The sequence below is a fragment of the Momordica charantia genome (assembly GCF_013281855.1).
Source record: "Momordica charantia cultivar OHB3-1 chromosome 11 unlocalized genomic scaffold, Mcharantia_2.0 BLBB01000011.1, whole genome shotgun sequence".
In the NCBI taxonomy this organism is placed as follows: Eukaryota; Viridiplantae; Streptophyta; class Magnoliopsida; order Cucurbitales; family Cucurbitaceae; genus Momordica; species Momordica charantia.
This window is the reverse complement of record NW_028275159.1, coordinates 7,698,709-7,767,170: the sequence shown is the minus strand read 5'-3', so window position 1 is coordinate 7,767,170 and position 68,462 is coordinate 7,698,709. Positions and strand designations below refer to the sequence as shown.

The 68,462-nt window shown below is 31.8% G+C and overlaps 5 protein-coding genes and 2 non-coding genes across 9 annotated transcripts; 5 read left to right on the top strand and 2 right to left on the bottom strand.

The window, feature by feature from the left end:
- Window positions 1–11,405: 11,405 nt before the first annotated feature.
- Window positions 11,406–14,924, top strand: HL (HAL2-like protein). The gene is made up of 3 exons (XM_022284027.2): window positions 11,406–11,977; window positions 13,057–13,738; window positions 14,322–14,924. The coding sequence occupies exons 1-3, from the start codon at window positions 11,824–11,826 to the stop codon at window positions 14,623–14,625; spliced, it is 1,140 nt and encodes a 379-aa protein (XP_022139719.1). The 5' UTR covers window positions 11,406–11,823; the 3' UTR covers window positions 14,626–14,924.
- Window positions 14,925–22,544: 7,620 nt separating this feature from the next.
- LOC111010323 (S-adenosyl-L-methionine-dependent methyltransferases superfamily protein) lies at window positions 22,545–24,271 on the top strand. Of its 2 annotated transcripts, XM_022283680.2 has the most exons (3): window positions 22,545–22,848; window positions 22,945–23,360; window positions 23,617–24,271. In XM_022283680.2, the coding sequence occupies exons 2-3, from the start codon at window positions 22,962–22,964 to the stop codon at window positions 24,079–24,081; spliced, it is 864 nt and encodes a 287-aa protein (XP_022139372.1). In that variant the 5' UTR covers window positions 22,545–22,848; window positions 22,945–22,961; the 3' UTR covers window positions 24,082–24,271. The 2 variants fall into 2 exon arrangements, with proteins under 2 accessions (XP_022139372.1, XP_022139371.1); XM_022283679.2 differs by having other exon boundaries at window positions 22,545–23,360.
- Window positions 24,272–26,849: 2,578 nt separating this feature from the next.
- TRNAQ-CUG (transfer RNA glutamine (anticodon CUG)) lies at window positions 26,850–26,921 on the top strand. The gene has a single exon. It is a non-coding gene; the product is annotated as a tRNA-Gln (tRNA).
- Window positions 26,922–28,112: 1,191 nt separating this feature from the next.
- CLUB (TRAPP II complex TRAPPC10/CLUB) lies at window positions 28,113–43,203 on the bottom strand. Of its 2 annotated transcripts, XM_022283759.2 has the most exons (22): window positions 42,999–43,203; window positions 42,152–42,381; window positions 41,751–41,932; window positions 41,029–41,212; window positions 40,679–40,769; window positions 38,395–38,555; window positions 37,028–37,117; window positions 36,713–36,874; window positions 36,205–36,266; window positions 35,918–36,008; window positions 35,215–35,378; window positions 34,881–35,088; window positions 32,174–32,719; window positions 31,840–32,052; window positions 31,083–31,449; window positions 30,892–30,982; window positions 30,699–30,783; window positions 29,800–29,989; window positions 29,237–29,526; window positions 28,887–28,980; window positions 28,567–28,764; window positions 28,113–28,458 (listed from the first exon to the last, which is right to left on the bottom strand). In XM_022283759.2, the coding sequence occupies exons 1-21, from the start codon at window positions 43,060–43,062 to the stop codon at window positions 28,589–28,591; spliced, it is 3,741 nt and encodes a 1,246-aa protein (XP_022139451.1). In that variant the 5' UTR covers window positions 43,063–43,203; the 3' UTR covers window positions 28,113–28,458; window positions 28,567–28,588. The 2 variants fall into 2 exon arrangements, with proteins under 2 accessions (XP_022139451.1, XP_022139450.1); XM_022283758.2 differs by having other exon boundaries at window positions 28,113–28,764.
- Window positions 43,204–45,342: 2,139 nt separating this feature from the next.
- PDF1.4 (defensin-like protein) lies at window positions 45,343–45,989 on the top strand. Its single transcript, XM_022284017.2, has 2 exons — window positions 45,343–45,418; window positions 45,611–45,989. Exons 1-2 carry the CDS (start codon window positions 45,361–45,363, stop codon window positions 45,784–45,786), a joined length of 234 nt encoding a protein of 77 aa, XP_022139709.1. The 5' UTR covers window positions 45,343–45,360; the 3' UTR covers window positions 45,787–45,989.
- A 13,265-nt stretch (window positions 45,990–59,254) lies between these two features.
- Window positions 59,255–61,436, top strand: LOC111010520 (NAC transcription factor 56). The gene is made up of 3 exons (XM_088119921.1): window positions 59,255–59,576; window positions 60,122–60,441; window positions 60,519–61,436. The coding sequence occupies exons 1-3, from the start codon at window positions 59,390–59,392 to the stop codon at window positions 60,942–60,944; spliced, it is 933 nt and encodes a 310-aa protein (XP_087976047.1). The 5' UTR covers window positions 59,255–59,389; the 3' UTR covers window positions 60,945–61,436.
- A 5,739-nt stretch (window positions 61,437–67,175) lies between these two features.
- On the bottom strand, window positions 67,176–67,247 carry TRNAM-CAU (transfer RNA methionine (anticodon CAU)). The gene has a single exon. It is a non-coding gene; the product is annotated as a tRNA-Met (tRNA).
- Window positions 67,248–68,462: the final 1,215 nt, after the last annotated feature.

Below are 68,462 nucleotides of genomic sequence, written 5' to 3'. Positions count from 1 at the left end.
GCTTTTTTTATCAAAGAAATACTGCATTAGAAAAAATAATACCATTAAAGATTAGATCAGAAAAGCGGTAACTAACGCACCGGAATCAAAATCCACGAAAGAAAACAATCTCCCAAATGACAAAGAAACAATAAGAAATGATACACTTGATCAATAAAACAACTTATCTATTTATGAACATGAACAAAATTAACAAAATTTAGCCCACTAAACACCTTTTTCAAAGTTACAACATCTTCAACCACATTAAATGACGTTTGGGAGACTCATAATTATAAGTTTACGATGTTAATTGAAATGGACATAAAAAAAAAACTTATAATTTAATTATAAAAAAGTTAGTTTTTATTTATTTATTTATTATTATTATTTTTTTTTTTTTGCAAAGGAAGTTTATTTATTTTATTTCTTCAAGGATTGAAAGGGTATGGTTGCTGTGCAGGGACAAACGATCAACAGGGACCCGCTTTACGCGGCTTTAAGATACGGAGGAGCTGGTGATGGGCGTCAACTGACGGAGTTAGATCGCCGTTAACATTATTCTTCGGTGGGAGACGCCTGCTCTGCTAGCTGTTTGACGGCTGTATGACGGTGGTATAATTAATATTTTATATTTTTCTTTCACTTTTCTTTTTCTTTTTAATTTATTGTGATCTGTTATAAATAATTTGACAACACTCCAAAATGTGGCTGGAGGTAGAAGAATTTAAAAAATAAATCATAATTATAAACCAACCAATTGGCAGACTCCAATTAATTTCAAATAGACATTTTCGCCAAAATACTAATTTTGTTAAAAAAGAGAGAGAAAAATATATAAATAAATTTTTAATCTAATTCATTTTGATCTCTATACTTCCAAAACATCTAAATTTGTATTAAAGTATTTCTATCATGTATTAAATTTATGTAAAAATTGTATAAATTATTCACTTTTTAAAAATACAATGATAAAAATGAACGAAAAGTTGAAAGTACAGTATATAACTAAATCGAAATAGTATTTAAAAAAAAAACTAAAAACCAATAAGATTTTATGAAAGGAAGTTAAAAGTGGCTAGTGGACAATTGGACAGGGGAGCTGTCAAATAAACTTGGACAATTAATGGTGTAAGAAAAATCATTCCATAAATAACATAATTATTTTATAATATTTGGACGTAACAATGCATTACATTAGAATTGACTTCAGAAAAGACACCGAAAAAATATATATATATAATATTTAAGTTTTGTTTATTTCTTAAAATAGGCGTACCCAAGCACATGGCCACGTACGCCCAACATCGCCATCACTTATTCAAATATTATACAACTAACTTTTTTTTTTAAATCATATCATTATTCTTCTTTTCTTCTTTTTTTAATTATATTTTCTTGATTGAGATCGATCTTTCTTGTATTTTTATTTTAAATTTTTAAATCGTGTTTTGATGTTGTTTTTTTAAAAAATAGGTATTTATTGTTTGTCCAATGAGACATGGGGGTTGCTCAATAGGCAAGCACGTATTAGAAAAAATAATAGAGGTTTAAGTTGCTTATTGAATGGATAATTTTAATTAAATAACTATAATTGTTGAGGTAGATTTTGAATATGGGTTCAACGAACCCTCTGCAGCACATCGGTGTAATGCTAAGTTCAATACATTTTAATACTTAAATTAAGATTGAGTAGAGTTAAAAAACACATTTGGTCTGTACTTTCACTAAAGTAACAATTTAGTCCCTGAACTTCAGGTTGTAACGATTTAGTCCATGTATTTTTCCTAAAGTCTGTCAAAAGGAATTTGTCTCCACTAGCGTCATTCGAAGAACGAAAGCTCCAAGTTTGACCCCTCCCACACAGGGGCAACTGGCTGGGGAAAAAAACCCAAAAGCAATAATAGGAGTCTCGACCCAACTTGTAACAATTTTGCCCCTGTAGTTTAAAATTTGTAACAATTTAGTCCCATCGTAAAACTTTTTATTAAAATTGTGTCAAATTTTATCATATAACAATTTAATCTTTCTAATTTATAAACATATTTGGTCCTCTTTAGTTTATCAATCTATACTTACAAGAAACTTAACCAAAAAAAAAATTCAGATAAGGACTAAATCATTACCAACTTTAAAATACAATGACTAAATTGTTACCTATTAAAGTTCAAGGACTAAATTGTTAACAATTTGAAAGTACATGGACTAAATCGTTACAAACTAAAGTTCATGGACTAAATTGTTACTTTAACGAAAGTACATGGACTAAAAGTGTTTTTTAACTTTATAGTTTCCTACCTCTATGGTAGGAATAAGTAAAAAATAAATAAATAATTGAGAATTAAAAGAAAATTACAAAAGAAAACACAAAAATTTACATGTAAAACTCCAAATTAGAAAAACTCACGATCCACGAAATAAAATTCATGATGTGAAAATTATTACAATTGATGAATAAAATCCAAAGGCATGAATCCCTTTTGTAGCACTTGAGCACATCCACTGTATTTCCTTCCGACAATTTCTATTCTAATATTTTGCCAAAAACCCTATAGGCGCCTCAAGCTTTTGCTCTTATTTATAAATGGGGTCTTCTTTAGTTGACTCTGATAGATTGGCTTAATCTGGTTGTGTATGATGGCTATCTTTATCGGTTTGATTTAAATAGTTTGACCCATGTTGCTTCTCTGGTCACTTTTGGTAAATCTAGTATGGTAATTTCACCGACAAAAATAATTATTAAAAGTTAAGTTTTATGTTGAAGAGACAATTTCAATATTATTTACTTTTAAAAGTTTATTATTTACATGCCAACATGAACTTAGCTCAACATTTAAGACACGTTACTCATTTATCGAAAGAACTGGCAATAACAGAAAGGTAGGGGTCCATGTAGCTGATCTGCCCGCCGCTTCTTAGTCAATGGGGCACCAGGTTCGGCATCTACTAAAAAAGAGAGAATCCACTTCAAATAACCACGCCTCTGATCTGTGGATCCAGTGTTTGAAGTTATTCTAGTGTGTTTCGATTCCGACAATAATTTTAATGGTCACACAAAATCCCTTACCCTTTCATCCTTTTTAAGACATAGTTTTCTTATTGAGACTCAATTTGAAAGTTGGTTCAACGATATATGTCGTCGATGGGGTAGAGGGTCTGCAGCTGAGATGGTCCCCCTAGAGTGCCCGAATCCCATGAGTGAATAGAAAGTCGTTATTAAGCCTAGTACGTTCTAATCCACATAAATAATGATACAGGTCTTTTCCACGTCATCCACATAAAAATGGAACCTTTTGTTACAATAGAAACATAAGTGATATGGATTGTTCTTACCAAAAAAGTTCTGGTAATGACAGTGAGGTCTTCGAGAACACTCCAATAGCACTCCAAAGATTTTGTCAGCATGAAGTTATGATTTTGTTAAAAGCTTTCTAAGTCAAATTTCTCACGTACCTCCTCATACTTCCTTGCCGTTGCACGAGTGAGGGAGATAAAAGTAGGACATGCAGTTAAGTTGACACGTTGTGGCAGTTCATCATGTGTCGAACTGGTCCTCGAAATTCTGAATTGGTCCCTACACGCGCGGACTCCGTATGTGTGGGCCTTCCTCTCTGGACTATTTCGATAGCGTGGGTCGGGCCAATTGTTCGGCTTCATCATGGATTATTCAAGGATCAAAGTCGAGTTGTTTTATAAAAAGAATATATCAGTGAACTTGTATGAAATGGTTTATTGGGATTTAGCCAATCTCTCCTCCATAGTTCTTGTACTAAAGAACTTCATCTTTTCTTAAACTTTCAACATTTATCAATAAGATTATTATTTTTAAAATATTTTGCAAATACATGCTCGTACAATTTTTTTTCTCTCTCTCACTTTTCAAACCAATCACGTATCTGACAAGAAAATTACAGTCAAAGGGAAAGGTAGGTTTTCAACTTTGACCAGCTGTCATCCTTATTTTCAAGAAGAAAATAATTAGAGTTTTATAGATAACTCTTAAGAAAAAAAGGGATAACTGGTTCTTAATTTTAATTATCATTATTTTAACCGTTCACAAAATCACCCTTTAAAATTATTGTCTTCTTTATTAGGTAGAAGAAACTCTTTTATTACTATTATTATTTTTTTCTATTTATCTTAATAAATTTATACTATATTTAATAACCAAGTCATTTCATTAATATTTATCCTCTATTAATAGTAAAATAAATTTTATATGATCCTTAAATATGAGCGGGAGATTCAAATTTAGATAATCTTTTAATTGGTTAACGTCTCAAACCTCTCCTTTTATTTATAATAGGAATCTTTGATTTTGGTAGACTGTCCCAATGTGGATGGTCTGTCTCTATTAACTTCATCTGAATATTTTGATAGTGTGACTTTTCTAATCATTTTAAATGGATTTAGTATGTTAATTTTAACCATAAAAATAATTATTAGAAATGAAGTTTCAATATGTTTGTTTACTTAGAAATTTTCAACATGGATGAATAAAACGGTTCTTTTTAAGATATTTTGCAAATTACTGCATACGATTTTTTTGCCTTTTTCAGTTTTTAAAACCAATCACGTATTTGACACGAAATTTGGCTTACAATTAAGGGAAACTCTAGGTTTTCAACTTTGACTAATTGTCATCCTTACTTAGGTCTTGTGTTCAAGTCACAAGGGACACAACTCCATCAAATAATGATCCATTATGTATGTACGGGTACAACTCCATCAAATAATGATCCATTATGTATGTACGGGTATGAGGATAGTGTACATATCCCAGGTATAAGGATAAAAAAGCCAAAAAACTGCCGACTCATGGATAATAAAAACAAAGTATGTTATGATCTATTAAACGTGCATGAGAATACTTTTAAACAATTGTTCAAATAAAGAAAAGCAAAATTTGCAAAATTTTACGAGCTTGGTGTAAATATTGTAACATTTATCAAACTTTAAAGTACTACAATTTGATCAAATTAAAAGATTAGGATAAAAATTGATACACCTAGTCAAATTTTGGGCAAAAATTAATCTTTTTTCCTTCTTTCTAAATTTTTAATAAAATCACTTTCAACGCCAACATAAACATTAAGTGAGGTAGAGATTGAACTTCCAACTTCTTAACAGGAGATATATATTGTTATAGGAAACGAAACGATCCAGACAAAGATGGGAACCGGACCGGAAAGTACCCCAAAGCTACTACCGACCGGGGTCGGCACACCCAAAGGCCGACTCGGCCTCGGCGCTGAGGTGTTCTCGGCTATGGGTTGAGAACACCTCTCGACCTCTCTCTCGATCCCTGACCCGACCGACTGGTGTTAACCTCGACGAGACAGACCCAAAAAGTCCGACAATGTGATTGACCTAATGTTCGAATAATGAAACCCTATGAGGGGAAATCAACCATAAATAGGAGGGGGAATTACCCATCGAAAGTAAGCAAATAAACCCTAACTCCCTCGTTGGGAGGGAGGCAAAAAGTCTCGAGTGTAAAGGGAATAATGGAATCCACCGGTTTGGGTTGCAATCTTTCAACGGAAACGGCTACCCACCGCCGCCGTATTCCGCCGCAAGTTCCGCCGGGCGACGCGTCCACTATTCAAATCCGCCGCTTCTGTCCCTCCCATCCAAATTGACAAATCTCTATAATCACCAATCAAATTGCAATAATCCCCAATTACATCCAGTTTATTGAGGTAGTTCGATATAATAGTAATAACTAATAACAACTAGTACTATAATTTTATAATTATTCCATTCTTATTAGATTCTAATACTATTTTTATTTATGTACCTTTAACTGTAGTTCATTTTAATTTTTGCTCATTTTAATTACTGTAATTTCAAAATGTTTCTTTTTATTCAGGTACTTTTTAAAAATGATTAATTTCGTCCCTAGTCGTAAAATTGTAACACAAATCAATACACAATGAAAACTCTTTCAAACAAATTTATAGTTACATTTAAAAGAAATTTAGTACTTGAAGTGTCATGTTCAAATTGTTATAAAAATAAAAATGAAGGGATAAAAATGTCACATTTTTAACCACCATGGGTTGGCGTATTAGTCTAAAGTGGCAAAGAAAGTTTCTAAAGAATTTAGAGAGAATGAGTTCAAATCATGGCGGCCAACTATCTAGGAGTTAATATCCTAAGATCAATTTCCTTGACAACTAAATGTATTAGGATAAACGACTGTTCTGTGAGAATAATTGAGGTGCACGTAACCTATTCAAAGACTTACTGATCTTGACAAGAAAATACTTAAACCTCTTTATTGTCATTTACGAGTTTCTCATCCATTTAAAAGAATCTTATAACAAGAGGTAGTTGTCAAAAGATTGACTATCTATCATGTGATGTTTGAATTAGGTGCTAATTGATCGGATATGCAACTTTTATGTAAGCTTTGACATTTTATCTAATATTTTTTTCATTCGAAAATGACATTTTATGTAGTATTTGTTAGATGCTAACAACATATTTTACAAAACATAGCTGACAAACAAATTTCAAATCATGGCATGTCTGCCACTTCATACATGCCATTTTTTAAAAATGTCAATTCTACTTTTATAAAATTTCACAACTTTTCTACACCATATAAGAATACATATTTATTTCATGTTATTTGTGTAAATATTTCAAAACTCTAACTTATATTATGTGTTTTTGTTAGTTATATATATATATATATATCTTTATTTATTTAGTTCCAAGGAAGATAATATATGTTTTTATAGTTATAATTTTTTTTATAGTGTTAAGGAAGATAATTATGACGTATAATATTTGTTGATAGTTAACAGAACGTCGATTTTGTTAGTAGATGATCTACGTACTGGTAGAATATCCGTTGAATAACAAGTATGAATACTATAATTGTAATGATACACTTTCCAATACTCTCTTGTAAAAGACAGAATATCACTTTATGAAAAGTACGCACTTTATTAAGTTTGGCTTGACACCAATTCGAATTTAAGCTTAGAGTGTACATTACTGAGCGTCGATAAACTACCAACTCAACAGATCTAGAGTTCAACTTGGTTCATGTACGATCACCTCAGCTTCAACCTATACCCACAACATCTTATTATAACATATACTAACCAAGTGTGACATCATATATTTATGTGAAAAGTCAAATTTTGGATTGGATCAAGTTAAACCACTTCGACATTTAAAACTATTTTAAAAACTCAAAATGTATGATTTGCTACTAAATAAACTACCTAGGCTTGATTTCAAATTATTTATTTATGATTTCTTTTTTCTAAGATTAAGCGGTGAAATTCATATCTTCCAATTAATTAGTTTTGTTTGTTTCTTTTTTCTTTTTGAGTTATTGGGTTCAAGAAATGATGGTATAGAGATTCCAATTTATTATTTTTAGTCAAAGAATTTTCTAGTACCATAATCAATTGACCCTCAATGTTTATCTAGACTTTTACATATGTTTCGACTTGATATGAAACTGAGCCACTCGTAGCTAAGTTCAATAAAGTTTAAAATCAAATTGTTGTAATGTCAGAGGTTTTGGATGCTCAGAATTCACATTTATCTTCACTTTTTTTTTCTTCTAATAATATGTGATTAGTTGGCAAGCTTTTGAGAATATAGAAGATTACTTTTATGGTACTATTGTTTTAATTATGTTAGATGCTTTAACGTTAGGTCTAGATATTCTAGTGTCAAGTTTGCTTTTCTTACGCAAAAGTAGATATTTAAAAAAATCAAAATAAATTAAACTTTAACATTTTAAAATTTAAACAGATATTTTAGATAATTAAAATACTCAAATAAATAAACCCAAATTTTCAAACAAGAAAACAAGACATAAACCATATATTTCCAAATAGTATATATATATAATATATTTTTTTTTAGGTATCGAATATTTGGAAGTAGAGAACACGCTAAAGTCGGTATTTTTGGTTGTGTGGTTGAGAAAAATAACTGAGAATTAATTTCAATGTTTTTTTTTTCTCTTTTGAAAAAAAAATGGAATTTGGTGCACCAGCACCGATCCGCTGGCTTTGATCCCAAAAGAAATCAGAGTCACGTGGATGACGCCATCGTCTTCCCAATTTATTTTCCAAAAGAAAGCTGCATGACACGACACCGTTTAGGAAGCACGTTGCTTCTTGTCTTGGGATTCGTTTTCGTACACTCCATACAAAATAAAATAATACTCCCAAACTCTCCATTTTCAATTTTTCCTTTGTTCTTATTTTCAAAATTAATTAAAAAAAATCTATAAATATTATTATTTAGTCCTTAGTTTTTTTTTCAATTAAGTCTCTTATATTTTAATTAAATTTTTTTTCAATTAAGTCTCTTATATTTTAATTAAAAATAGTAAATATTACCATGCATGGATGATAAACTTATATGACAGGATCCTAAGTATACTGACATATATTTAGATAAGAAATTAGGTCACATAAAAGAGGCAAGTTTATATTATTTCTCTTCAAAATTTATAAATAAAATAGATATTTTGATTTTGTCTTTGAGATAGTTTAATTCATCATCTAATTTTCTACCAAATCACTAACTATAGCGCTAGATAAGTTTATCATTAGTCAATTCGTGAAGGTATAATTGAAGAATATTTAAATATTAGAGATTGAAATTATAATTTTTAAGTGATAGGGATTAAATTAGAAAAAACGTCGTAAAGAAAGAATATATATTCACACACACAAAAATATTTCGGCAAGCAAATGACAAAATGGGCCCGGATCATGGACTTGTCCCATTTGAGCCCAAACACTTTCTCGAAATGGGCCAATGGGGGCCCCCCAAGATAACTTAATCCGATAGTTGATGCGTTTTGGAAAAATGTCTTAAGATTTTACATATTCCAAAATATATATTTCTTAAATTTGCCAGATTTTATCCAAAAAAAAGTAGAACACGTGGAAATAAGTCATTATTACGAGGTTTAAGTCTCACTTTTGCCCTTCAAATTTTCAGATTAATGTCCATTTTAGTTTTTAAGTTTTAACATGTTATAAGTAGAAATAGCTTCTTTTTTTTTCCTCGTCTTTTGGTTTTTTTTTTCAGTATATTTACAACAATAGCCCTGGTATTGATTTAGACTGAGCTCGGCCCATATATAAGCCCAACGACAGCAATAGGTGGTCCGTTGAGAAGTCCAATTGGTACTATAAATTTGGGTTAAAATAAAAATCTAAAAAAAAAAATCTGAAATGAAAAATATTAAATCTATATTACAATATTTTTAAGTACAATAACATGTGAAAAATGGATTGAAACTACAATCTGAGCAGGAATTCATGCTTTAACCAATTGAGATGTGCCAAGTTGACCATTATTATTTGTTTGATGCAGAAATTTGGTTTCTTGGAATTCCGCCAAATTCGCATCAATCTTCTAGAATAAAGGGATTGACGAGACCTATAAAACAGAATAACGCTAAGACCGGTGTGGCTCTTGCCACACGGACTCCGATTAAGTTTATGATCAAGAGTAATTGAGTATAGAGTGTAGGGTATTTTGAACATACCTCTACGGTTTGGCTTACGCTTCTATTTGTATAAGTCGAATCCTAATCCCTTTAGAATTGCCAAAGTTGAATCTTATCTGGACTTCTAAGCTGGTGCGTTTCGTAATGGGCCTAATGTCGAATCCAAAATTGAGACAAGGTAAATTCAGATTGGGCTGCACAGGGGTCGAGAGGGAACCATCTAGGTTCTCCGCCGGAGGGTCGAGAACTCCTCATGGTTGGCTATGGTCAACTCGGGTCGTCGGGTTTTAGTCTCTTTACCTAGTGAGCCCGCTCCTCCTTCAGCCCAACTCCTGTCTTCTGCTCGTTCAATCTGATCTCGTTTTATCTTCCTGTAATATTATTATTGTTATTATTTTTGTTTCACATCAGAAAAAACAAGTTTTTTTATTAATTTAAAAGTAATAAATTTGACAATTTATGTCAATTATAGAACATTAAAAGCTTCCTTGTCTTATCAAGACTTTTTTCCTTTTATTTTCCAATTTTATATATGCATTTTGAAATTCATTTTCGTATTGCGAAAACCATTTTGAACAAGTGAATATACCTAATATTTGACTAAATGGCCACCAACCCTAATTTTGTCAAAATTATAACTTTCGAACAAAATATAGATTTAAAAATGGTAGAAAATTACAAATGGCATAAAAAAAAATCCAGCAATTGGCCAAAATTTTGAAATCTAAGGATAATTCAGCTTATTATTAGAATAATTAAACTTATTATATTAATTCAGTCAACGAAATCTAAGCTATATACCCCCATAAAATATTGTTCAAATCAAGTTGATATTAAGTAATAAAATATAAATTATTAGATTCTTCTCTTTCCATAAAGTGGAAGTACCAAATCAAATAAATTGTAGAAAATTTGACAAGTGTCCTAACTCCCCATAAATAGGAATCCCAATTAGTGTCTTTTTTCAAAATAGACAACCTCACAAATAATAATTTTATTAAATCATATCAATTTTCAATTTAAATATACATGGAAAAGTTGAAACCACCTTGAGGTTTATGTCATTGATCATTATTAATTAATTATTTTTTATTCCTTTTATATATAAAAGAGGGATTGAACTCCGATATTTTGATAAAAAAAATATATATACTTTAATCATTGAGCTATAAAATATTTTCTTATTACAAAATTGTTTATAAAATTTGTATGAACATATACAATATATTTATGAATATTCAAATAAAAAACATATCATACGTTGTTAACGTAAGCTTAACTCAACGATAATTGATTTATTTCATCCCGTTTTAACTCGTTAATAAGACTTATTTTTCAAAATTAAGTGATGGAAAATAATTGTCTTCAGATTCATACTAATCATTAGTAATTAAATATATGTTAGATAATGTTTCAATTATTGATTTTTATTTTCTAAAATTATATTTTTCACTAATCTTTTTACTGCTCTGTAATCTATCTTTAAAAAAAATTAAGATCACTAACCCAAAAAAGAAAAAGAAAAAAGGCGCTAATAGTCCTTTAATAGCTATTTCGCTTTTAAATTTTTTTTTTAAATTTTAATGTACAATTTAAAAGCAATTTTTAAATCCGGATCAAAATCTAAAAAAAAAAAAAGGAAATATTCTCCAAAAACAAAATTTATTTTTTAATTAGAAAATAAAAAAAGTTATTATCAAACAACACTCTAAAAAGTAGTTAAAAGCAAAATTTATTCTTTAAAGATATATATTAAACCAAAAAAATTGCCAACAAACAAAATTTAATTCTTTAAAAAGTAAATAATTTTTAAATTGGCTTAAAATATTTCATAGTCCTATTGATGATACGCTCTTCTATTTCATACTTGAGTTGTCAAAATCCCAACTTTTCGCATTCACATCAAAACCTACGTGTGAAATTCAAAAGAAAAAACCCGTCCAAGCAAAGGAATCGAATGGAATTCACGATTAGAACCTTCAGTCTCTCAAATTTGAACCCAAAAAATGTCGATCGAAGGAGCAAAATTCCAAATTTCACATGCAGGGGAAAGTGACACCTGTGGTTTCTGTGGGTACCAAGAAATGCACAAAAAATCCTGCTCTCGGCTCTAATCGGCTTCCATCTGCCAGATACTTTTTCCACAACAGTAACCCAAATTAGCCCCATTCCTATTCCCATTACATGCCATTCGCCCGCGAACCCGATGCCCGCCCCAAACGCCTCAACGTTTTCGATCGTTATGATGCTCGGCCCCTGATTCTGGCTCGCCCCGTGTTGGGTTTTTCAGGAATCACTGTTTTATCATCTGGGTTTTGCGGGAATTTGGTGGGTATTTGGCAATGGAGGACGGAGAGTACTCGAAGGAATTGGATATGGCTGTTCGAGTTGTTCACTTGGCCTGTGCTCTGTGCCGGAGAGTTCAGGAGGGTTTGCTTTCGGCCGGCAATGCCCAGGTTATGGCCAAAGACGATGATTCTCCGGTGACAATTGCCGGTATTCTGTTTTTCTGATTCTTGATTGGTGTTGTTTTTGTTTCATTGGATAGTGAAATGCGACTCTTGATTTTGTTGTTTTACTTTTGCTTATTGGCTGGAGTACTGGAAATTATAAATGTTATGTGTTTCTGTGCTTGTTTGGCTACTGAGAAAAAAGCAAAAGGAAAGTAAAATATGTAATGTATTCAATTCTTTCTGAGATCAAGAAGAGACACTAATTGGGGGGCAGGTTGTCTAGTGTCTCCCCCCATAATTCTCTGCTTTTATAATTTAGTTTCATGATTCATCACATTGTCCAATGGCCAAGTGTTGAAGATTTTATAATTTGTATTTGTGGGATAAAGACCTAAATTTTATTGGGTTTGTGCTCTGTAGTATGTTTGTGCACTAAATGTTCATGGGTTATTGTTCTTTACTTCTTTCTTTATTCTCTATAAGTTGTTTATTAATTTCTATATTGATGTATTATGAGGAAGAGTGACACTCACTATCCCTCTCTCTAAATTATTTATTGCCTTCTATATTAATGTATTAATGAAATCTACGTTTGTGGTAAATGTTGGGGTTTTGAAGGTGATGCTACATTTATCATGCTGCAACATGATTTAAGTAGAGAATCCCAAGTGATCGGCAATGTATTTATATCCAGCACTGTTAAAAAAAATGGAAACAGGAGAGGTTGTCGATATTATTATATGCAGTTACAATGAATAGGAATGTGAACAGAGCAAGCTTCATAATTTTCATTGGAGTTGGAACTTGGTCAAGAATATTGGTATTATTGAAGGCTGATTTCCATAGCACTGGTTGAATGCTTCTTTGTTTTATGCATTTATTATTATTATTATTATTCAGGCCTTATCTCTCATTGCATGTTCCATTGATCAATGAAATTCGAAAAATTTAGATTTAATGTTTTATGACACATATATTGTTGATTAACCAAGTCGGGCATTGAAGTCAACAGAATTTCTTTTAACTGTCAGTAGATGTTATCTGCCTTGTCTTATATTTTACTCTGTTTATGTGTATCTTTGTCTAATTTATCGGTTTTTCCTGTGTTCACTGCATTAACAGATTGGAGTGTACAAGCAACTGTTAGCTGGATACTTTCCGAATACTTTGGGAGCAAAAACGTATCCATCGTTGCTGAAGAAGATGTACAAACTCTTACTAAGCCGGAATCGAGAAGTCTGTTGTCATCTGTGGTGAAAACTGTTAATGAGTGCCTAGCTGAAGCACCAAAGTATGGTCTTCAAAGTCCAGCCAAAGCACTCGGAGCTTCTGAAATTCTTGAGGCCATAAGCCGGTGCAATTCAACTGGAGGCCCCACAGGAAGGCATTGGGTGCTCGACCCCGTTGATGGAACGTTAGGTTTTGTTCGTGGGGATCAGTACGCTGTCGCTTTGGCCTTGATGGAAGATGGTAAAGTAGTTATTGGAGTTCTGGGATGTCCTAATTATCCTTTGAAGAAGGAATGTTTTCATTATCACTATAAAGTTGCAACACCGAGGTTATCACCGCGGTGTTCTGATACCTTGGAAAAAGGTTGTGTAATATATGCGAAGCGAAGCCGCGGTGGGGCGTGGATGCAGCCGTTAGTCCATGGCGATATGAAGCTCGAGTGGCCAAATTCAGCTAGCCTGATTCATGTTTCTTCAATTGATGACCCAGCTCTTGCAACTTTCTGTGAACCTGTGGAGAAGCGGAACTCGGATCACTCGTTCACCGCAGGACTGGCTCACAGTGTAGGGCTTAGGTGCGCTTTCGATATCAATTTTTTTTTTCTTGAAGTAATAAATATTAGTGATCTAACATTCAAGAACCAACAAAAAAGGAAGTAAATTCATGCAATGAGATGTTCCGTTTTTGTTTTTGTTTTTTGTTTTTTCTGAAACATCAATGTAATGGTGAAATCAAGGAAAAAGAAGCAGCATCTTCTTGTTCACTTTTTTGACTTGTATGCTTAGAAAAAACAACTTGATAACAGATCTCAGTTAAAATACAACAAGAACTATGCCAAAACTCAGGTTAAGTTAATGAAATCTTTTTATCAATAAACACTTTTGAATGAACTTTTTGACATGTTAAAGCAGTTTATAGCATATTAAACTTGGTGCTTTTATGCATATCATGTGAAGAACTTTACTTCAAAATGGTTTCTAATGCTTGTCATTATTCAGGTGGCTTTAAACCCCTTAATACTGCATTAAGATGATTACTACTAGTATAAGAAGGCACTTTTCATATCTTTAACATATTACATATAGCTCCCTGCACCCCGAACCGCCCGGTGGCTGTAGTTAAAACTTCCTCTCATGGTTCTACTACCTGTGTGGCAGGAAGCAGCCATTGCGAGTCTATAGTATGGTAAAGTATGCTGCTATAGCTCGAGGCGATGCTGAGATTTTTATGAAGTTTGCAAGGACGGGGTACCGAGAGAAGATATGGGACCATGCTGCTGGTGTTATCATCGTAGAAGCAGCGGGAGGTGTGGTAACGGATGCTGGAGGTCATCCCTTGGATTTCTCAAGGGGAGTGTACTTAGAAGGCCTCGATCGGGGAATCATCGTTTGCTCGGGGCCAATCTTACACGAGAAAATCATTGAAGCAGTCTATGCCAGTTGGGATTCTTCAAATCTATAAAATCCTTTGCTACACATGACCGCGCAGAGCCGCAGAAAGGAGCATCAAAGCCATTAGGTACTTATTTCTACTAAAACTGAGTCATCTTACTACAATCTTATCACATAGAGCCATTTTATATAATCTTTTTGAATAACTTCTGATGGGCTGGCTGCTGATATGATCAAAATTTTCTGGGCAATTTGTTCTACTAAATGACTTTCTTGTAGAACAGATCTGATTTGATATATAATTCATGTATACACACAGAAAGAAAGCAGAATGCTTTGGAAATGTAGCAGAAAGATTCTCATCCAAAACTCTCCTAACACATGTTTCTTTATTTAAAAACATCCATTTCTTTTGGAAGGATCTTCTCAAACTTTTTACAAAGACCTGGTACCAACTAATCATACAATTTAAAAATAAACATTATTCCTTTTGTTTTTTTCTTCTTATCCTTCTCAACCCACACCAGAAGCCAAATATTCCACAGCCACATCTTGCATTATCATGAACTTGACCTCTTCTGCAAAATATGATCTGAAAAACTGTTTGTTATTATAAAAGAGAATCACTGTCAACAAAACACAAAAGAAATAGGCTTAAATGCTATTTTAGTGGTGAATGGTCGCTTGGTGAATGAAACAACATTCATTGAATGAGTTGACGTTAGCTCTTATTTGTGGTTCACAATTTTGTGTCATAGCTCTTTCATTTGGAGGATTGGGTTAATCGTTGGATGAAGCGCATTGCTGACTCTCAGCATTTTGATCTTTGTACATTCAAAATGTCTACTTTGACCCCTTGTACCTTGATCTTTTGTCCTTGTTAGTAGTCCTGATATTTTTTGAACATTTGTCATGGTCCAAAGTAACCGTTTCTTTTTTTATCTCATATTTTCTTTAATCACAATTTCAACATAACTCTACACTAAATAAATTTCTTGAAAATGTAGTCATAATTTTGTATTAAAGTACTTCTGTTGGATATAGAATTTGTAGTAAAGTTTTGCGAAGGACGGAAATAGTTACTTTTTTAAAAGAAGAACAATCAAAACAGACGTTTTAAAAGTATATAGACTGAAATGAACAAAATTTGAGTATACAGGGACCAAAATGTATATTTTGAAATTACACCATTAAAAACGAATCTGAAACTTTAGGGACCAAAATAGTATTTAAATATATATGGCGAGGGAAAGTTTGAAAAGTATGATTGTTTTAATAAACATGGTCTTAGATGTATAATCTTTAATGGGTTAGGTAGATCTAGTTGCTCAAGGCAAAAATTTAATGCCTTTGTTGACTTTGTGAGATGCAAAACCCACAGAGAGAACATGTATTTTCCCCTAATAATACTTTAAAAAATGACTCATTTCTTCCAACTAAACCCAAAACTTGTCAAATTAAACATTAAACATTAAACATTAATAATAATCTGTATTTAATAGGGAAATTAGGCTTTGATTCTTGTTGGTTCAAAGATGGGATTTTTCTTTGTTGGTTGAAATCACTTCTTTCTTATATGAATATTATAAGATTGATGGATAATGTAACTATTCATGAAACCAAGTCTTAATTTATCACTAATTTTTATTTCATGATACCAACTTTTCTATCGTTAATTTCTCAAATTTTTTCTTGATGAAAGAAAGTTTCCACGATAATTTTTAGATAATATCAGAAAATTTTTTCTATATCGTTCCTAGAAATTTTAATTTGAACTTCAGTAGCTCTTTTAAATGAAATTTAGCTATCATTCAATATTTTATTTGCACCAGCTTGTTTCAATAATTATTAAAATATTTGTCGATCTGAACCTAACTCAATTCATTAAGGTATTCAATTTTTGAAATGTTCGTTAAAAAAATTATTTTATTTGTTTATTTATTATTATAATTATTTTGAAAAGAATGTAAGAGCTTAAGTGTGGGACCATGGGCATACAAAAAGAAAAAAAGTAATAATGGCCGTCTATATTTATTATTATCTTTGGGTTATCATAATGATGAAGATGCATAATTCATATATGTCAACAAAAAAAAAATTGCATAATTCATGTACTAAAAAAGTGCATAATTCATTCACTTTATTACCAGCTACATAAATATTTTTAATTACGAGCAACATTAATAATCTCATCCAGAAAAACTACAAAGTAATAAAGAGTACTAATTAATTAACATTTGTTTATTGATAAATGCAACCAACAAATCTAATTTGATAGAGATGGCATTGAGATTATTTAAGTTGGGTTTGATACCCATTTTATTTTTGGTTTTTTTGTTTTTAAAATTAAGTTTATAATATTTATTTTATTATCTACTTTTTTTTTTCTAAAAATGTAACTCGGGCAGATTGTGAGGGAGCAAACATAATATCATAAACGAAATGGTTATCGAATGAAAGCTTAAGGGCCCATTTGGTAATATTCTCGTTTTTTGTTTCTATTTCTTTATTTAATAAATAAAAATAGAACTGCATAGCTCTAAATACCGATGAAGTAAGATCTTTATTTATGTTAGAACAAATTGGAAATGGGAAAAATAAACAATAAACTTATTTTTTGTTGTTTCCAAAAATTCTATACAATTTTAGGAATGTTTCAAAAAAAAATCATAAACAATAAACATAAGTAGTTGTCAAATGCTTAGATTGCTTAATAAAATTAAAAATGAGAAACAAGAAACGAAAACGTTATCGAACAGGTTCTCTATATCTGTTATTTGTACCATACACAAACATATGACAAATAGACAATTTTTTTCTAGACATTATATCTTCATTCTAAAGTGTATATAATATAATATAGATTAAAAAAACATTTTTGTTCTCTGTACTTTCACTGACATAACAAGTTAGTCGTTGAATATTAACTTGTAACGATTTAGTTCATGTATTCTCCATTAGTAACAATTTAATCCCTAAACTTCTATGCAACAATGTAGTCTCTATAGTTTAAAATTTACGACAATTTAGCCCATACCGTAAAAACCTTTCATCAAAATTAAGTGTTGATTTTTATTATATAATGATTTATATATATAAGAAACTCTATTAAATTTTAACAACATTTTTCACAATAGGAACTAAACCGTTACAAATTACTAAGACTACGTTATTACATATTAAAGTTCAAAAATCAAACCATTATCCATTTGAAAGTACAATAACTAATTCGTCACAGACTAAAATTTAAATGATCGAATCACTACTTTAACGATATTACAATAATTAGTTCTTTTAACCTACAATATATATTAAAGTTCCAATGCCTTCATTAATTACAAAATATCACTTTCCAAAACTTGAGTGAACTCAGAATGATTTTGATCAAATTCAAAATATATTACTTATTTTCTTCTTCTCGGGACAATCAAATATATCAATAGTTGTGGCGTAATTTCAAAGCATTGTTGTTATATATATATATATGTATAGAGGTGTTCATAAACTTGAAATATTGAAAATTGACAAAATTAGAATTGGCTACCTCCACGTGGCGGCGGATTGCAAGATATTATATTATATGAAAAATTGACCTTGTTTTAAAAATAAATTATTAAGTTTAAATTTAAATTTTAAAACGACGTGGTAAGTCGGTGTATTTTAATTGGTCCACCAAAAGTTAGAATCGGACGGATCCGCTTGGTCAGTAAAAGTGGGACCCACACCTTCTTTGAAAAAACAAAGACTTCGAATTTGATTCTTTCAAGCTCTATGCTGTATCCCATTTCTCTTCGGAACAAAAATAATAAAATATTTTTTCTTATAATCTCGTTAATTTTAGTAGTTTCAATTTCATCTTCTCGATTTAGTTTAATCTCACAATTGGTATTGATCATAGTTCTAAATATCTGTCGATACGTCGATATTTTCATCAACATATCCATGTTTCTATAAGTTCGACATCGACATAAGTGGTGAATCGACATTTCTATCATAGTACAAGAAAATCGATAAAATACGGAAAATATCAATAAAATGCCTCTCACACACACGTATATATTTATATAATATTAATATTAATTATTTTTAACTCATTTAGAAATAAGAAAATGTTTATTTGTTAATTTAAATATTTTTTACGATTTTTTAATTTTTCTAACTTTTAGAGAAATATCCATCGACATAGACATTTTATCGATATTTCCATGAAATTGAGACTTCAACATTTCCATCGACATCTACATTTTAAACCTTGGTATTGACTATTTTTTATCCATTTAACTTTTTTTTATGTAGTTTATCTCATCTCTTAATATCAATATAGACAGTTAACGTATTTAGTCAAATCTAAAATACGAGATCATCACCATGTATTAAAACAAATGTTCTGTGTCTAGTATTTAGTATGATGATGTCAACAAAATACCACAAGGACCAAATCAAAACTTGTAAAATCACTCAGCTAAGATTTTGCGGACTAAATGGTTAATTTTATTTTATTTAAAAAACATATGTTATTGTTAAATGAAAATTATTTATGAAACTTTTAGTATAAGAAAGAGAAATTTCTAGAATATCGCTAAGTTCAAATTTTAAGACTAAATTAATATTTAATCTTAATTTAAAAATATGATTATGAGTAAAAGTTATTTAAAATATTTTGTAAGGTTAGAAAGAGATGCTTCTCTATTACAAACTATTCGTATTTGAAGTTAATAGAATAGATAAAATTAGATTGATTCGGTTGTTTGTAGGTTCAAAGATAGAAAATTAAGATAGATTTTTATTGGGTTAGTTGATTTGATTTTTAATTTTTAATCCATATTGGTTTGATTGATTTAGCACTAATTTTGGTATAAATTAATCTAAAGCAAGTAGGTTATGCTTTTGAGCAATTTGGTAAATTGGAAGAGACAATTCAACCTTTCATGGAAAGTGGGAATCTTCTTTACATTAAAATATATATATATATTTTATGACATCACTTAAATTTGTTTGTAGGGAGCCCCACACTGTAATGAAAACACACTTTTCTTTAAAGTTTTATGATATTTTTATTATAATCTAATTTTTTTTAGATAAATTTCACACGATAAAATTCACAGAGTGTATATATTATAAATGAAGGTAATAAAAACTCAAGATAATAAATTATTTGTAGATATGTGTAACGTTTTAAAATGTGACATTTTATTTCAATGATAAGATTTCGTTAGATCAAGTAAAAATCACATCAGTTTGAATTAGACTTCATGATATTATTTTGATTAATAATCAAATAACTTAATATTGATTCAATTTGTTCTTAGTCATGAGTTCGAATCCCCCACCACTGTATTAAAAAGAATTTATTCAATTTTAGAGCTTGTCAAACATTTTGTTGTTCTTTTTTTTTTTTTGAATTCAATTGCAAATTAGTCATAAAATTATATCCTACGACTATGACTAAAACATCTAATTAGTTTCTATTACTCCAACATCCAGTAATCAATCTTGTTACTTCAATGTATTTCTTTTCTAGATTACTCAAATTTTATATTTTCGATAAACTATACTTTTAAAACTATAGAGATCGATGGGAGCATAAATTAAACTACGAGGATTAAAAAAATATGATTGAACTTAGTTTTAAACCCAAATTTGAGTATGTTAGAGATTCAATAAGGAAAAGCAAAAATAAGAAATTACAAAACTATCCTTGAAAACTTTAGGACAAATTACATATAATAGAGTAAACAAAAGTCGGGGTATAACGGAGAAATACATCGCTTAGAAGAGGAAAAATGAAAAAAAAAATGTGTAAGAGAAACATTGACTTGGAGCATAATGACAAGGGAGCAATTAGGCAAAGCATGGAATTAAATTTTGAGTTCAAAATCTTACCTTTTTTTTTTGGACATTGCCTATAACTTTGCTTTCAATAACAAGAAATCTACAATGAACTGAAAAAAGAAATAAAATTAAATAAAATCTAATGGGGCCCATTTGTACCTCCATCACATGGGTCTCACACCCATGATTTACGCTATCTTTAAACAAAGTTTCCCTAAGCCATTTTTTATTTGTTCAATAATTAAAAAAAAATATAGATCATTTTGAGTCATCCTATGAACAAAACAAGATGCTCTTTAATTTTATCCAATAGTTTTCGGAAATCTCTAATTTTAAAGAAAATAGTGAATGTATTTATTATTAAGTTATACTCCTCTTACCACATTGTCATTTTATTGATAGTGTTGTCAATATGAATGAAATTGAAATATAATTCAAAATTTTAAGACATGATTAAAAAAGAGAAAGAAATTGTGGATTTGAATATTTGTTGTGAAGTTCACACTTTTTTATTTTTAAATTTATTCTATGTACTTTAATTTATGAATCTCAATGGTTCACATCATACTCGTTGTTGAATTATGCTAAATTTAACGAGGAATAAATATATAGATCATTTTTTTTTTCTAATATCCATATTAACATTATGAGACCATCGAAACTAATCAGTTAAGAATTGTTCTTGAACTTTTTGAATATCTATTTTATTCTTTAAACCTTACTCGAAAGAAATTATTTGGTAAAAACTTCATAAATTTTGAAATTGATTTGAGGTAAAACAAACAAGGATTGAAATAATTAAAAATAGAAACACTTAGAAAATTTAAAAGACAAACAAAACCGTGCATTTCTTTTAAATGAATTAGAACAATCAAAACCAAATGTGATGGTCAAGATTTAAGAATTATTAATTGTGCTTTTTCAAAAGACCATACCTAATTAAATTTGAAAATAAGAGTAATAATTAAAAATAATCATTGTTGGATTCTTTTTCTTTCTTTCATCTTTTTTTTTTTTAAAATCTTGTAATCTAAGTAATTATGTGCATTATTTTTGTTGCGCAATGAAATTGATTTGATAGATGAACATCATTCTTGAATTTCATTTGATTAATTTTTATAAGTTGACAATTTCTTTTAAAAAATAATAATAAAATTTTCATGACTATTTCATAACAAGAATATATTATAATATCACGAATTAACAAATGTCCAACAATAAAAATTATAATTTTAGTCTCAATTAAAGAAAAATTCAACAACAATAAAAAAAAGTGTAAAATGATAGGGTAAGACTGTTGGCTTATTTTAGAGGATTAATTCTTTTTTTTTTTTTTTTTTGTTGCTAGGGCACAAGTTTGGAGGATAAAATTTGACCTAAGCATAACACATAAAATACTATACTTATTACTATTAGTAATGCTGATGATTAAATTCCTTACCTTTACAATTATTGAAACTAAAAAAAAATTGAAAACGGAAAGTAAGCTCCACTTTCGATAAATACGAACTATTTTTCTAGTACAACAAGAGTAGAAATTGGAACCTTCAACGTTTATGGAGGTTATTAACAACTTCATCTATTTTTATTTATTTAAAAATGAAAACAAGTGAAATTGTTTTACCAAAAAAACGAGGCAAAAAAAGTAGAAAGTATTTTCATCTTAAAACAAGCTGTTAAAATTGTTTGCACAGTAAAGTTCGAAAAGAAATTTCTTCAAAAAACTATTTTTCAGGCTTACGTAGATAAAAATACGTACAAGGTGGGTGTAAAATGCAATTAAAATATGTCTAATTATCATATCTACTCCCCTTGAAAATTATTATAATTATTATTATTTTAAAAAAATAGTTTGAAAACAAGAAGAAGAAAGGAAAAAAAAAAAGAGGATTGGTGAATTTTAAACTTATTTTGACTTATTACAAAACAAAAACAATACAAATTTCCGTGCAGTCCTATCAGAATTCTTATCCATTAGTCGAAGAACCGCCAATTTTTTCTTTTCTTCATTTTTTTTAATTTAATTTTCCAATTTTGAAAATATAACCCTTGGACTTTTCGTACAACCCTCTTGAAAAATTCCGGTCACCGGCTGAGCCGGTTACCCGGTCGCCCCCTTCCTCTCAGTCACCTCTGCTTTATATCGCCTTCCTTCAAACTGTGAGTGAGAATTTTCAGCTGTCGGGTTCATCAAAATTCTCAGCGTTTCCCTTTTTTTCTTTAATTAAAATGTTCAGAAAAGCAGACCCCATCTGACGAAACCGCGTCCATTTCTTTTCTGATTGATTTATTAATCATTTCCAGATTCCCCTTCTTCTCTCCTCGTCGTTAATGGCGGATTCTTCCGTACTCTCCTTCTGAAATCCCCCTCCTGTTCAAATCGTACTTTCGAGTTCATAATCCTCTGGTTTTCCCCGATTTTTCTGAGAGAATCGCCGATTCCGACTCTCGATTGCTCCGAGTAAGTTTCGATTTCTGCTGCTGTGTGCTGCGTCTGAGATTTAATTTGTGTTTTGGATCTCGATTTTGTTTTGTTCTGTGGCATTGTGGGTTTTAGGGTTGAATTTGAAGAAAATGGGGAAAACGGCGAGGGATTGGACTCAGATCTACGCGATCTACGGCGTGGATCAATGGCAGACCATAGCGTTTCTTGTCCTTCATGCTGTGTTTTTCACTGCTCTCTCTGTTTTTTACCTCACTTACTTCGAACCAATCTGCTCTTTCTTCCACCTCCTCTTCTCCGCCGGCTCCGCCCGTTTCGCCGCCGGGTTCACCGGCTGCGTCACCGCCCTCTCCGCCTTCTGCCTCTTCTTCGCCGCCGCCAACATCTTCTACTCCTCCCTCCCCCTACGCTACGAGATGGCCCTCCGCATGGTCAACGCCGTCCACGATTGGTCAACCGTGAAACACGCCCTCGATCTCGGCTGCGGCCGTGGCATTCTGTTAAACGCCGTAGCCACCCAACTCAAGAAGGTAAAAGCTTAAACCGATAGGTCAAGATAAATTTAATATTTAACTGAAGAAGTGATAATAGTGGTGAGTTGAAGTTTGTTTTACTGTTTAACTATCAGTAAAAATACGTTGCGTTGGAAGGTTAGTAGTATTATTTTGAGAGAAAATAATGAAATTCGGATTTGAGCATAAGGCTCTAGTCAGAATACCATGTTTAATTACTAACCAACCAGAAGTTACTATGGTAAATTTAATATTTTATTTATATTTTTGATAGGAGGGGAGTTCGGGTCGGGTTGTTGGGTTGGACAAGAGCAAACGGACAACCTTGTCGACGCTCCGGACGGCGAAGATGGAGGGCGTGGGTGAGTATGTCACATGTCGGGAGGGCGATGCGAGGCGGTTGCCGTTCGGGGACAACTACTTCGACGTGGTGGTGTCCGGCGTGTTCGTGCACACGGTCGGGAAGGAGCACGGGCCGCGCACGGTAGAGGCGGCGGCGGAGAGGATGCGGGTGGTCGGAGAATTGGTGAGGGTGTTGAAGCCCGGCGGGACCGGGGTCGTGTGGGACCTACTGCACGTGCCGGAGTACGTGAGGAGGTTGCAAGAATTGAAGATGGAAGACATAAGAGTCTCCGAGGGCGTAACGGCCTACATGGTCAGCAGCCACATTGTGTCCTTCACCAAGCCACGTCATCACTCTGTGGGGTCCGGGGAGGTCCGACTGGACTGGAGATGCTGACGTGACAGTGACTCATTGCCTACGTCAGCTTTTAAGTAGAGAAAAAAAAATCCTCTAATTTTAATTATATAAGATTATGCTAAAAAAAAAGAAAAAAAGAATTAATAGGATGTAGCATCTGGGTAGGCGAAGCAGACCCAGAAGAGCCAATGGAAAAATATACATGAAATAAGATACATAATTATGCTAATGTTTTATTTGTTTATTTTTGCTTTTTTGCTCTTGGGATTTAATTTTGTGTTGAGTGAAAGAAAATAGAAAATGTAATTTTTGTGAGTGTGGGTATTTATGTCTTTTCCTGTTTTTGGGATGGCTCCACCAATTGTCTGGAATCATATAACGTAGATGGCCTAGGTTTATAATTAATTCAGGATATTAATTGAAACCGTTTGTTACATAGTTCAAATAATCATAATTTTTCTTTGCACAATCATTTTCTATGGCTAAGAACAAAAATTCAATGAAAAAATGTTCCAAAAGCCTTCGTTTATCATTAATTTGGAATTTTTTTTTAGAAAATTTCTTATAAAAATTATGGATTTTGAAAATAATGATTTTTAGCGTAGGATAACATTAGTCTTTCTAGATCATCCTATCATAATTCTTAAAACATTTTATTTGAAGAATTCTCAATCTAATAAATTAAATTTTCATAAAACTGATTGATTGAGTTAGAGAAAATTGATACTTGTGAAAAATACTCTTTACAATTTTTTTTTTCTCCAAATCTTATGCTTCGAAAAAATTGATGGTAAGTGGTCAATTAAAGACAACTAAAATGTAAATCATTAAAAAAAGAAAATAATAAATAGGAAGGGAAAGGTAGGTATAAAGAAGTTGATATTTATAGAATGATATATAAAAAATATATATTATATAAATTAATGTGGGGGAGAAAATGAGTGAGAGATGCATGGGGTCTATTGTCAAATCACTATCAAAGAATTTTGAGAGTGAAATATGGAATGGTGAGTGGAAATGAGTTGGGTCCCATAATTCAATTTCCATCCATATATTAATTCATTTATTTGGTGGGATTTTTCTTTTTCAAATATCAAGAAAGGATAAGATAACATAAATAATCTATTTTTCATATTTCAAAAAAATAAATCTTAGATATGAATTTTTGAAAGACAAAGTTTAATAATTTTCTTTTATCTTACCATTTTATAGAAGACAATTCTGTTTCGTTAAAAAAATATATATACATGGGAGCGAAAATTTTCATTCCCCTACTTTGATTACCATCACCTTGCAGTAAACGAAGTTTAAGGTTATCAAAACAGTTTTAAAACCGTGATTTATTTTAGGACTGATTGTGGAGTAGGATCTGATTCTATTGATGCATTTTTTATTTTTCAATAGCACTCACTTTTAAATATTATTGTTCTTGAATTCTATTTTAGATGCGTAAAACCTCTCTAACATCTTTTGATTTTACAAATTTTGCACTTGGTTTAGGATTTGAAGGAATAAAATGGTCATTTTAGAATTGGATTCTCTTATTTTGGATGAAACTCATCTTTTCGGTTGGTGTTATGCTTTGTTTGGAAAGTTGTTTTACTATTTATTGAGACCCATTAATTAGAAATTATGGAATTGAATAAATTTGAAATATTGTATTTAGACCAACTTTTAAATTTGAAATATTTTAATCTATACTGAGCTTGTACTTTTAAAATGTTTATTCCGATTTATATCAACTTTGGTTTATTTTGGTCTCTATAGTATCAAAATGTTCATTCCGGTTCCTATATCATTAATAAATTGTCATTTTGGTCTTTATTTTCAATTTTTTTACATAAATTCTACATATAACGGAACCATTTAATATAAAGTCATTATTACATTTTAATAAATATATTGAGTATAGTGTCGCGTTGAAATTGTGATAGAAAAAATGATATTAGAAATAAAATTAAGGAACCAAAATGGTCATTTTTTAATAGCATAGAAATCAAAATGAACATTATGAAGGTTTAGAGACCAAAATGAATCAAAGGTAAGTATTGACCAAAGATAATATTTTTAATCTAGGTTTTCTATTGGTAAAAAATGGTGTGTTACTACTGATTTTGTTTGGGAAAACATATAATGGAAATGAATTTCAATTAAATGCAAGGTTTCTTAAATTTTTGTTTATAGAAAATCTCATTCACTCAAAATAAACCACATAAAATAAGATTAATAAAATTCAGATGTTTACCATTACTGTCACTATATATATAAAATAAATTACGCAAAATAATATATATGTATAAAATATACTACGTAAAATAAAATTAATAAAACTCAGATGCTTACTATTACCGTCCCTGAACTAACTGTCAATTTTTTAGTAGGATAATGATAAACACACAAGTTTTATTCAGTAAGATTTATGATTTAGTACGAAAACTTACAAATCAAGAATCACTATTGAGTTGTAGTAAATACCAACCAAAAATGAGAGAAAATGATTTCATTTTCTCATCATTTGACTAATTAAATTTATGATTGTTTTTTTTTTCTTTTTGAATGGAAAAATTGATTCATTTACATGTTATAATTTAGCGCAAAACCATGCTTCACTAATGAAAATCTCAATATAAGGAGTCTAGTTCTGTATATTATAAAATGAAATTGTAATAAAGAACTGTGATTAAGAAATGTTTTAAAAAAAGAAAGAAAAAAAGATGTGATTAAGAAAATTTTCTGACCGTCGGATTCGAATGATTCCCTTGTGTGTAATTAATTTCCTAACAAAAATAGAATCAAAATTTCAACAAGGTCCCATGGTCTAGTGGTTAGGACATTGGACTCTGAATCCAGTAACCCGAGTTCAAATCTCGGTGGGACCTTTACTTTATTTTTATTTTTTTCAGTTCATATATCATATTATATTTTGGATTTTGAATTTTCCCACAGAAAAATATATAAAACGCTCCAAAACGAAAGGTAATTTTCAATGCAATTAATATCATAAGGTGCAAAGAAATTCATAGACAAAGTTGGAGAGATTAAAAATCATGAAGGAGATTGTTATTTTCATAATATTTAATGTCAAATGTCCAAAATATATATCTTTTTTTCCTGGATGGGATTGGTCCCTATTTCTGTTGACAATATGACATAGATGAGTTGCACAAGCATACATTTTCAATTAATATTTAGGTAAATCTACTTTAATAATTGTTTTCATTGGGAAAATAGGCTTGAGCTCCACCCATTAAATTATTTCAAAGACAACAAAATGACCGTTGTGGTTTATTTTAATTTAAGAGAGGACCATTTTTTAGAGAAAAAAAAAATTTACTTTAGTTTTGAAAAGTGCTATTGTGTTCTTAGAAACCACAATTTACAAACTCTTGGTCTTCAACCGCTTTAAAAATTAAGGTTCCATTTAATAATTATTTTATTTTTAAAACTATGCTTGCGTCCTCACAATTTTTTTGGTGTATTTTTCACATTTCTTAAAAAACATAAAAAAACATTTGAATACTTGGCTAAATTTAAAAAACAAAAACTACTTTTAGAATTTCCAAATTTTGATTTTTACTATTTTCTATTTCAAAAATAAAATTCTACATTTGAAAATAGCTCCTCAAACTACCCTCTAGCCTTCAAATTAACAATTAAGTTTAAGAAGGAACATTAAACAAAAGTTACAAAGGGTAAATACGGGATGTCATGCAAATGTGAGTCTGTGACTAGAATATAATTTTACATTTTTTTTTAAAATTAATTATTGTAGGAGTGAGAGACTGAACTTTCAACAATAAATTACTTATATTCGCTCATTTATGTTTAAATTAAGTATAATTTAGTTTTTGTAAGCCAGTAAAATTATTTATTGAAAAAACAAGTGGTCCATTCCAAGGCGTTAATTTTTTCAAATTGAAGATTCAAAATTCAATGCATATGGCCCTGTTTCGTTACATGTGGTTTTTTCACGTAAATCTTTGATAATACTGTAATAATAAATAACTAAAGTTAATAATAATACTTTGGCTTGGTGGGTCAGAGGGAATTTAAAAATGAAAAAAAAAAAAAGTTTAAATGGAGGTATCAAATTATAAACAAGGGAAAAATTACAATTATCAAAATACTACATGGCAAGTCAAAAACATCAATACACTGTACACTCAGATGGTTATAATTCTTTGGGGTAAAACACCAACAGTAATTTGAGTTTACCCAAATAAGCCACCTATAAACAAACACAAACATAATTCTTTAAAGGTGTTTCTATACTTGGCCTCTATACTCGTAGAAGGATGCATCGTTACACTAAACTGTACTGTACACTGGGCGAGGCTCGTCGAACTTAACTGCTAAAACTACCAAAGTATCTAACCCGCAAGAATCCAACTCTCCAGATGACCAAAAATCTTTGACCTGGGGGGGATTTTAGAGAGATTCAAGTAGTGACACCTAGTTTTAATCTTTACGAATCTAATTGAATGAATCCTTTTCCGAAATTTCGGAGTGGAAAACTATAATCACCTATGACGACGACGAAGAACAATCATGCTGGCATGCAGAATGAGGAGCTGAGTACTGGAGGTAAAACACAAACCAGGTGTGGAGCAGCAGGATTGCAACTTATGTTTGCCTCGTCGATATTTGGCAAACCAAGTTTAGGTGGACGAACGTAGCCAGCCACCAGTGGCATGCATAATATAGAGATCACCATTCTTGATCCTGTCATGGAAAAAGCATAATGAAAATGACAGCAGAATGAGAATTTAATCTTTTTCTTCTAATAGAATAGGCATCGGGTCACTTATCGTCTCAATTTCTTGTGTGAAAGATGGTAAACAAACCTTGCGTGGGAGAGAGAGAAACATGCCCTCTTTTCCTACCGGCAATCATCCAAATTTCGGTCTTAGCTTCGATTTCGTATAGCATGTCATCAAGCTGCACAAGCAAAAAACGTTATATAGCATTGGAATAAAAATACCATTCAGGAAACCAATTCTTGAAACCCTACAAATAATAAGCGCCAAGTCCTCAAATTAATATGACGAAGGTAGGCACAATTACTTGATCAATCAAAAGGAGAAAATGGTTGGTTCATTCTTCCAAACTTTTGAACGAAAGAAGCAGACATACAAAAATGTGGAATTTCTAACGCAACTTTATTCATGGAGTCTGGGATAATTTCATGACTTACATTGCATTTGAAATCTTCATTTTCTTGTAAATTGTTTAGTCTTTCAATCCTCCATTTCATAGTAATAAGCTGTCCGACTCTTAGGCCTTCAGAAGAAAGAGGAAGAAACCCAACAGCCAGGCAAGGGTCAAGCACTGGCCTTTGCAGAACTAGAGCGCTCTTGAACAGCAAATCCTGTTCACTTCCAGATGACTCTATCGTAACAGGTGGGTGAGCCCCAAGCATTCGGTCCCCAGAGATACCATATCTAAGATTTAATATGCTTTCGGGTCTTGTCACCTTATCTTCATCTGCAAAATGACGATCAATTATGGAGTTTAAGATTTAACTGCATTTCTAATTCTTACACGGCTCAACATAATTAGGACTATCATAGATTGCATGAGCAAATATATTAGGTTGCCTAGATATATGGGTGAGGTATTAATTAATAGAACATAGTCTACCCGTGCCTAATTATGTCTAAATATCATCAATAATCAAATTATCAGTTATAATAAAAAAAAAAATCAAATTATCAGTTATAATAAAAAAAAAAAAATCAAATTATCAGTTATGTATACCTTCAAAACTTGTTTTCCCCAAGCGTATACTGAAGAGGATTCCTGCTCTAGAAGATGGAGAAATAACTAATGGGAAGTAGCCAGACGATGGTCTTCCATTATCATTTCCAGTATGAACAAACCCATCTTGTAGATCAAGCCAAGCGTCATATACAGTCAATGTAGCCTTAACTTCAGAATGTATAATCACCTGGAAATAACATTGAGCAACACGGCATCCAGTCATACAAAATATAGTTCATGGCAAAACTACTCAAAAGTCATAAGTCATAAGAAGTCGTAGAGGAGTTTTGGATGTTAGATCACTAAATCCTACCACCAGTATTCACAAGATCCTTGCCAAAATTTTGGCAAAAAGGTTTTCCCCTATATTATATTGGATTCCAATGCAGCCCTTGCAAATAATAATAGGAATATCATAATAGTCTACTCGCTAAACAGACAGACCACCCTTTAGTTCAATGATAAACAGATTATTCTCCTTGACTAATATAAAAAATGCTGCTTTGGGGAATTGATATTCCTGTATCCTATTTTCGTTAGTCTCATTCCTTATATGCTAAACAGACCCCCCTTTACCTCAAGCCAACTCACGCAACCTGGGGAACCGGGGGTTGGTTTTCCATCCAAACATTCTCCCGGAAATGAACCCTGTTGGAACTCCCCAGCTAATCATCCCTTGTTCTTTCAGATCAAAATTCTCAATTTATTAGTGGACACAGAGAACCAGAGCTACTTAACCTTCTAGAATTTGTTTAGGTCTCAAAACCCAATCAAGTTCGGATCTATGACTAGAAACGAAACGCACCCAACTGAACCAAAAATGAAACATTCTCAAGAATCTTCATCCCACGTAAAAATGTAACCACAAAAATATAAGCTCTAAAAGAATATAATACCTGTAGAAGCAAAGTACCATCGTTGCATTTATCGGCAATACGTGTGCTCACATGAAAAGGGTCAGTGAAATGCACAGCTAAGGTCCTGGATATCAGGCATGGTTCTAACAAATAAGTACCAAATCAAAAATAAAGGAAAAATTCAAATAACAATATAGAGGATTTGGAATTGTAAAGTGGCACATTGATATACTTCTCAAACGTCTGGTTGTGAAAAGCTCCAAATTCAAGTTTCAGTGCTATTGTTCTCATTCCATCCACAATACTCTGTCTTTGAGAGAAGTCTGCTCATAAAATACAAAATATCATATACTTGGAAGCCCAAGCACAAAAATTACTGAATGCACGGTAGCACATAATTTGCATCATTTATTCATTGTAAACCTGTGGTTGATCCCCTTGCAAGCCTCTCATTGATAGCATGAATTGGTATCCACAAAATAGAAGTCTCATTGCTTGCCCAATCTGGAAACTCTATTCGACCTTCACTGTGGCACAACCGTTCAAAATTCTGTGCATCAACGGAATGTGCCATGTCAACTGAACTTTTCAACAAATCAACATAGGTTTCCATTTCAATTTCATGAGAATCTACAATCTTCAAGCCAGGACCAGTATCGATATACAAGATTGCTCCTTTAAGGGAGTAATTGATGGGCCGAACAATGATTCCAACCCACTGAGGTTCATTTACGAGCAGAGGGGATGAAATAGCAGCAATAAGATCAACCAATGATCTTGGTTTGAAAACCTAAAAAAAAAAAGAGAGAGAAAAGGGCTTTGATTATCCAGATGTCTATGCTCAGTTGGGGTACAATAAAGTATACCAAGTCACTTTACCTGTAAAATAAAAATAAAAATAATAAAAACTAAAACTCACTGCCAGATGACTTACCAAAACTTATTGCATATATGATAAAGATGAAGAGGAGAGTTTGCAATTAACTAAGTCTTGCAATTAATTAATGGCCACCATACACATTTTTCATCAGATGAATGCATGGAAATTAAACAGAAAAAGAGAAGTAGAAGCTCGAGAGAGACAATTTTTTCTCCATCTCCTACTGAAAATCCCTAATACATAACTTTAAAATATTTTGAATTAGATTGTTCATATTCTAAACATAACTTGGTACGGTACCTTCAAGATAGGTCTAGTTGGTTTCTCATAACTCATAAAATCATCGGTGTCAGCAGGGCCACCCTTGGAAAAACTGTGAGATCGGAATCTCAGCTTCCCAATCTGGCCAGTAATAACTCCTAAAACATAAGAACCTGGTTTCTGAGGAGGCAAGGCAAGGGTAATAATATTACGACCAGGGTTTAGCACAGTTTCCATGGAGCTCCTTATAGGCTGAAATATCAGGTCAGAGAGATGTTACTCCGAAGATTGATACCAAATGAATCTCAAATGGTATTTTTTATTAAGCAAGTACTAAAAAGTTTCCACTCATGAATGGGAGAAACAAGCATACCTTAACACCTTCATCCGCATTGTATGTGGCCATCAAGGTAAGGCTCAGTGAATCAAGAGTTATATCGTCAGGAAAGCCACTCCAAACAGTAATTGATAGAGTTCCTGGATCACCGTCGCATAATTCTAGAGGGGGTCCAGGATTTCCAGAAAATGTAATTAATGATGAAACATCCAGGGGTACAGGATCCTTCATCTCACTGTGTGCAAGATGTACTACTTCTGACTGAAAAGCTTGGCGATCTTTTGTCAAAAATAAGCCTTTATCTAATGATAGCAATCTCACACAAGATGAGAGGTAGCCAGCATCATCATTAAGTTTCTTTTGACATTCTGCCAAATTTGGGAGAACTTCAGCCAATAGATCCTGCCATCCTTCACCAGAAAAAAGGGCACAGACCTTCTCATATGACTTCGCAGCCAAATCAAAGTTACCATGTCTAAAGCTGACAGCTGCTATTTCACCATCGAGAACAACACCATGTCTTTTCCACCAGGACCGATGGTAATTTTCCGCAGCACCTTTAGTTAGCTCCAGATACTTTTTCTGACAGCAATAAAAATAGACTATATAAATTTGGAAAATGCAAAACCCACATACGTACAGGGAGATAAATACTACAAATTCAACAACCAAGAAATCAAATTCTGTATATTATTAAAAAAAGCGTAGCCCCATTGTGAAACCCTGAGAGAGAGTTATCCACAAATATAAACAATCTATGAACTTTGACACATGCTATGTTGAAGAGGTTTCAAATGGCTTTTTTTTATATAGGAAACGATTCATTAATAAAGAACAAAAGAACAACCTACATACAAGGGACGAGAAGGCCACTTCCCAAAAAACTAGCACAGAAAAGCTCTCAAACCTTGCAAAATCAAAGAGAGACTGTAAGCCTGTAACTACAAAAGAATTTTGTATTCCTAAGACACCACCAAGAAGCTAAAACATGAATACTATTACAAAAAGAATCCCAGGACTTAGCTATGTCTTCAAAGGAACGAGAGTTCCTTCACAACCAAATGTTCCAAAGAAAGCATGGACGCGATCACAACATAAGGCAGGCATCACAAAACCATATTTTCTAATAAAAACTAGGACACAAACATGACAACACATTCATTGAACATTTCAAAAATTCCATGCTAAACACTTCTTTTAGTTTATGATATTTACATTAGAAAGACAATACAAAAGCAAAAAAAAAAGGCAATATTACAAGAAGTTGAAGAAACTAGTTACATATTTCTGAAGGTTAAGAACTTTGTTAAGTCTCAATGTCCGGACGTGGGTGGAGTTTTTACAAGCAGAGATTAGAGGTTAAGAAGTTTATTTCTAAGCTTGGTCCGGATATAGTTCCTTAGTAAGAGACCAAGTTGCAGCCAATTACAAGGAAAGTTAAATATTGTGGCCTGAGTTTGCGTTATTTTTAGTAGGGTTCAAAGACAATCTTTAGTCCCTTGGAGGTGTTTTTAAAGTAATCAGATGGCATTCGGGCTGATCTTCAGAAGTATGACTAAAGCATTGAGGATTCTTAATCTGATTCTCGAAGAACTTGAAGTTATGCAGGTGCCATTTTCAAATGGGAGGTTCACTTGGCTGGCGAATCGTTTTGAAGTCCTGTCGGATCCTTCCTTAGCAGAAGTTCTTATTACGATCTTTGGCTTGGTTAAAGGTCTGGTTGTTCTCCCTTCTGTTCGAGAGCAAGGGTCAAAAGTGATGCGTATGTGGTAGATATCATGAAAGTTTTCGCATCAGATGATTTTTCAAGGAAGCTTAGAAGGTGTCGTGGTGAAAGGTTTATGTAGCTCTTCCTGTATTGCTTCAATGTCCTACTTCTTCCTTCTTGAGCGCCTAGCTGTTCTTTCTATACCACCGATATTTTGAAGTTTTGTTTCTTTGGCCTCTTCAATGGTTAAAAGTTGGGTTTTTTGTTGGTTTCTTCCAAGAGTGGCTGGTCTCTACTTGATTCTCTTTGGAGTATCTGTTTCAAGGATTTTATTCCTCAAGCTTCCTTCAGTCAGGCCTTTAAGATGTGTTTGTGGAATCTTCTTTTGATCTTCTTTTGGTTCTCCATGCTTATTCGCATGCCATTTGCAGAGTTCCTTCAGCATTGCATTGTCCCTTGGTTTTAAATGTTATTTATCTTTGTTGTCGTATTGCTCATGTTGAGCTTTCTCTAAGGATTTCTATTATTTCTTTTCTTCTTTCACCCCTTTGGGGTTTGTATCTTTAACATTTTTCCTTTTCATATATCAATGAAAAGTTGTTTCTTGTTTGAAAAAAAAAAATTCTAATGATGAAATGCTTTGAGACTAAAGATTTGGAAAAAGAGAAGTCTAAAACTGAATGAGCATTTTTCTAAACTATTTGATTTTTCTTTTTTATAATTGAAACGAGACAACTTTATTAATTTGGTAAAAAGTTACAAATAAGATCTATGCCACCCTTTTAGAGTTTACAAAATAAATAAAAAATAAAAAATAAAAACCCCTCAAATTAAGTTAATTACAAAGAGGGTACAATCACAAAAAGAGTGGGAGAACCCAAAATGTGTCCAACACATTGGACATGGACACATTATCCAATCTAAAGTGACCACATTCCCTAGTTAGGTCCAACAAACAAATATTGAATAGAGGGAACTGAGAGGCAAAAACTTTTGTAAAGCAGCTAGTGTATCAATACAAAGCATGTTTTTTACCTCAAATTCCTCCACAGATGATAAACACTTCCACAGATCAGAACTAGAGATGGTTTGCTTCAAAGCATGTTCCGCAGCAACATAAATCTCAGCAAGTCTCATTGGTCGATCAATTGTGTTTTCAAATCCTGGGGAAGAGTAAGTACGTGACATGGAGCTCCCATGTGTTTTATTAGGGGACATCTTTGGCGATGCATCTGAACCTGATCTGCCAATATAAACATAGGAGATGATAAAGTAGAGGGTAAATATGAATTAGAAATAACCGACATCAGAAGAAAAAGAGGCAACAAAGTATATGTTTCTAAACCTACAATTTTTTATATTCCATTACCCATCAATAAAAGCTGGGGGCCCATCAAACATTTCAAGCATATTTCCCGCAGAAAGGGAAGCCCTTCGGCGATTAGCTTCTCGCAACAAGAAAGAAGGTTCTAGAGGCAATTGTTTCTTTTGAATACCAAAGTGCCTGACTCGTGGTGTTTCTTGAAGAATAATCTGCATAGCAAAAAAATCATTTACATTTCTGATGTTAATAAGACATAACAGAGATAAGTATGTAAATAAATACTGACATAACTACAACAGTTATCAACCTAGAGAAACTATGAAATGAAAAGAGATTATACATTATGAATCAAAGGAAACAGTTGCATGCTTGCAATTGTAACCTTCAAATGAAAAGTGCTTTGTCTCTTTCTTCCACTTAAACCAGAACTATTACATCAGTTACTTATAGTTAGACAAACATTTTCATGTAGATAGAAAGTAATTTGGGATTAGAACCTATAGTAACAAAGGCACAATGGAAACTATGTAGCCTTTGAAACTAAGATTCAATCAGTTCAAAACTTTACTAGACATATTTGTCATTGCTAATCATAGACAACGTGTATGCAGGTGACGTTGACAAAAATATCTTTTCAGAAAAATAATATTAAAGGCTAGACTCAAGTCATTGTTTCTTTCTCCAACAGCTTTTGACAATAAAACGCTCACAAACCTCAACTGTTTTACTATGCCATTTCATAACTTACTTTTTCCTTTGCTAACACTTCAGATGAAGCATCAGGTGGAATCGAAGGCCAAACTGATGGCTTGGGCCAAGGTAGCATGCTCAGCGAAGCACTGCTCATAAGTAGTCAAGTCATAAAAATAGAAATTGATTAAAATGTAGGATGCTGAAAAGATTTGCCTAGCCAAATCATGAGTTTCCCAAAAAAAAAAAAAAGAACTGTGATGAAAGTAATTTCAATTTACACTATCAAACTGCTAAAATTAAGCAACTGAACATTGCTCTTGGTTCTCAGTAATGAATCTGCACCTGTTAACTGGACTTCTCTCAATATATGAACCATATCCAATTAACTCCGCAAGCCTCATGAACTGCCAAAATCATACGACATCTCTTTTAGGTCTAACATGACATGTTTGAATAATAAAATGTGCATGAAATTTTCATTTGTAGTTTTACAAACTCCGAGAGAACTGTTGACTATTTTGGAACATTGAGTTTTAGTATATCAATAATGTATTTGATCGACCTTTTTTTTTCTAAATAAGAATGTTCTAAATACACAGAGAAATAATCATGACTATACCAGTGTTTGAATGTGTTCAATGACGATAGACACGCACACGAGGTAAAAGAAATGGAGGAGGAAAGGAAAAAGATTTGCTTTAACTTTAGAAAAGAATAGAAGAAATAGTAGTACTGACACTTCATAGATGGTGGTAAACCATAGATGAACGATGCAGCTTGATCGTTTTACTATTACAAACTAAAAGAAAGTCAACCATTGTATTTCTTCCAGACAATGAAGAAATTATACCTTCACTCTGCATAATGAATAAAGATCACCCTGAAGGCGGAAGAACTCCTTTTCTATATCTGGAGCCATAATGCCTTCACTATAATGTGAAGCAGTTGCATCAATCAAAGCCAAACAAGCAGTTGTTACCCAAACTTCACGCGTACAGAAAGGCAAAATATGCTGAGGGAGGAATTTGAGAAATAGGAAAAGAAGTTAATGAAGAACATGGAGGAAAATAGAAAAAGAAAATAGATCCCAGCTAGCATCTCGAACTAGATACTCAGCATGAGTTATGATACACAGGAACAAAAACTATATATAGATAACAAACACCTCGTGTACAGCCAGTGCCTTTGAGAAGGCAATAATGAATGTATAGCCTCTTGAAGCAACTTCAAAGGGTCGATTCAGCTTGAATAATATCTGGAAATTAACATAAATGAAGGTTAGAGGCAGTTCAAATCTGAAAAACAAATTGCTTAAAGAAAGAAAAAATCCTAAACAAACAATGAAGAGCTGCCAAAGAAGAACTCACAGTAGATAAAATAACACTCTATCTATAAAATTGAAAAAGAGGAATCTTATTTAAGTGAAAACTTTGAGTAGCAAATAGTAAAATGATTTGGTAGTGTCAAACAAGTGATTACCATCCAACTGACAACAATAACATATTTTTTGTACTTAGCATTATATGAATATTTTGCTTGTACCTACTTGTGCAAGTGTTTGAATGTGCAAGTGTGCGTGAGAGGGAGATTTCTTGGTCAGTGATCAGGAAAATAAATCTAACACCACATTCAAGATTTTTATAAGAAAAAGAAAGAAAGAAGGAAAAAAAATAAATTATTAAAAATAACTCAATGTTATATGGTGAAATTCTTTTTCCATTTCTTAAATTAGATCCAACCAAATATGTCTTCGATTACCATTTTCCTTAGTTAGTTATAAGTCAAAGGTTAGGCTGCATGCTATTGGCTGCAACTAACCAAACAATGGCAGCCTTCCAATCTCTAGTTAACATCTGTTTTTTGTGGTATAAAGTCCACCACGAAGCAACATGCTGTACACTGTTACTAAAACTCTCCACAGTGGTGTGTTTGTTTTCAAAAAGCCTCCTGTTCCTTTCCTTCCAAATCAACCAAAGATTCGCTTTGACCACACAATTCCATAGAACATAAGCTTTAACTTTGATCAAGCCTCCCCCAAAATTCTCAAGAAACAGATCATCTATTCTCCTAGGAAGGCAAAACTGTAACTCCAACTCGTCCAAACGAGTGGTTAAGGTATTAATCACCTCCCTTAAAGGTCAGAGGTTAAAATCCCTACCATTCCACCTCTTTGTTTGAACTCAAAAATAAAAAATAATAATAACAACAAAAGATCCATCCACTACACTTCAGCAACTATTTGAATAAGCTCTCAATACAGAAGATAAAATGTAAAAGATTGCTCTAGCTAACATCATTATCTCATCAAAACACACCTACTTGATATAGAAACCAGTGGTTTTCCAACTTAAACAACTCACATTTCACCAACTACCGAATATATATTAAGCAGCCAATTAAGGCTAATTGTGAAAGCAAATTAACAGACAAATTCGCAGGAAAGTAAGACCAATAACCATGAATAAATTGTCTATTCCAAAAGCAACTGACTTAAATCGTAAACACAACATAGGCAATCACAGTTATGTGCACCTTTGATTGACAGGCAAATAGATATTGTCTAAACTCAAATTCCCGAAATGAGTCATCTTGAACAATTTGTGTCAATGGCTTGCTTCCAGGATTGAGCAATGTTGCTTGGTTGTCCCCATGGTCAATTCCACCAAAATCTCTCTGCTTCGCAGTCATATTGACTACACAATTTAACTAGGTTATACTTAATCATAAAGAAACGTTGCCGAGACTAAGTGCCAATAATCAAGTAAATAGTAGTAGAATAATAGTTTGACTGAAGAAAAATGGAAACCAATTACAAGTACATCCATTTTCTGAACCAGACAATCACTGTCAAGGAAAGTGGAGTATGCATATGCATCTATGTATGAGCAGAAAAAACACTTCTATAAGAAATAATGGAAGTAAAAAACAGCTGCCTTAAACAGAGCTGAGACATCGTTGGCCAAAATGAGATGGTATAACATACAAAAACCGAGCTCGTGCTTTTGTTCCACTAATGTTGGCTACTGATTTCAAGGGTCAGGCTAAAATCCTCTGGTTGAGCACAGTGGTGGCTTTGTTATGGAGAGTGTGGCATGAAAGAAACACTAGAAGTGGGAGCACCTTTTGGGCTCTTGTTAAAATATTTGCCTTTTCTTGGTGTTCTACTTCGAAACCTTTTTGTAATTTTGGAGTGACTCAAATCTTCACCAATTGGGTTTCCTTTTTGTAGCCTTTTGGTGTTCGGGGATAGCTCACCTCCTTCTTTTTTTGTACTCCTCTTTGATAATGAAAGTTTTGTTTCTTAAAAGAAAAAAAAAAAGCCAAGCTCCAAAGGCATAGGGATAAAAGAGAATAAATATATTAGACTCTCATCACAATAAGAAACACTTGCTTCGTTAACCATGCCCTAGGGAAATGGCATGATATGGAATGTCCAATTTGAGAATAATTTGGGTGATGAGCATTTAGTACAGACTTCATTGAGAAAATCACCATCAAGAAGATAAAAAAAGATACCTCATTTTGCGTAAATTTAAATGTCCCTTAACAATTACTTGCCCATTCATTGCAGTTCATTTGCTTATACATAATTAATTCTGTGTATATAATAAAAAAAATGACACATTAAATATGATTTAATATAAAGAAATCCACAAATAGAATCTTCAAGCATACTCTTGAAACATTGAAAACACCACTTTTCTTCTTTTTATGGATAAGAGACCACTTGTTAATGCAAAAGAAGTACAAAAATGGTAGGAGATGACGTATCAACCCCTAAACACTAAAAAGGATTAAAAAAATTCCTCCAATTGGTTTTCATCAAAAAATCATAATTACATAAAAGATTGGAAAGAGAACTCCATAGAAAATCCAAAGATTTAATTATATCTGAACAATCTAACTCACCAAGTTTACCTAAATTTGATCAATGCACTAGTTTACTTCTGTTCACCCTTGAAACTCCTAGCAACATTAGGAAGCTCTTCCTCATTATAATCATCGTAATCACAAAAAATAAATGTGCTGTTAGCAATTTGTGTGCTAACAAAAAAACTGAACGCCTGATTCAGGAAGAGATTCATTATAGCCCTCAAGGAGATGGAAAGTGGGAGGACCTTGGATTTGGATGGTTATAATGCATAATTCTAGAAAGTGTTGAAGCATTATTAAAGTATATTTGATTAAAAGTGTTCCAAGACTTTGTTGAGAAAATTTTCCTCAATGATGCCTTGAAAATACTTATTTGTTTAATCCTTAAGAAAACGACACCACCTCTGTTTGAAAATGAAAACTAAAACACGAAAAAGAGATCCAAATAAACAAATAGCTTAATGTCCAGATTTCCTTTCCAACGTATTGGTAGGCCAGAAAGCTCTTGATACTCAACCAAAGACAAGTTTTCGGATCACAAGAAACACAAGATTTAAATGAAATCATCTTAGCCTTTTAGGAGGACATCATACAGCGTCATCTTATTGAAGGTTATTGGCTGAGATCAATTTAAAGAATTAACATATAGATCACCAAAATAAAACCATTGAAAGGAGTACTGGTGCCTGCAACTTAAATCAAGAAGCTCAAGGTATCAAGATGCGAGGGGATAAATTCATCACTTTTTACTTGGAAATAAGGATACCTATCACACCAAACTAAGTGATAAGCATCTCACTAAAGTACAATGATAATGCAGTAAAGGGTGAGTCTTATGCACTTTAATATAAGCATAAACCAAAAATGTTGAAAACAAGTTTCTACTTTCTGCATATGGGGAAAATGGAGACATAAACATATTCATACGAAAAATGCATGACACCTGTTTCTAGATAGCAGAGCTCTAGTTCATCATATTCGCGCAATGCATCTTCATGAAGCTGAGCCATCTCAAACATAAATGCCAAGCTTTCCTGGGATACAATCAAGTGTCAAAAGACCCATAGATCTCTACAAGAAGAAGATGACAATTGCTGTGAACAAGTGGTTGATACTTGATATGGGTTTAATTAAATGTGAATTTAAATTATTAAAAGAAAAAGAACACTCCTTACTTACATCAAGTGGCCTAGAACTTTAAAGTCATTAGGTGCTCTAAAGGCAAAAACAATTTTAATTCTAAAATCAACATCCGGGAACCTCTATGTGCATACATATTGGTAAATGCCTAACCTTCAAAATAAAGAAATTGCAGAAGTTCCAAACTGGCATCAAGCGTTGTTCACTTAACTTGCGAATCTCATCCTCATAAAACTGTACACGCCTATCCAGGGTATTTCTTATGGACTCCATTATCTTGGACTCTAGATCCTCCCAAAAATTTGATTCAGGGCAATGTATGTCTAATTTACAACACCTGACAGAAACATGAAAAAGCAAATCACCAAGATGCTTTTGACCTTGAATTATGATGTATAAATCTCCAAAGTTTCTAATGCATTATCACTTTCATCAAATATTTAAAGCTCAGGAATAAATTCATACTCATAAGGTGATGAATTTTTCACATCAATTCTTTCTCCTTCTGTTTTTTGGAATATATTGTCTCTTATCCAAAAAAAAAAAATCACATCAACAACACAGAGAACACAATAATAATATAAGCAATATAACTGGTTAGCTGTATGGAGATAACATGCTTTAATTGGTTGATAGACTATGCAATAATATAGTAAAATAAATGTTACTAAAAGGACGACATGTGACCAATTCAGGGTATAAATTGAAAGGGCTAAAGGTTTCCAATCCAAAGTGCTACTATTTATACATAAAGTCAGCTCAAGAGCTACTAACTACGTATCTAATTGACCCTTCAATGAACATATGAAGACATGAATCTATGAGAAATAGTAAATGTGCTAGTGAAAAAATATAGGTGCAAGTACCAGGTTTACCTTTCTCTCTTCTTCGAGCTAAAATCAACTTCAACTTTGCTATATACTCTTTTTGCCATCTTGGTGGCTTGATCGTTATTTGGGTGAGCTTTAGATACAAATACAATAAACCACTCCCGCTCATCATTTTGGACAATTAGCTTCAAGCGTGGTTTAAGGATAGTCTTAAACTCATCAAGATCCTAGAACAAATGAATAGAAAAGTTTATAATTTTAGTTTTAGTAAAAGGTTTGAAAAACTATCCAGATACCATCATCAATTGTCAAAGAGTAGTAAGTACAAACTATTAAAGAAACTTTAAACATTTCAACTTCACATAAATAAACTCAAAAACCTGTCCAAGTTAAATATTTCCCAATACCATATAAATGAGATTGCGAACAATGCAACCTTTAGTTACCTCGCAGGTGACAAGAACAACAGTTGCATATGGTTCCCGAAACCAAAACAAATACTGCTCTTGTGGGAACCTACTACGGAGTCTTGCATCTGTAGTCAATATGAACTCAGCAGACAACTTATCGACAGAGACAAGGTTCCGTGTCTTGTTATTCAAAAAAGCTCTTTTGAATGGTAATCTCTCCTCAAATCCATTCTTCACAGTAGGCCACAGGTCACTGACGTCTTCAACTGAAAGTAATCAAAGGTGAAAGGATCAGCTACGAACACAGAACAAGGACAAAGAAACAAATAGCATTCCATGACTCTGCAATTCACATACGGTCTCTATTTCTTTCACTATCATAAATACATTTCATAATGATTAAGATAAAAAATCTTCTGAAAGATAACTTGACGGCACAACTGCCATTCAAAACACAAATTACTAGCAACCAAGTGGAGAACGGCCAAAAAATTCACGCAATAAGCATAAACATAAGAACTTCTAAGCACCTTCCAGTACCAATATGTGAGGTCTCAAGCAAGGTCCCCTAACAGAGTACAAGGCAAAATGTAATATGTCATGACAAATTTGTTCTGAACTTATTAACCAAATTAGGTACAATACAAGCTAATGCATCAGAAGACTCATGATTTTTACTGCTGGAGAAATAGACAATGTGCTATTTAGAATGTAGTAGAGCAAGCACAAGTATCATTTCTGAAGCTAGCCTCGTATTTGCATTGCGCATCAAGCAAGTGTATACTCAATTCCAGTTCAAATCTCCAAGTGTATACAGAGCAGATTTAGAACTTCATGATTAAGCTAGAATTTGAAGCGAGATGGATGGGAGATTAAGATTCACCTGCAATTACGAGGCGGTCGAAGGAATTCTTGATCGTCTGAAACTGAGCAAGGAAATTGGCCATCTTCAATCTGTACCAAACAAATTGCAGATCATAGATCCATGAAGATCAAGCTCGCCAGAGCGAGAGCGAGGGAGAGAGAGAGAGGAAAAAAAAAGCTTGCTTCAGTGTGTTTGCATCCAAGTGCCGTGAAGTTTTGCTCGGGAGCTCCCTCCCGGAGACCAGAAATCTAGTGCTTCGCGTCCTACAGTACGACCTAGGGCAGCCAATCAGGACCGTCGGATCTCTCTGATCACTTTCATGATTTTTTACGGACTGAAATAGATTACAATTTTTTTTTTTTTGGAAAGGAAGATGAAGAAGATGCCAAGTTGGCTATGGATTTAAGGTTATCATCCGTTTCCAAATTCAACAATCAAGATGAAAAATTAGATTGCAAAAGAAATATGGTCGTTCCATGGAGATCATATTTTGTGAAACCATCGATCATATTTTGCGAAACCATCTGCTGACTGTTGAGGGAGATGATGGAAAAATTTAGGGTTATAAATGCAATATTAAAGAACCAGTTTGAATCTCTTAGAGTGATATCTCACCTGTGAGGAATGGACTGTAGTTAGCGAATTGGATTCCACCAAAAGATTGTTGTAGTTTATGGCTCGAGCAACTCGAAGACCTTCAAGAATCATGCGCATAACTCAGCCAACAGAGACGTGTGGTAAATTATTTGGTATTGGGATGAAAAGTCGAGGAATTAAAGGCAAATTTTGAAATTAAACCTATATTGAGTTATTTTATTAATTTATTATTTAATATGTCTCATCTTACTTTAAATTAGAATATAGTTAGAAACTAGTAAAAAGGTAAAATGTCAACATGAATATAATGAATTCCCTTCTTGTAAATAAATAAAAACGGAATATTAGATCACTTAAATGTACTCAATTTTAAAATATGGTTTTTTTAATATGCCTACCAAATTGTTTTTCACATTACGACAATTAATCAAAATTTATGTAATAAATAGGTTACATCAACATCAATATTAAACAATTACCGAACTTATCATAATTCAATAAGGCAACAAAATAACTCAATGTAAGGTCAGAGACTTATCCGAGTCCAATTTAGTGGTTAAAACATCTATTACTCTTTCAAATATTATTATGATTTCATCTTTCACCTTATTTTTCGATCTTTCACCTTGTAATTATTGAACCAAAAAAAAGCTAGATTTGAAATATAATTCAAACACGATAATAAAATTCTAATAATAATCAAAGGCACTAACAACAAATATTTCGAATTTAAAGGATAGCTTAATTTCATATTTATGGTTATATTGTGTATTTATGCAAAAGTTGGCTGGTGACTTCCACTTTTTGACCTTGATGGATTTCTATTTTGAACACAATTCACTCACCTACCCACTCACACAATCATGACCGTCCATCTTCCTTTCATTGTCAAAGAAAAACAAAATGACCATTCATCTTCTTTCTAGAACTAATAGATAAATTATAAAATTTACTCAATATTTATCGTGGCACAATATGACCTTTGATTTTTTTAATCATGGCACGATATGACTTATGGTCAAAAGTAATAAAGAAAAATCTAAAAAGTTTTTTTTAAAAGTGAATATAGCCTATAACTCAATTCAAGGCGTTAATTGAGGTTCGTTTGGTAACATTCCTATTTCAGGAACAAGAAACAGGAAACGGAAACGTTACCAAACGAACCATTAACTTTTCAAATGTGGATCTTCCATTCGTATATTGAAATTCAAATCACTGAATTTCAGATGCATTTAGAAAATTTATTTTTAAGGAAAAATATTTGTATAAGCACTTTTGAAAGGAAAAAATGAAATATATATATGTTTCTAAAAGCATTTAAGTATTTTCTTGTCTGTTTTTAGAATTTCTTAAACTGTTTTTCAGTTGAACATATAGAAAACAAACTATTAAAGAAGTTTCATGTTGATCAATTAAATTACGTTTAAGTCAATAAAAGTAAAATTAGGAATATATAGAGCTATTTAAGTCGTGTGTTGGAGTGTCTTTATTAGAATTTTACAATTCAATACATGATTAACAAAATCTGTTCATATGCCAACATGAGTTTAGTTCAACCATAATTGACACATATCTCTGACCAAAATATCCTGAGTACGAATTCCTACCTCCATTTAATAAAATGAAATATGCTTAACATGGGTACTATTCAACCAATGGCCAAGTTCATCTTTTTTTAAGAAAAAAATTAAATCTTTTTTTTAATGGCCAAGTTTTTCTATTAATACCCACCCTCAAGTGTGTTATTTGTGTGCCATTGCAAAAACACAAATTTGTATCAACAATGGGCAAGATGGTTGTTGCTTTGCTCCTCCTTTTGGCCCTCATGCTTTCCATCAATGGTAATTAATCTCATCTTCCCCACCCGATTTGTCATCAAATACTCGATTATTCTATCTCGATGAGTCTATTTATATTGTACTTGATCACAAATGAGTTGATTCCACAAATATTATAAGTCTCAAGTATAAGCTCCTACTTATTCATGTGAGATGTAATATTTCATTTTTCGTTTTTGTGACTTTGGGGAACAGAAAATCGAGTGGCGGTAGAGGCAAAGATATGCGAGAAGCGGAGCAAGACGTGGTCGGGGTGGTGCGGGAACACGAGCCACTGCGACAGGCAATGCAAGAATTGGGAAGGTGCCAAGCATGGAGCTTGCCATGCCCAATTCCCTGGAAGAGCTTGTTTTTGCTACTTCAACTGTTGAAAACCATCAAACCCATCATCCCTTTTCTTCAAACTTTGTGTCATCCAGTAAATAAAATCGGTTCAGTTTACTTCTGAACTGTGTTTTCTTTTATAATAAGTGCTTTATGGTGTGTGGTGGTTCTCTTTTAATTATGTATGGTGTGCTTAGTTATTCTACTTCGTGTTAATGTTCAATAAAAAACGAGTCGTTATTCTCTGTTACATTGATAAATTTCCAACTATGAGTATTAGATTTGAAAATTATCAAATATTAAATAGGGGGAAATGACATTAGAGGGTTCCATAAATTTAAGTTAATGGATTACAATAAATCTAATCTTTTATAGATTCTTTAACGATAGCCAACTTGAACATAATTCAATGCATATATCTTCGACCAAAAAGTTTGTTTAGTACAACAAGTGGGCGTGGGGGTCGAACTTACAACCTTTTGGTTGAAGATATATGTCAAATTACCATTGAGCTATGCTCGCTTTGACATTTTTGAGCAAAAAGTTTCAGGTTCGAATTCCTATTTCCACGTATTATTCACTAAAAAATATATTTTGTTGTACATGTAAGAAGTAAATATATGTCAATTGCAAATCAATATAAATGAAAAGGATTTTCTTTTTTCCTTCGTAATATTACAATTCAAATAGAGATGAGAGAGCCTATTAAAAATATGCAATAACTTAACCAAGTTCATTCGTGTTTAGGATATTATCGTCACTTTTTGAGAGATAAATAGTACATTTGATCAATTGAATTATATTCATGTAAGTGACATGATCATTTTCATGGTTTGAAAGTTCAATGATCATAAATGTTGAGGTATACGAATATAAATACTGTGATAATTTATGACTTATACCAAAACTCTTAATTAACATATATTTATTTTATTGATTTAAATGTGTTTGAGTTCATATTATGCTTATTTAATTTTTTAAATTTTAAAAATTTCAATTACATCTAACTTTAAATTGTTCATCAATTTATTATACGTAGTTTACAAAGGGGCTAGAATAAAGTGAGAGATAATGAGTTCAAACCCTATAATGGTTACCTACTTTAGAAATTAATTTCTATATGTTTTCTGACACCAAACGTTGTGGGGTTAGGCAGTTGACCCGTAAGATTAGTTGAGGTGCGCGTAACTGGATCTGGACACTCACGGATACTAAAAAAAAAAAATAGTACTACAAACACAATATTGATGTGCCAACTTTTTTTGTTTAGAATTATTGATGTGCCAACCTGAACATATTTCAACAAGTTAAGTAACTATTTTTAATTAGAAAATCGTGAGTTTGAATCATCTCACCTTACCTATTTGTACTTAAAAAAACCACAATATTTACGTAAAATAAATTCAAAAAGTGCCTTTTGCGGAGGCAAAATCGAAGATATGGATTGTTGACAAAACCTCTGAAATGGAAGCAAAGATTTGAAATATGGGATCAAAAGTCAATAAAATTGGGATGGCAATGGAAAAATGTCAAAAGCATATCACCATTTGCTAATTTGGTTTATTACACATTCAAAAGTGCCCATTTTCCATAATAATTCATTAATATTCACTTTATGACTTCCACTATGGACAATTATCCAATACTTTATACTAGCCAATTTCTTTTATCTAACTCTCACTTCTTTTTTATTTTATTACAATCTATTTCCATTTTTAGTTATCAATAATTAGATTTTATTTGATAGGTGGGATATAAATTAATTTGTTTTCTAAAAAATGAAAAATAAAAGTTATGCAATGTAGATTAGAAAAGTTTGAAACTGTGTAACTTTGATTATATTGACTGGTTTTTTCTAATTATGCACGATATATTTTCTAGTATCTCAATATATTTTTTTCGTGTTGAATATAATTATAAAAAAACGATTTTTTGTGACTGTTTTTATTATAAAAATGTAAAATTTTAAAAGATATGAATGTGGGATAGTAGAATAGGAAATAATAAATATATACTTCTATATATATATATATATTTGTTACTTCTTTTTTAAATATTTTTTAAACTTAGGTGGGTACAAATCTCCATTGAGGCTAATTGGGCGTTCAGAGGATGATCCACTCTACACCTAATAGGATTGAACCCAACTAGGCTTGGTCATACAAGCATTTTCCATTCCAAAATAATAATGATAAAGTAATAAATAAATAAATTGGAGACAAAAGTATTTGGTGTTGGTTCTTTTTTTTTTACTTTTTTTATTTTATTACGATAAGTGAGGATGGAAAGATTCGAACTCTGACCTAGAGACATGTGTCAATTACGAAATTACGAAATTCATGTTGGCACTTTGGTATTGGTTTATGATGATGTAAAACTAGGTGGAAAGTTAGATTTATTTCCCTTTGTATAATTAAAAAATATAGTTAGGAAGTAGGAGTGGGAATGGATTAGATTAAGTTGGTTTAATATCTTTTTGCTGATATTCAAATGTTGCATTGTATATCCATTCTTTTGGGAAAAAAAAAGTTGTATATTCACGGTAAGTTTTCTTTTTATCACAAAAATGACCAATTCGCAAAGTTTGATTGGGTGAGCCGACGAATGCTTAGAACTTACACAGAAAGAGAAAAGACTTCGTCACTCTGACGTTCAAGTCAGTCTAAGTTTGATATATTTTCAAAGAATGGAACAGTCTCGTGTACATGAGAAATGAGGTGGAACTCCCTATTTATAAGTTTCGGCTCGCAAACGCAAATTGCTCAATGGTTAACCGCTCCATAAATTACGGCATGTTGTCGGAGAAATGATTAAAAGCAGAGATTGTCGACTCGTCCCTTAATTGTCGAATCAATTTGTCTGGACACGCTAAGTATGAGAGGATGAAGGGCTAACATGTCATTAATAGAGATTCTAATCGATACAGTGGTGGATTCAGAAATTAGAGTTACAAGTTGAGTTAGTAAGTAAAAGTATGATTTTGAGATAGCTAAGTTTTTTTTTATTTTTTTGTCAACCGCTCCAAATTTAGTTTCGTATATTATAATTATAATCAACAATTTGTTCTTATATTCAGATTTGCCAATAATTTTTATAAATTAATTATATAAAATATCTATCAAAACTAATGTTACTTTTATTCCATAGACATATAACCCATCAATTTTCTTATAGTATTCTCTTTAGATTTTAAGTTAAATCTACAATAGCCAAAATCGAACATAGCTTAAGTGATTGAGGTACATATCTCTAACTAAAAGATCATGAGTTCGAATCCCCACTCCCACATATTTAAAGTATAAATTATTTCTTTAAGTTCGGGGGCTCGAGCCCCCTCTGAGCCCAAACAGGTATGCAGGCTCGGCCCGAAACTGCCAAGCCCAGCCCACACGTGCGAAGCCGCCCGCCCGACTCGAACTTGCCCCTCAATTCCATCTGCACGCGTGCCGGTTACCCACCAAACCGAACTGACGAACTTGTCGGTGCCCCACCCCTTAATATTCTAGTTTTAAGTGTGTGTGATCAAATACTACAATTTCTATCCAAGACGAACAATTCAATTTATTCAAACCTAACATTTACGACTAAACTCAATAAATCAATAGAGTTTGGTTTGAATTGATAATAAAGCTATTTATCATAATGATTCAATTTCTTCGAACATAACTAAATCCAAACCAACTTATAACCAAACCCAATAAATCAATTCAGATTACAGCTTGACATAATTATTTAGATCATTCAAATGTTTTAAGATCTCATTTCTCTAAAACAAATTCGAATTTACCATCCACAAAACGTCAGCTCAAAAACTGAAAGAACTACGAGATCAAACGAATACCCATTAATCCAATTTTCACTCCACAAGGGGGAGGATCAAAAGTTCTGATTTTTGAAATAATTTGATGAACTGACCCACAAAGAAATGGGAAATTCTACACCAAAACCAGTAACCAAATCAAATCTCTTCGTTGAATCATCATCCATCCACAGATTTACACATAAAGGAAAAAGAACAGAAAATTTGTTGAATGAAAGAATAACAAATAATCAAAATCAAAACCAGCAATACGTCCAATCAAGCCTTGGACATATTCGAAAGGCGACTGGGAGTGGGCCGGAAATTGAGCCACCGGAGAGTGGGTCTCCGGCTCGGCGGCGCCAACGCCCTTCGCAACACCTCTCTGCTACCCTGATTCCGCCGGCACTTGTCTCCGGCCGCCGTCAAATTCCGGGCACCCCTAAGCACCCCCCCAAAACTCAAGCTCCTGCAAGTGGATCTGCCGCCGCGGTTGGACCTCCGGCCAGGCTGCTGTTCGAAGATTGTAGGCATTTTTTGGAGTGTTGAATGAAAACCCAGATGAATTTGGAGAGGAGAGAGGGATTTTGATGGCGTATTTAAGAGAGAGAGAAAGAGGAGTGGGTAATTTAATGGGTATGGTAGGAGAAGACTTTTCAAAAAGGTTGACTGACTGAAGGAGCACTCGGTTTTTGATTCAATGCTTGGTCCTCAAGACAAGACACAGCCGTTCTGTATGACCGAAGAATTGGAGAAGGTCTCAATCATTCACCTCTCATATTTTGACCCTGAAAAGAAGATTCATGGAAATTATTATATCAAATCTTAATGAATTCATCTCGTATAAATATTGACCATGCTCATACACAATCATTTACTTGTCTGTCTTCTTCGATATAACACATATCATCTTTGATCCAGAATTCGATTTGTTAGGAATATGGAGCCAAAATGATGGGGGCGTGAAACGAACTTGAAAGTTCATAGCATGGTGGTGCTGTCGCGATGTATAAAATATGCAGTTTTGTGTTTTTAGGTTAGAAGGGTAGAGAACGAAGTTTGAGTTGTAGAGCATTGCCAGCAACTTATTCTCGTGTCTTGGTGGGGTGTTTTCATTCTTGGATTCTTAAGTAGCTATTGGTTTAGTACTTAAAAATTAGGTGGTCATTATTGTGGCATCTAAGGAGGGTTTTATTGAGCGTTTGTAAGGCACGTTGTATTATCCGCAAATCATATTAGAACCTGCACATCGCAGAAGGCTGAACGTAACCATAGTTTGGTAAATAAGTATAAATTCTTGTGTCGTTTATTGTGTTTTCTCTATTCCTTTATTGTATTTTTGTGAAAGGGGAAAAGTTTCTTAGCTAGATTTTGTTCGAGATGAATTAAGATTAGCTTTTTGTTGTGAGCATAGTAGCAGAATATTTACTGTAATAATTTCTAATAAATATTGAACTTTTAAGATTGTTCTATGGCTTGATCAAGAAGCTCAAGATTTTATGTCCAATGATCTCTACCTTTTTTTGACTGCCAAATGTCAACCTACCTAGAATTAGCTTGCTACATAATTTTTTTAACAATACAATTCGCATACTACATAAGTATTAAATTTACCATGTTAATGACAGGAATGTGAATTTATTATACACAAAATTGAAAGTTCAAAAATTTATTAAAAACTTTCAAGGATTTAATAAACATAACCTTGTGTATTCAGAGGACTTCTAAAGGTGTGACATACCCTTTTACATATAATTTTGGGCAATTCAACAAATACTATAATTAGTCATCCCTCTTTATAATTCCTAACAAATCTTCATACATTTGAAGAATTACTAACATACTTCTAAAACTCTAATTAAACGACGGCATACAAAAAACCATCCCAAAAGAATAAGGCCTAATTGATAAATACAAAGAGATTTAGAGCGACCCCGAGGAAAGAGTTGAATCTAATTCACACCAGCTATAGACCGAGCTTAAAGAATCAAAAGAATTGAAGAAAGAAAGATGTAAAAATCATGCTCATGGACTCACTCCTTGAAGAATACCACAGTTGCTGAGGGCATTCATTAACCGGACTGCTTAATAAAGGCTCCTTCATAAGCACTCCCCCAGCACATCACCTGTGAAAAGATAATGACAAAATTTGAATAAAATAACCTATACGTGATAAATGAAAGTATTTACTACTTTGAAATAAGTAAAAAGGATGAAACACGAGAACTTACCAGTGGTCATCCAATTTATTATTGTTCTCGATTACTTTGAAATAAGTGAAGGACAAAAACTTGAAATGAATATTTCCAACTCACTTTAGGTATCCGCTTTTCTCTGGTTAGGGACCACATCTTCTTTCTTCTAGAAACATGATAAAGTCAGATAAATTGATTGGCAACTTGAATCAAAGTTTTTTCTATTTTTCAAGTAGGAGTTTAGAAGTTCTATATGCTGGCACTGAACACAATCATTTAGCATCTCAAAGAATAAAACTGTGTAAACAATAGCCCAATTTGTGGTTGTTAAAACTCAACCACAAAAAGTTTGGTGGATTCTTTTCCAATGGATTTACATCTTTCCTTGATGATTTTTTTTTCTTTCTTTTTATGTGATGAGTTAACTCTGATAGTTGTTGTTCAGTAATTCTTGTTTAGACTGTTCATACTATCCATACATAATGTTTGAATATAAGATTTCAATTTTTCCATGTTTCAGCAGTAGTATATAGTTCCATAGAGCTAAGGTCCAAAATATGGGAGAAACTAGTCGGTGTTTTCACAACTCTGCCACCCAATCAATTATATTCCTCTTAATCTTTTAATCTCTATTTCATGGCCACATATTTTTCTTAGCCACAACATCAACTAAAGCCTAGTCAGACACCCAAGAAAATTATCTCAAAAACTTACTGATGCACCCTTAGTTCAGCACAAGAAAACAAAGGTCAATTTTTGTTAGTTCACTGCTGATATACAGTAATTCATTCCATGCAAAATAGTTTATATCTTAGGATACATGTAACGAATGTTGTATTGGGTTAACAAAGTCTCACATTGGTCGGGAAAGGAGGTGATCATTGGTATATAAGATATAACAATTATCTCCATTGCTATGAAATATTTTGGGTGGAATCAAAAGTAAAGTCGTGAGGGCTGAGATATTCGGGGTACCGTTGTCCTTAACATAGGGATGGAGCAAACCATCACATCTTACATAAATGTGAACGGAAAAAATTGCACATAACATTATAATTTTCCTTTTAAGTAACTGAGAGGATAAGCCAACTCCAACTTCTATATAAAATTTAATAGACTTATAGGTTAATATCTTTTAATATCAGATAGGAACTAGGATAATGATAAAGCATTTAACAAGAGTACAACTATTAATCATAAACATCAGTTATCAGTGTTAGTTCAAGAAAAATATTGTAATTAACTTCACCCATCCACCCAAAAAAGAAACACTTTTTGCAATTGTAATGACTATATTTACCTAAGATAAACTTACTAGTAGTTCTATACATGATTCTAAATATCCGTCAACATGTCGACATTTCCATCGACATATCCAAGTTTCAATAAGTTCGATATCGACATGACGAGTAAATTGACATTTCCATCCTAGTATAAGAAAATCGACAAAATGTCATTAATATATACATAATATTAAAATTAATTATTTTTAACTAATTTAGAAATAGAAAATTTAAATATTTCTAATGATTTTTTTATTTTTCTAACTTTTACAGAAATATCCATCAATGTCAATATTTTATCTATATTTCTATCGAATTACCTTTCTTAAATTTATGGAGAGGTAATTGTGTTTAGGTTGTGATCGTAAAAAATGGGAGTAGAGAAAAGAAATGGACCAAAACGACCACAATTTAAAGGTATAGAGACCAAAGTAGAAGATCGGATTAAACAAAGTTGGGCATACGAAGGTTAGAATAAACACTAAAAATATCAACTAGAACATAACTCAACAGGTTAAGGTACATGTATACAACTAGAACGAAGGTGAGAGTTTGAATTCCTCGTTAATTAAATAGAAGTTAAAAGTAAATGTGGCTCATTGTTTTGCTACTTGTCAGTTGTCTCCCTATCAGCAAAGTGAGAACTAAAAATCAGAAAGAAAGAGAAAATTGCACGAGGTGACTAGAAATGCTCAGGTCAGAATGTTTCTTCCTCTAATTTTCTGTATGAAGAAGAAACTTTGCAATTTCCCCATTCCCACCATGGCAGAGGGAAACTCTGATTTTCTTTTGATGAGGTAGAAAAATTATCATAAAAAACTGAATTGGGAATCATCGAAAGCGAAAGCTAACCAACCTCAAATAGATTTCCAATTCACCTTCCAATCTTCAACATACTATATGAAAATCTCTCAAGGCCTTACATACATTTCACAAGCTGGAACAGGAACACCCAACAAAATAAAACAAGAAAATCCTAATCTAATCATGATTGAAAGTAAACAGATAAGAATCACTTACGTCGATAAAGTCATGGTGAAGGAAATTGGGGTTATATCCTAGTCGCTGCAGAACCGCAATAGCCTTTTGGTTAATTGTGAAAAACAGGCTAAATTTTTGGAAATACCCCTCTCAACATTTGATTTTTTAAACTTTCAATATTACCTTTTCGTAAACATTTCAAAAATATTCATGAAACAAACCTCCATTCATATTCTGAGCCGGATATTGACGTATAGAATCCAGAATCAAATGACAATTCGCATAAATATTTTGACTGAATTAAGTATAGAAATAGAGGATGTTGGAGGATAAAAATTCCACTTGCCACTGTAAACTAATCAGAGATGATTGGACCTCGTTCTTTAGTACTCCCGCTATTGAGTTTATTGGTCCAGCCTTACCAAGATAGGTTACTCGTGCCCAATATATCGATCTTTGGAGCTTGCTCTATCTAAGAATGCATCTTCAAGCATATGAACCAAGCGAAGGAGTGTAACCGTTTACAATCGTGTAACAAACTCTACAATAATTGTAATGGTCTCTCTTATGCCTATAAATACACTATCATTGCCGCTCACATATAACAATTTTGTTTGGAACCAACTTTAAGCTTGAACTTTAGATTGACTTAAGCGTCAAAATGTTTGTTCATTACGTGCACATTTTCTTGCACAGCTCGATCTATCAGTTCAACCAGGAAGCTAATTGCATATCTTAACTCCATAATTCAGTATCTATTAAGAGAGAAAATAAAATGTTGAAACATTACGGGACGTTTGTTCAAAATGTATTTTGAAAGGCTTATGAAGGTCAATAATAGTATTGAAACTTTTGAAATATTAGGGATATCTTTTAAACAAATGACAAAGTTCAGGAAAATAATTGCTCCAATATAAAACTTTAAAAATAAAAAATTCTATTAGAATATTGAATTGCCAAATTTTGTATAGTAGTCATGATTATACAAGTCAGAAGTTAACCAAGTGTTAAAATATAAATCATTACTATATTAATAAATTAATTCATATTATTTTAAATTCAACTAAATATTTTAGTTAAAAATTAATACTAGTCCACGGATGAGACACCATTCTAACACTTTTTTAAATTGAGATTCAATTTTCAATTATGCTACCAAATAATCCTATTTTTCATTAATCAATTAGTTTCAGATTTTTATTTTCAGATCATCAACCAAACGTACATTTATTTTCTAGGCGTAGGCTAATCTTTTAAAACTCATAAGCGACCTTTTGTAAATCTTAAAAATATTTATTTCACCAACGAGAGCATATAGTTCCATAGATAAAGATATTTACTACCATCTCGAACGTAGATGGTTCAATCCTCCATTTTTAAAGATCATTAGACAATTAAAAAAAAGTGTACATTAATGTTAAATTATAAATTTAGCCTATAAATTTCAAAAACACGTCTAATATTAATTGATAAAATTTTAAATGGTTAGAAAAATATAATAAGATAAAGATGCTGAATTCTAAAGACAAAATTGATTTGGTTGTTCAAATTTTCAATTTCACACCATATGGCTTCTCTTTTTTGTTATATTCTATATCGTGACTTTTAATTATAGATCATAAGTATTTTTCAATTATTGATTTTAGACTAAAGTGTATTCTTCAAGAGTGGTCTACACTTAGCCTATGATTTTTAATCATGGTTTAAAATACTTTTTAAATGATTAATTTTAGACCACATTTTATTGTGTGGTTAATAGTCATTTATGGATTAAAAAAAGAGAGAGAAAGAGGCGTCGAAGATAATTAAAAAACGTCATTTCGATACAAAATGACATTTTAAGTTTTAGACATAAAACTTATTTTATTGGTCCATGTACAATTTTCTACATCATTACTTTCGCGACCTTATAAACATCATATGTTGAATATATTGTTTCTTAGGTTTAAATATCATTTCGATATTTTGATATCTATATTTTTAATTTTTACTCATTGTACTTTTAAAAAGTTACAATTTTGATAACTATTTCAAAAAATGTAGCGAGTGAAGTGGCATGTTAAACTTTTGATCGAAATAAATAAGACAAAAATCAAAATGGTCACTTTTTTCAAATACCACTACCAAGAGTAACATTAGGATAGTACAATAGTAGTGATTAAAATGAACAAAAAGTTGAAAATATAGAGACTAAAATGACAAAAAAAAAACATGGCCAAAAGTGTATAGATCTATTTATTATATCCAAAAGTGATTCAAATAATGTTTTTTATTTTTGTATCAAATTTTCTGGTTGAAAGTCACTTCAAAATCACCCTGCAAGTGATCGATCAAGAATCACTTAAAAATAATCTTGAATTTTTCTAAAACTACTCATGAATCCTTATTAACATTATATTTTAAAATGGGAGTGATTTTTCATGAGTAAAATTGATTATAATAGTATTAAAATCATTGGCAAACATGTCTTAAATTTATCCAGGCAGCTAAGCCATACGATCCAATTAGCTGATCTAGAAGGTCTTTTAATTTCACTGTGGTTCTAAAAGATTGAATTTAAGTTTGTGGGGCCCATATATTTTTGTTGGCTTATTATTAAATAAAAATGCAATTCTAATTTGGTTGCTGTTGTGATGATTAATAAAGATAAAATTGACCTATCTTCATATGAGAGGAGGATCTAAGAGATAGGGTTTGGTAGGTCGTAGATGTATGTATTTAGAACATGCTATCATTTTTATTTTTATTTGCATCTTGTAGAATATATTGTGCTCATTTTTTGTTTAATTATAAATTTCGACCATGAATTTTGATAGTATTTATTTATCCTTCAAATTTAAAAAAGTTTAATTATATTTATCTCTTTCTATTTGATTCCTATTAAGATATTGTTATTAAACATTGTTACATAAATGTGGATGTGAAATGTCCATTAGAGGTGGATTGAAGAGTCAGCTGATTGGATAAAACAAGGGTAGGCATATATAAGATTTCAATTTAAAATATGCTTCACTTTTTTTTATTCATTTTCAAATGTGATAAAACTAAAGCTGAATAATCAATTTAGTCTTTGTGGTTTTTTAAAATTTCAATTTGGACTACATGGTATAGACATATTTTTCAATTTAATATCTATAATTTGATTAAATCTCATAAACCGCTTCTATTGTTATTATAAGTATCAACTGTATTTTTTATAATTTGCTCGCCCTCATTGCTCTAATACGAGATTATAAAACGAAATGTGTGAAAGGAGAAGTTGAGATGAGTTTTCAAACGAGTAAAAGATAGTCCAGGACAATTTGTAAGATCTAACCCGACTATGAGATTAAATTCAAACATTTAAAACCATAAAGACTAAATTTAAACTCATCCCAAATAATCATAAGAACCCATATAGATAATTTTATCTAAACTTAAGTAAGATGTAATAAGAAAAAAGAGATTAGTGAAATAGAGTGGATGGAGGGGGCATAGAATAAAGATGTGATAAGACAGGGACTTGATGGCAATCTTAGAAGTTAGTGGGACCCCATTTGGTTAATAAGAATCAGAACCCACCATTTGCATTTAGCTCCTCCCACTCCCACGTCCCAATATTTCATACCTTTCACATTTCATTTTGGGCACAATCCTATATGCCTCTACCATGCCATCCCCTACCAAACTAGTATATATCTTTCTATACTTTATTCTATTTCTCACTAAGAACTTCATTTATCTCATAAGCGGGTTGATTCGACGGCAAAAATTCACGTCTAATCAACTCATCCATTCAACAAAATTAAAATGTATATACGATATCTTGCTTACCTTCTTTTTTATTCGAATCATCTGTTAAATAAAAAAGGATCGAATTAATCGAATTAAAAAAAGTACTAAGGGATCTTTGGCATTGGGCTCTATTTTTGACGATTCAATTCATAAAATTCCCCTTACCTTAGCTTTTTAGAGAATTTTGCTCATGCGTTGTGGAACTTGTAGCTAGTTCAATAATCGACTGATCGAGTGGGTTTGTTTATCATTTTAGTTTCGAGTATCTTCTTGATAGTTATAGCGGTACATAAGCGCAAGTTGATGCTTCATTGAATTTTTGTTAATTTATAGAAATAGATAGAAATAGTGGAGACTTACGGGAAGGAATCCTACTAATTAGGAGCGGCTTGGATGATATGAGATTTTAAGTAAAATTTTTAATATATAATATATGATTTAATTTTTTTTGTTTTTTTTTTCGGTTAGAAGTTTGTTTGATTACATGTTTCAATTTTAACCATATCATTGTCTACTATTTTTGCTTCATCTTTTGATTTGTCTATACACAACCTCTTCTTTAGAGGTACATGTCAATTACCATTGAACTATGCTTGCTTTATCAATTTTAAAGGGTTTTAATTGTGAAGAAAATATGTAAACAAATTTGAAACGAACCTAATTATAATAGAGAGGAATTTACGAGGCTCGTTGATTATATAAATTTTCTACAAATATTTGCATTTGCATTTAATTGAAGTTTCTCTCTCTCTTTTTTTTTTTACCAATTTAAGCATAGCTCAACTTGAGCTTAAATCCTCGCCTCAATATGTTGTACTAAAAAATAAAAATCGAAGCTCGTTCTTTTTCGAGAGAACTATATATATTATTATATTTCATATTCTATATTACATTTACAATAAATAAATAAAATATTATAATATATAATATAATTTATATACTATATATTTAATATTTAAAAAATATGAGACCTTGTAGACAATCACCTATAATTTAAGCCAGCTTAAATCTCTTTTTAGAAGGATTTCAATATGTCAATGGATGCAACTCATTTTAGTAACCAAAAAGATAAGGAATATTATAATTATGAAATTTATGGGCAAAAAAGAAAAAAGGCAATAGGGCCCCTCCTCAATTTTTTTTTTATTTTTATAATTTAAATTGTTGTTGAAATTTTGGCCATTTATTTTATTTTACCTGTCAATATCAGGAGCATGACATCTGAAGCGTAAGCCCTTTTCGCGCCCCACACTTATCCTTTCTTTTGTCGTCTAGCTTCGTCCCACGTGTCGCCCCATCAACGGCTCTTATTCCACTTCCACGTCACCCTTCCACTTCCAATATCCAAGGCCATTTCCGTAAATTCCCCTCGTGCCCACTCCTAATTGGTTCTGTCAAAAGCGTTACGGAATGAGTGAAATGTAGACGATTGCTGCCCCCCATCATTCTCGAATATTAAACAATGGAAAAATCTGCTTCTTTCTAGCTTTTGATATTTTTCTTTTTCTTTTTCTTTTTGGTTTTTGAAATTTATATTTATCGCCGTACTTCTTCGACCCTCATTCTAATTAACCCGGCAAAATTTGTGAGCTCTCTCGAGGAGCTCATCGAAACTCTGATGGAGAATTCGAACTCGGCGGTGATCGGTCATCAGAAACCGAACCTACCGCCGGGTTTTCGGTTCCACCCGACGGATGAAGAGCTGGTGGTTCACTACCTGAAGAGGAAGGCCACTTCCCTCCCCTTACCGGTGGCCGTCATCGCCGAAGTTGACCTCTACAAGTACGACCCATGGGAGCTTCCAGGTGGGCTTTTTCCGGCAATCAACCGCCGGACACAAATATTTATTCTTGCTTACACATGGAATTTTCTTTTCTAGAATAAAATAATATATGAATAATTATTCTTACCATCTTCCCACTAGATATAAATTACAACTATTTATTTTATTTCGATGGTAATTTAAAGAAAAAGAGGGTGTCTAAAAAAAATTATTGAAAGATTGGATTTTTGTTTTTTTTTTCTTCTAATTTATGGCTTTAAATTTTAAAGAATTGAAAAATTTTGTACATAAATAGTAAAAGGATACAATTTATTGCGAGTTTTTGCTCTCCATCCTTAGTAGGAATTTCTATTGGTTCTTTTTTTTTTTTTGGTTGTGGTGTACTTTATTAATTAGTTCACTATATATGCGTGGGATTTAATCAACAATTAAATATAGTAGAATTATAGTAATGAAAATAAAAAACATTAGAATTTGTAGTTTGAAATGATGTAGAGAATTAAGCATTGTTGTGTTTGATATATTATCATGTATGTTTATTTTGTTGGATGTGATGAAAATTTTCAGCAAAGGCTACGTATGGGGAGAAAGAATGGTATTTTTTCAGCCCCAGAGATCGGAAGTACCCGAACGGAGCGCGGCCGAACCGGGCCGCCACGTCAGGGTATTGGAAGGCGACCGGGACAGACAAACCGGTGATTGCTTCGTCGGAAGGGAACCGGAAAGTTGGTGTGAAGAAGGCTCTGGTTTTCTACGGTGGAAAGCCTCCGAAAGGAACCAAAACTAATTGGATCATGCATGAATATCGCCTCGCCGATGGGAAAACCGTGGCCGACAGCCACAATAGACCGCCGTTCAATCTCGGCAATAAGAAGAACTCCTTGAGGGTACAAGTTGATCTCTTTAATTGTATTGATTTTTTGAATTAATCAAACCCCATATGAATTTTGGTTGTTTTTTTTAGCTTGATGATTGGGTGTTGTGTCGGATTTACAAAAAAACCAACTCGAATAAACCGGCGGCGGATCATGATCGAGAAGATTGCCTCCACTACGCGGTTGGACCGGTACCGACGCAACCAACCGCAGCGGCGGCGAGATTTAGTGCATTGTTTGAGAACAACTTCAATTTACCATATCTTCCAATGAAACGTACACTGCAGCCACCTCCGTCGTGGGACGAAGAAGAATACCACCCGATCGACGACGCACCGTCGAGCAAGAGATTACAATTAATCGGCGGGGGCGACGACGACAACGACCATGGCTCGATTGCGGCTCTACTTTGCCAGCTACCGCCATTGCAACAACAAACCATGCAGGACTGTATCATAGGTGATGGGATTTTCCGGGCGGCGTACGAGCGGCCGGAGACAAATTGGTATTCTTAACACACACTATAATTATAATCTTCATACAAATTCAAAAGAGGGAAAAAAAAAGAAAAAAAAAAGATTGAGGAATTATGACATTTCAAAGTTGATTGCTTACCTAAAAGTTTCATTAAAAATAGATACAGTTGATTTGATGTTATTTAGGAAAGATATTCTTAAACAGTGGGAGATTTGGAGTTTAAGGTTTTAGGATAATTTGAAGATAAAAAGAAATTAAAAGCATATACTGATATAATAGAAAACTTATATGCAAGATAATAGCGTTAAATTAGGTTTTGTTTGTGTTTAAAATATGGTAATGTCAATGGGAAAAATGTATATGGTGTAAAGAGAATTAATGCAAGCTTTCTACTGATTATGTAAAGAATTAGATTGACATAACTTTAATTTTTTTTGTTTTTTTTTTTGGGATTTGGAGATTATGCTTGTATATTCAAATTACATGTTATATATAATATGAAAAGAATTATTATATGGTTTGAATTCAAATTACATGTTATATATAATAGTTTTTTTTTTTTTTTTGTATTTGGGTGTATATTATTATAGTTCTTAGGGTTGAATTTTCTTTCAACTTGTGTAGTGGATTTTCTTTTTCTGGAAAGTTAGAGAAAATATCAGAAAAATAAGGAAAAAGAACTTATGCAATTTTTGTCCCATGGTTGAATTTTGTGGATCCAATCAACAATTTCATGAATTAATGTGATCAGAAATAGGAGATAAAGCCACATGTAGATTCCAAACTTGTCATGTTAATAACTCAATATTAGGTGCGTAATAGAATGCACTCTTTTATTTCATATTTTTCATAGGCATGTTTCTTGTTTCTTATTGATTAAAAGTGGATCTATGTTTATAACGATTTCGTATTTATTGTTCTTTCTTCTTTTATTGAAAAAATATTCGTAAACATATCTGGTAAATTAAAAAAATATATACTTTTTTTCTATTGAAATTAATTTTTCAATTAAACGTTCAAAATTTTTTATATTATTTTTATTTTTAATATTTTATGCCTTTCATAAATTAAGAATGATAAAATAATACTTTTATTTATTTTATTTACGTTGAAGAATAAAAAATTAGAAGAGAAAAACAGAAAATTAATTTTTTTTTGTTAAAAAAGAAAAATGGAAAACAATAAAATTACAAAACACTTTTATTTTTTAAAAGCTGAAAATGATAAACAAGAAACATAAATATTATAAAGCGGATATTAATTTAGTTGAACCAAACAATCAAAACAAAAATTACAATTATGATTGATAATGGAGATTTTTCAACTTAATTTTCATATCTTTAACCAATCGAGACCCAAACGCTCCATCTTTTGATTAGGTTCATAGGATTCTAACTTTGTCATATGCCAATCTCAATAACTTAACTACAAAACAAAATAAATAATTAATGATGCAAATTAATTAAGATTTCTTAAATGCAAATTATTATTATATTAGAACAATAGTATTATTGCACTAAAAGGATAAAAAAAAAATCCAATTAATGGGTTTCACAAGAGAAATGCTCCTACCCCATCAATAGTAAGAAGGGGAAAACTAGGGATACTAAATAAACTCTTAAAATTATTTAAAAAAATAATTAAATTTGCATTAATTATTTTCCACCTCTCTCTTTAAATGAGTGGCTATTTTAAGTGGAGAGAATCATTCCTTTTAGAAGTAACATCTATTATTAAAGCTTTTTAAAATTTTGATGCTGCATGTATTTGAACCTTTTAGGCCCACAAAATTTGACTTCATCAGCAAATCAATAGTAACAAGTTTTCTTAGAAAATGAAGTTTAAACTTTATTTTCCCTTCTTTTTTTTTTTTAATATTCTCCTTAGGGTTGCTGAGTCATTATTGGGTTGGAAGTGAAAAGATGTGATATTGGAATCAAATATTAATTAATTGTTATTTAAAAAATAAGATGGGATTCATTTTTTTTTTCTCAAAGTGGTGACAAATTAGAAACTCTTTTTGTGTTTCTTTTTCTTTTCTATAATGTTTTATAATATTGGTTCCTTTGGCTTATTTTGTTTCTATATCTAGTTCATCTTATCCACCATAATCATGGCGTTGAAATAAAAAAAGGAGATGATATTTGACAATTTTAGGTGAAAGTTACTTTAGTTTCACTTCCACTTGCTTGTGTACCCTTGGCACACCCTTGATTTTGATCTTCACAAAAGATAAAGTTTGATTTGATTTGATTTTAATTATCTTAAGAAAGTTATAGATAAAAAGGGGTTCAAATTTATGTACTTTTTCTTTTTGATTTTGGTTGTTTTGATTATATTGTTGGGATTGGTGTAGCCAAATCTATGTCAGATGAAGGGGCAGAGCTGCAGGCCAGGATGACCGAGGAGGCAGGATGGCACTGTCGAGATGGGGACGCGCAAACGATTTCTTCCGTCCGTAGCGTCATGACGCTGTATCAACGTTATAAATACTGCACTTTCGGATTTTAGGTTTTAGTAGCTGAAATTATCAGTTTTCTGTGGCATTTTTTTAGGCGGTGACTCGGGGTATTGGCAGTAGAGTTGAGGCAAATCAAGATCGACGTATTCAAGTAATTAGATCTTGATTCTTCAGAGGTTTTCATTCTTGTACCTAAGTATAGTGTGTTATAATAGTTAGGCTTTTGTTGGGACCTCTAGAAAGTGAATAATTAGAGAAAATATATTTGAGTGCTTATCCAATCTCTTTATTAGTGGAACATGCATTTGAGTGAAAGACTAGACGTAGCCTCTAATCTATTAAGGTGGATCAATATAAATTCTTGTGTCGTTTATTGCGTTCTCTATATTCCTCTTTGTGTTGTGTGGTTGACTTAGTAATTAACTAGATATAATTGTGGAAGAGAAATTGTTTGGAGTGTGACTTAATTTTCAACATATATTTCAGCTTATGAGTTGAATCATCCTATTTTGAAAGATTAAGCTCTCGTTGGTTTACTTTTTCAATTTTAAAAAGTTGTTTATGAAATTTTAATCAAAATTTTAAATTTTAAAAAAGTAACAAATTAAACGAAAATTTTAACATCGTATGAGAGCTTTGTTGGAAACGTTTTTGTTTTGGTTTTTATAAATCATGCTTAACCTCTTGATGTTTATTTGACCAAATTGTAGCTAAATTTTGAAAATTGCCAGACAAAATTATAAAAAGTAGATTTAGTCATTTTCTCTTGAAAAAAAATACCATATAAAATCGTTGAATTATGCTTATCGACTAGTATAATTGCACAAATAGATTTCTTAATCTTAATTTTTTGAAAAACAAAATTATCATCCTAAATAAGGTCTACATTTTAAAGTTATTTTCAAGAAAAGAATCTAAAAACATATTTTACATGCACATAATAAAATAAATAAAACTATTAAGAAACACCCAACAAAACATACAATAAAAACAAATCATTATCAACGCTAGAGCGAGCATAATAAGTCAACAGTAATTGACATATATGTCCAATCAAGAGGTTGTGAGTTCCATCCTCATCTCATATTGTTCAAACAAATCATTATCAACAGACAAATCTTCAATAAAAACATTAAAATTTCCTTCCAAAAAAAAGACACCCGAGATCTTTAACAGCATATTAATCAAAATTTAAAGGATTTGAAATAAAAGAATTAGATCCCTCTCAATTTTTTGGACCAAAAATAACCAAATAGAGAGATTGGTGGGTGTCATTTTCTTTTGATTTAGACAGAGAGAAATATATTCCATAGACTTTGAGGTCACCAAGAAATTGGCTTTTTTTTAAGGAAAAAAAATTAATATTTATAAAAAGGAATCAATAATCTCATATATATCCCCCCACATTATATTTTTATGATCAATTAATTAATTGCATTCTCTATTTTTAAGGAAAATCCTCAAATCGACTCAATATGGTGCTTCAATTAGGAATTAGATATATATCACCGCTACGAACGTTTTATATATATATATATATATATATATAACAAAATTATATTTTGTTCATATATATTAATATCAATGAATAAAAGAGAAATATTGAAGGACGATAACTGTCAAAAAGGGAAAAAGAGGGAGAGAAACGAGAAATTATGAAATTTATGCCAAAAAAATCTATAATTGACGGTTTATCGTATCAAATTTAATATGGACAAATATTGATGTTTTACCACTATCAATATATATTTTTAGAAAATAATTTTATTTTCAAGTAAAAATTGAACTTTTATTGACTTTTTTCGTAAAGCGTCAACCAAACAAAAAAAAATCATGCATCATAAGGTCAAATTTTATAGCGGTGACGTTTAGTTTATTGGTCAAAACTTATCACTTTGTTGATAATTTATTCCATCTTTGTTCGTTGATTTGTTGGTGTAATTTTATAGCAGGGAACTTTTATTGTCGATTAGTTTTTTCTTATTTTTGTTATATATATATATATAATATAATATAAATTCTTAGTATTATGAGCACAAATCTTGCTTGTTTTGATTTTAAAATTATTTGATGGTTGTTTGTTAATAATTTAAATGTTTTGTAATTTACTTTTTACGAAAGTGGACTGAATTTTGAAGGCTATAACCATAGTTGCTATAAGGGATATATATTATTTTTGATAATTGAGAATTAACATGTGAAACAAACAAAGTTTGGTACCAAAGAAATTTAATTATATACTTTAAATAAATAAAAGCAAACATTTTCAAAATGGGATCAAAATTATTCTCCCTCAAGACTTATATATTCTCATTCTAGCTTCTAATGGTGTCAAAGAGAGGCCAAGATTGTCATATAAAGAAAAAGAGAGATGCCAAAATAGACTTGAAATCAAATATATGAATGGCACTATAAATATGCATGCTTAAAAAATAAGGGCTAAAATACTGTTTTAGTTTCTTAAAGTTTTGGTTTATTTTGGTCCTCGAACTTTCAATTTTGGTTCGCTTTGATACCTGTATTTCCAAAATATTTGTTTTGGCCTTTGTACTTTTAAAAAGTGATGATTTTTGTCTCTTGATTTTATTTTCATATCATTTTTCTACTGCAATTTCAAAATGATACTACATTCAATATGTTTATTGAAATGGACGGATAGTTTTATATTAAAGAGTTTTTTCGTCACGTGTAGAATTTATTTTAAAATTTGTAAATAGGGACCAAATGATTATTTTTTAAAAGTACATAAGTAAAACGAATATTTTGAAAATATAATGACAAAAATGAACCAAAAATCAGAGATCAAAATAGTATTTTAATCTTTTTAAGTATAGAAAATTTACAACATTAATTTTTTTTGCGAACTTCTTCCTTATATTTATAATTTGTGAAATATGATGATTTTCATTTGTTCTTCTAAACAATTTCTAACTATTTTGTAAGCAACGAATCTCAACACGAAATATGAAGCTGAGACTGAATTTTAAATTATGAAAGTAATTTTAGTTAGTAATTGATTGAGAAATAAATCCAATTTCAAGTCAATACGTATATCTATATACATATGTTTTGATGCTAATGGGATATTGTTGGTGCTGATTTATAGGCAAGTCTCATGTAGGCGCCACACGACTGCCATACGGATTGCCCCGATGCACTTGCTTAGCGCACTCGGCCCTGGACCCAATGTGTTCGGCTTTTAAGTATGGTGCGCTCTGCTTCCCTTGTCTTGCTCCACTTGGATGCTAGTACATACATATATATAATTAATGTGATCTTATACGTGTGAATATTCAACAAATAAATTAATGTCCACAAGCGAATATCAACCTTTAATGGTACAATAAACAAAATAAAATGAATATTTTACGTTTCATGTGAAAGCATATTCAATAAGTTTTATTTTCTAGACTATTGGTTCTCTTAACTAAAAAAAACCTCTCCTAAGGACAATTTTAAATAGAAATTTCTATGTTATATATAATAATAATAATAATATATTTTTTAATTACAAAAACTGATAAATGAGTTGAAGAAGTTATCCAATCAATTAGTTTTAAACCTTAAAATTAGTATTAATATGAAAAATATTAACTTCACAATGTAAATATGTCGCTTTTTCTTTCAAATTTACCAATTAAATTATTGTTTTTTTATATTTCGCTTTTTCTTTCAAATTTAACAATTAAATTATTGATTTTTTATCCATAATGCGTCCGTAAAAGGCCCAATAAATTCAGTGTGCCCAGTTCGGTTAAAGCCCAATAAGGAAAAACTGGGAAAAAAAAAGCAAATGGAAGCCTTTCTCTATCAGAGCCAGGTTTCGATCCTGGGACCTGTGGGTTATGGGCCCACCACGCTTCCGCTGCGCCACTCTGATTATTGAGAAATAACCGAGTATTATTTATATAAACCGTATATAGTATTGACTGATGGTTTCAAAGTTTAAACGTGACAAACATTCAAAAAATCTTTAATTATTTATGACGTCACATTATGTATTTTACTGACATTGTTTTATTTCATCCATAATATTTTCCAAGTTTTAATTTATTCTCGTTATGTCAAAAATTTTCAATTAGATCTCTACTAATAGAATAAATGAATGACACAACAATGTATTAAAACTTCAATACGCCATCAACGCTACATGGTTTTGGAAGTCAGTTTCAACCCACTAACGGAGAAAATGAGGAAATAAAACAAACCACACTCGAGCTCTGCCATCTAAACTCAACAGGTATCATATTTTACCAAAAAGAACTACGGTTATTTATTATTATTATTATTATTATTATTTTAATATTTGGACTCGTAACGTACACAAAAGAAGAGAATGGTAGTGCTTAAGTTTATGGATAGGTTTCTATTTGAACCATAAGTTTCAAAAAGTGACATTTTGGTCCTCAACCTTAAGGAAATAGTTTTAAATGGTCTCTAAACAAAGTTGACCGTTAGTTGACTAACGAAAAAGTAAAATCGTATTATTAAGTTGACAAATTTTGAATGATGTGTTAATATTTATTTATTTTATATCTATGAGTTACATCTTTTTTTTTTCTTTTTCCATTTCTTTTTCTCTCTTCCCTCCTCCTTCCCCTAACTGAGGAAGGAGGCGACGGGGAGCAAAGAGAGAGAAAGAGAAAAGAAAAGGGAAAAAAATGGCACCTAACTTTAAAATATATATAAAATAAATAAATATTGATACATCATCTAAAAATTGTCAACTTAAGATTGTCATGTCACTTTTTCTTTAGGTCAACTTTGTTTAGATATCATTTAGAACTATTTCCAGATTGAGGATCAAATTGTAAAACTCAGGAATTAAAAATATATTTTACACCAAAGAAAACTACCAAATTTTTTTTTTAATTTAATTCTTATTTTGGTCGTTATTATTGTTTTATTTTAGCTTCTCAGCTCTCAAATGTCTTTGTACTCGCAAAAAAAAAAAATGTCTAGCTTTAATTCGTAATCTTTGTATAATTTTTTTTTTTACTGATCATTGCCATGAATTTGTATAGACCATTTTGTAAAAATTTGAATTATAGTTTAAATCTTAACAGCAGTAATTTCAAATATTCATAAACATATT

Excerpts from the sequence above, each read along its gene's own strand:
- HL (XM_022284027.2), top strand. The coding sequence starts at position 11,824 with ATGGAGGACGGAGAGTACTCGAAGGAATTGGATATGGCTGTTCGAGTT. Across the intron at positions 11,978-13,056 it reads TTCTCCGGTGACAATTGCCG|ATTGGAGTGTACAAGCAACT; the intron begins GTATTCTGTTTT and ends CTGCATTAACAG. Across the intron at positions 13,739-14,321 it reads GCTCACAGTGTAGGGCTTAG|GAAGCAGCCATTGCGAGTCT; the intron begins GTGCGCTTTCGA and ends CCTGTGTGGCAG.
- LOC111010323 (XM_022283680.2), top strand. The coding sequence starts at position 22,962 with ATGGGGAAAACGGCGAGGGATTGGACTCAGATCTACGCGATCTACGGC. Across the intron at positions 23,361-23,616 it reads TAGCCACCCAACTCAAGAAG|GAGGGGAGTTCGGGTCGGGT; the intron begins GTAAAAGCTTAA and ends TATTTTTGATAG.
- CLUB (XM_022283758.2), bottom strand. The coding sequence starts at position 43,062 with ATGGCCAATTTCCTTGCTCAGTTTCAGACGATCAAGAATTCCTTCGAC. Across the intron at positions 36,267-36,712 it reads ATTCATTATGCAGAGTGAAG|TTCATGAGGCTTGCGGAGTT; the intron begins GTATAATTTCTT and ends TGATTTTGGCAG. Across the intron at positions 28,765-28,886 it reads TTCTCTCTCTCCCACGCAAG|GATCAAGAATGGTGATCTCT; the intron begins GTTTGTTTACCA and ends TTTCCATGACAG.
- PDF1.4 (XM_022284017.2), top strand. The coding sequence starts at position 45,361 with ATGGGCAAGATGGTTGTTGCTTTGCTCCTCCTTTTGGCCCTCATGCTT. Across the intron at positions 45,419-45,610 it reads CCTCATGCTTTCCATCAATG|AAAATCGAGTGGCGGTAGAG; the intron begins GTAATTAATCTC and ends TTTGGGGAACAG.
- LOC111010520 (XM_088119921.1), top strand. The coding sequence starts at position 59,390 with ATGGAGAATTCGAACTCGGCGGTGATCGGTCATCAGAAACCGAACCTA. Across the intron at positions 59,577-60,121 it reads CGACCCATGGGAGCTTCCAG|CAAAGGCTACGTATGGGGAG; the intron begins GTGGGCTTTTTC and ends GAAAATTTTCAG. Across the intron at positions 60,442-60,518 it reads ATAAGAAGAACTCCTTGAGG|CTTGATGATTGGGTGTTGTG; the intron begins GTACAAGTTGAT and ends TGTTTTTTTTAG.